This window comes from Diceros bicornis, chromosome 8 (genome assembly GCF_020826845.1).
Source record: "Diceros bicornis minor isolate mBicDic1 chromosome 8, mDicBic1.mat.cur, whole genome shotgun sequence".
NCBI classification, from domain to species: Eukaryota; Metazoa; Chordata; class Mammalia; order Perissodactyla; family Rhinocerotidae; genus Diceros; species Diceros bicornis.
In genome coordinates, this window is record NC_080747.1 from 83458298 (window position 1) to 83530386 (window position 72089).

The following is a 72089-nucleotide window of genomic DNA, read 5'->3' on the forward strand; positions in this document are numbered from 1 at the left end:
TTTCTGAGTTTTCTTGTAATTCATTGAGTTTCTTTATGACAACTATTTTGAATTCTCTGTCATTTAGATTGTAAATTTCTATGACTTCATGATTGGTTTCTGCAGACTTGTCATTTTCCTTTCGCTCTGAAGTGTTACTATATTTCTTCATGGTGTTTGATGAAGTAGTCTTTTGCCAGCACATTTGTGGTGGTATCAGGTCACAGATTCCACCTGCCACCCCTGGGAGTGGGGCAGGAGCTGCGTTATCTTATCCCTCCCCCTCTGCTGGAACTTGTGCTGGTAGGGCTGCACTGCATTTGCATGGCCTGGCCACAGCTGCTTGGTGGGTCATGTAGGCATGTGCAGGCAGGTCCTCTGTGCTCTGCTGGTGGGTTGCTCTCATGCAGGTGGAACTGCAGCATTCTGCAGGGGACTGGCCAAGCTGCTGCACTAGGCAGAAGGGGAGGGGCACTTTCTTTCATGTGCAGGCCAGCTTCTGCACTTGCAGGTGCCTCAGCTGAGCTGCTGCACTTGATGGGCAGGGCTCCCTCATGAGGGCTGTGCCACTGCCACTTGGTGGAGAGCATTCTCCAGGGCAGAGTCACCACAGTATGGTGGGCACTCCCACAGGCTGGGCCACCACTCAGAAAGTATTCGTGTGCAGGCTGAGTTGCCCCCGCCTCCTCTTACAGTCACACCGGCCACTGTGTGAGGACCCATGACCTGGATCGCTACTGCCAGGGAGAAGGAAGGGTCTGCTCACCCAGTTCCACTGCTTCCCAAGGATCTAGTCCACTCACCATCAGATGCATGGCTGCATGTATCTCTCAGGGGCCCTGTTGTACTGTGTAGGGAATCCTCTGTTGGTTAATGAATGTCTGTTTAGTTGTAGCTTGGAGGGGGGAGACAAAGGGAACAACTCACTCCACCATGATGCTGATGTCACTCCCCCATCATCTAAATGGTACTATTTTCTAATTTTAATTTGTGATTGTTAGTTGCTAGAATATAGAAATATGATTGAATTTGCATATTAATCTTGTATCTTGCAAACTTACCAAACTCACTTATTAGTTCTAGCAAATTCTTTTGTCAATTATATCAGATGTTCTGCACAGATAATTATGTTATCTGCAAATAAAGACAGTGTTACTTCTACTTTTCTTATCTAGATGCCTTTTATTTATTATTCTTGCTTTATGGCACTTTATACATCCTCCAAGATAATGTTAAATGGATGCACTGACAGCAGCCATATTCAATTTTCCACATGAGTTTGTGTAGAATTGGTATTGTGACTTTCTTAACTGTGGTAGAGTTCATCAGTGAAACCATCTAAGATTAGAGCTTTCCTTGTGGGGAGAATATATACTACTGAAAATTAAATTTCCTTTATATAGGATTTCTTAGGTTACCTATTCCTTATTGTGTAAGCTTTGATAGTTTGTCTGCTTCATCATTATATTAGATTACTGTCTTTTCTACATTTGTAGGATATTATCTCTTATCGTTCCTTATATTGGTAATGTGTGTTTTTTCTCTTTTCATCCTGGTCAATCATATCAGAGGTTTATCAAGTTATTAATTTTCTCACAAAAATGTTTTTGATTTTATTTATTTTCTTTACTATTTTTCTGTTTTCTATTTAATAAGTTTCTGATCTGATCTTCATTATTTCCTTCTTTCTGCTTACTTTGAGTTTAATTTGCTCTTGTTTTTCTAGTTCCTTAAAGTAGAAGTTGAGGTCATTTATTTAAAAATTGTTTTTCCTTTCCAATTAGGCATTTTAAGGCTATACATTTTCCTCTTAATACTGCTTTACCTGTATCCTACAAATTTTTTTGTGTTATGTTTTCATACTCATTCAGTTCAAAGCAATTAATTTTGATTTCGATTTCTTCTTCAACCTATGAGATTTTAAAAATTGTGTTATTTAATTTTCAAATGTTTGGTATTTTCCAGATACCTTGCTAATGTTGATTAATTCTAGTGTGATTAGGGAACATACTTTTTATCATTTGAATTATTTTAAATTTATTGAGACTTGTTTAATGGACCATAACATAATCCATCTTGATAAATTGTCTGTGCACACTTTAAAAGAATGCATATCCTGATGTTGTTAGTGTTCTATAAATATCATTTAGATTAGTTGTTTGATAGTTGCAGCTTAAATCTTTTCTATCATTACTGATTTTCTGCCTCCTTATTTGATCAATTATTGAGAAAAGACTGTTAAAATCTCTAACTGCAATTGTGGATTTGTCCATTTTTTTCTTGCAGTCCTAAAAGTTTTTGCTTTTTTTATTTTGGAGTTCTGTTATTGGATGCATAAATGTTTAGGATTGTTGTTTTCTTTTGATGAATTAATCTCTTTGTCATTATGAAATAACCTTTTTATTCTTGATAATGTTCTTTACTCTGAACTCTACTTTGTGTAATATTATTATAGCCACTCCAGCTTTCTCAATGCTAGCATGGTATATCCTCTTCCATCCTTTTACTTTTCATCTATTTTTGGCTTTATATTTAGAGTGATTTTCTGGTAAGTATCAGATAGTTGAGTTTTAAATAGGTTTTATGTTTGAAATGGCCATGTATAGTCTTGACCTAACTTCTTAATGAACAACTTTTCAAATTTCATTGACAATCTTTTGTTTCAAAAGTTGATGATAAAAGATTGGTATTGTTATAATTGTTTTCAAAAGTTTAAGTACTATTTATAGTGTTTAACAGTATTTATTTTATTGACAAATACAATATGCATTATTTAGAGAAAATACTTTGCACCTAGCTTGAATGCAACTGAAAGACAAATCAGCCTGAAATGAACAGAAGAATCCAATATATGTACAGACATAGATTCAGGCTGCCACCATTCATTGGGGTGTACACAATCTTACTTGAATGTAGGAAATATCAAGACTCCTAGACATTCCATGGTTTTGTTTTCTGTGACAGGTAGGGCCACTCTCTGCAGCTGGCTGCTGAAATAGATGTCCAGATGATAGTACACCTTCCTGGTCACACTCACCACATACTAGTTGGGGATTAATTGCCAGCTTCAAGTCACTTATGCTTGCTGGGCTAAGCCATCAGACTGTGTTCCATTTGAGCCACACTCCAAAAAATCCCCTGACTTGCCCCATGTGCTGCAACTATGCCGGCTGTTCTGTTGCTCCAGTTGAGATTCAGTCACCCCCAGGTGGAAAATGCTCCCATACCTAGTTTCATGGTGAGGAAGATTCAGTTCATATTTGACCTCTTCTGATGTATCACAACTCAATACCAAAGGCATTCCTCCAGTTCTTGCTGTTAGGATCCCCTTACCCTGAAGATGGTCTTCTCCGGAAATTATCAGAAATCTAGACCATCTATGTTGTCTACCAGACTCACAGAGTTCCATATTACAGAGTGGGAATGCAGATTGCCTCCCTCCCCTGCATCCATTCCTCAACTTTGTCATTTCTTCCCTGCCTCTTTTTCAAGATTCCAGCAATATTAGCTCAGTTTAGTGACTCAGGCCTTACAGACAAATGTTAAGGCAGGGAATAATTTAGTACCCCTAAAGTTTTATTAAGTGGCTGCTGAATATGTAAAATGAATCTCTCATTAAGCCCTGTGGGTCAGTGGCTAGCATTCAAGAGCTGGTTTTACTCTAAACTTAGCATCTCTTTTTCTTAACTGAAGGCTTCAATAGCCAATTTCCAGACAACTGAAAAGATGCTATTTGACACTTCATATTATCTTGTTATATCATTGTGCACTGATTTTCTTACCTTCACCACGTGAAATTTTGTGGTTTTCTATTACCACAAGAAATAGAACCAATGTTCTATTCCAATTATTTTTTCTCTCCTGAGGAATAACTGACTTCCCTAAGCTAAAGCTCTAACCTCTCTCATTTAGTCATTCACTCATTCAAGCATACACTCAGCAAATATTTACTAAGTAGTACCAGGACCCATACTAGGCATAGAGAATATAGTGGTGAGAAAAATACACATGCTCTATTTTCTCACCTTAAAGAGCAGAAGAAATTACAGGTAATTAAAGACACAATTCCAATAAAATATGATATCCTAGGGTGTGTAGAGGGCACTAGGGAACAATTAATCAAGAGGGCCCAAATTAGGTTAGCAAGTCAAAAGGAGCATTAGGTGTTAGTCACCTAAAGATGTAAGGAAAGTGTTCTGGGCACAGGAAGCAGAATGCCAAAAGGCCTGGAGGTAAAAGAAATTAAGTGTAACATATTTGAGGAGTTACAGAAATTCATGTTGAGTTTACTAGCAAAGATAAGGTCAGGACAGTGGCCAGGTCACTCTGGGTCAACTCAGGTAGGTTATGCACTGTAAATACTACCTCAAAGACAACAGAAGGTCAACAAAGTATCTAAGCATCGAAGTGATACAGTGAGATTTTAGGGGAATCACCTGGCTGCATTTTGGAGCTTAGGTTGGAAGACAGAAAGCTTTGCATCAGGAAATCTACTAGGTGATGTTTGTAGTGACCCAGACTTGAGCAGATAAAGGGCCAGATTAGTGAGGTTAGTGGCAGTAAACATAAACAAAAATGGACAAACTTGATATAGTGTTAGCAGGCAGTTTCAAAAGAGCTTAGATTGCTTCATTGTTGAAGCCTAGGGTGATGCTGGATGAGAATGGAAATGTTAAAAATAACTTGATTTCTGTTTCTAGCCAACTTTAGATGTGCAATACAGAAAGAAAACTGATGAGTTCAGAATTTAGAGATTCAATGTGAAAGCCAAAAGCAAATGCCCAGTGGCAAGTTGCATGTATGGCTTTGAAGCTCATGAGATGTCAAAGCTAAAATGTATATTTGAGAACCATCATATTTGGTTTTTAAATATCATCTCACATTACTTTTATCTCTTGATTATTTTTTCTGCCTTATAAATAATGTTTTTAAGTTTGAGCTCCATATCACTGACTTAATTTTCTGCTGCAAGATTTTTATTAAACACGCAGTCTATCCTTATTTCAGTAAATTTCCTTTTCACTTTATCCTTACCCTCTAATTTGGTACCTCCTTATGTCTATTCACATTACATAGTGCTGATTGTATTGATGCTGTCAAACAGTTTTCAAAATTCACTTTGGGTTCTGTAGTAATACATTTTTCAGAACCATGCTCATTCGTTCCCTGTCCAGGATGCTGTTTTCATCCCAGTGGAGTAAAATCTTTTTTTCAGCAACTCTGTGTTATTTTGCCCTCTCGCTCATTCTCAGTCAAAAAGATTCTCTGAGTTTTAGTTCTTACAGACGTTTATCCTGGGAAAAAGAATCTAATGCATGTAGTTTATTTGGGAGACGTAACAAACACTGATAGAAAAGAGGGAAAGATACAGGGAAGGGAAGGTAGTAAATAAAGGGTGTGTTGTCCAACCAGCTACTACAGTGAGTAAATCCACAGGAAAACTCTGGGAACCAGTGCACATCACATAACTGAGAATTCTTCTACCTGTGGGGCAAGAAACTGTTACTGACCTTGAGTGAGGTGCTGTCACACTTCTGGGTAGAGCTGCCTTCCACAGCTTAGAGGAAAGCTGCCGGGTAAAGAAATGCACATATTGGCAGTTGGAGATCTGCCAGAGGCCACTAAAGTGGTAAGTGCTGGGGATGTGGCACACAGAGTCTACTACGATGACTTATTTTTTTTCCCAAAATAGAAGGAGTATGGATGTGCCTTTGCTCTTTTTACCTCTTGTCCTGTTTCACCCCCAACTGGGGGCACTGCAGTACAACTCCGATGATAACCACTGGATGTTAGCACCAGACTCTACAGTAAGGGCTCAGTATGTTACAGACTGAAGTTTATGTTCCCCTAACAATCCAATGTTGAAACCTTAACAGAAAAGAGATCATGGGAGCATACGGCAAGATAGTGGCCTCCTACAAGCCAAGAGAAGAGGCCACAGAATGAAACCTACTTTGCCAGCATCTTAATTTTAGACTTCCTTGCCTCCAGAACGGTGAGCAAAAAATTTCTGTTAAGTCACCCAGACTGTGGTATATTTTACAGCAGCCCAAGCAGACTAATTCACCTCCATAAGTCTGCTTTTACTTCAGACGCCAGCCACACCTCAGGAGTCCCTTGACCACATGCACTTCTGACTGACTGGCTATAAATTCAAGGGTTTCTACAACCCTCTCAGGTTCAGTAATTCACTGGAATGACTTACGGAGCTCATGCAAGTGCTATACTTGTGACTGCAGTTTTATTATAAAACAGACACACAGGATGATGTCTGGGAAGGAGTGCAGAGCTTCCATACCCTCTCCTTGTGCAGTCAGAGCATGTCACCCTCCTGACACACTGATGTGTTCTCCACTGAGCTTCAGTATCAAGAGTTTTATCAGGACTTCATGATGTAGGCTTGATTGATTGATTCATTGGCCATCATCTCCAATCCCCTTCCCCTCCTTGGAGGTCAGAAGGTCGGCTGATATCATGTGGCTCAAAGCTCCAACCCTCTAATCACATGATTGGTTTCTCTGACACGGCTTACCCCCCATCACCAGTCATCTCATCAACATACGCTATCTAAGGGCCCACCATGAGTCATTCATTAGCATAAACTATTAGAGTCCATTATGACTAAAAAAGATCTATCACTCAGGAAATTCCAAGGACTTAGAGTGTCCCTTCCAGGAACCAAGGACAAAAACCAGACAAATACTATATTTCTTTTTATAGAAGTGTAAGTGACATACAATATCCTATTAGTTTCAGGTGTACATCATAGTTATTAAATATTAATATACACTACAAAATAATCACAATAAGTCTACTTACCATCTGGCACCATATAAGTTATTATTGACTGTCTTCCCTATGCTGTACATGATAGCCCCATGACTTATTTATTTTATAACTAGAAGTTTTTACTTCTTAATCCTTTTCACTTATTATAGCCCCCAACCTCTCCCCCCTCTGATAAATCACCAGTTTGTTCCATGTTTCTAGGAGTCTGTTTCTGTTTTGGTTTGTTTGTTTATTTGTTTTGTTTGTTAGTTTCCACATATAGGTGAAATCATATGGTATTTGACTTTCTCTGTCTGACCCACTTCACTTACCATAATACCTTCTAGGTCGTTCCGTGTCATCACGAATGGCAAGATTTCATTCTTTTTTTATGACTAATATTCCATTGTATATGTATATATACCACATCTTCTTTATCCATTCATCTATCAATGACATTCAGGTTGTTTGCATATCTTGGCTATTGTAAATAATGCTGCAATGAACATAGGGGTGCATGTACCTCTTCAAACTAGTGTTTTTGTTTTCTTTGGATAAATACCCAGAAGTGGAATTGCTGGATTGCATAGTAGTTCTATGTTTAATTTTTTGAGGAACCTCCATACTGTTTTCCATTGTGGCTGCACCAATTTACATTCCCACCAACCGTGTATGAGGGTTCCCTTTTCTCCACATCCTCTCCAACACTTGTTATATTTGTTTTCTGATAATAGCCATTCTGAAAGGTGTGAGGTGATGTCTCATTGTGGTTTTGACTTGCATTTCCCTGATGATTAGTGATGTTGAGCAGCTTTTCATGTGTCTGTTGGCCCTCTGCATGTCTTCTTTGGAAAAATGTCTATTCAAGTCCTCTGCCCATTTTTTAGTCAGGTGGCTTGTTTTTTTGATACTAATATGTGTAAATTCATTGTATATTTTGGATATTAACCCCTTATCGGATGTATGATTTACAAATATCTTCTCCCATTCAGTAGGTTGTCATTTCATTTTGTTGATGGTTTCCTTTGCTGTGCAGAATGTTCTTAGGTTGATATAGTCCCATTTTTTTTAGTTTTGCTCTTGTTGCCCTTGCCTGAGGAGACTGTTCCAAAAAAATGTTGCTAAGACCAATGTCAAAGAGCTGACTGCCTATGTTTTCCTCTAGGAGTTTTATGTTTCAGGTGTTATATTCAAGTCTTTAATCCATTTTGAATTTATTTTTATATATGGTATAAAATAGTGGTCCAGTTTCATTCTTTTCCATGTAACTGTCCAGTTTTCCCAATATCATCTATTGAAGAGACTGTCTTTTCCCCATTGTATATTCTTGCTTCCTTTGTCATAGATTAATTGACCATGAGTTCATTTCGGGGCTCTCTATTCTATTCCATTGATTTATGTGGCTGTTTTTGTGCCAGTACCATACCATATTGATTACTATAGCTTTGTAGTATAGTTTGAAATCAGGGAGCATGATACCTCCAGCTTTGTTCTTTCTCAAGATTGCTTTGGCTATTCAGGGTCTTTTGCGGTACGACACAAATTTTAGAATTCTTTCTTCTAGTTCTGTGAAAAATGCCATTGGTATTTTGATGGGGATTGCATTGAATCTGTAGATTGCTTTGGGTAGTATGGATGTTTTAACAATATTAATTCTTCCAATCCAAGAGCATGGTATATCTTTCCATTTATTTGTGTCATCTTCAATTTCTTTCATCAATGTCTTATAGTTGTCAGAGTACAGATCTTTCACCTCCTTGGTTAAATTCATGCCTAGGTATTTTATTCTTTTTGATGCAATTTTAAATAAGATTATTCTCTTAATTTCTCTTTCCAATAGCTCATTATTAGTGTATTGAAACACAAGCTATTTCTGTATATTAATTTCATATCCTGCAACTTTACTAATTCATTTACTAGTTCTTATAGTTTTTGATGAAGTCTTTAGGGGTTTCTACATATAGTATCTTGTCATGGGCAAACAGTGACAGTTTTAATTCTTCTTTCTGTTTTGAATGCCTTTTATTTCTTTTTCTTTCCTAATTGCTGTGGCTAGGACTTCAAACACTATGCTGAATGAAAGTGGTGAGAGTGGGCATCCCTATCTTGTTCTTTTCACTGTTGACTATGATGTTAGCTGTGAGTTTGTCATATATGGCTTTTATTATGTTGAGGTATGTTCCTTCTATTCTCACTTTGTTGAGAGTTTTTATCATAAATGGATGTTGAATTTGTCAAATGCTTTTTTTGCAACTCTTAAGATGATCATATGATTTTTATTTTTGTTTTGTTATTGTGGTATATAACATTCATTGATATGTCAATGTTGAACTATCCTTGCATCCTTGGAATAAATCCCTCTTGATCGTGGTTTATGATCCTTTTAATGTATTATTGAACTCAGTTTGCTAATACCTTGTTGAGGATTTTTGAATCTATAATCATCAGGGATATTGTCTCGTAATTTTCTTTTTTGTGTGACATCTTTTTCTGGTTTTGGTATCAGGGTAATGCTGGTCATGTAGCTGAGTCTGGAAGCATTCCTTCCTCTTCAATATTTTGGAATAATTTGAGAAGGATAAGTATTAACTCTTCCTTAAATGTGTGATAGAATTCACGTGTGAAGCCATCTATTCCTGGACTTTTGCTTTTTGGGAGTTTTAAAATTACTGATTGAATGTCATTACTTGTAAGTGGTCTATTCAGATTTTCTGCTTCTTCATCATTCAGTCTTAGAAGGTGGTGTGTTTCCAGAGAGTTATCCATTTCTTCTTGGTTTATCAATTTGTTGGCATATAGTTGTTTGTAGTGGTCTCTTATGATCTTTTTTATTTCTGTAGTGTCAGTTGTAACATCTCTTTCAGTTCTGATTTTATTTATTTGGACCTTACCTCCTTTTTCTTGATGAGTCTGGCTAAAGTTTTATCAATTTTGTTTATTTTTTCAAAGAACCAGCTTTTAATTTCATTGATCTTTTCTATTTTTTTTAAGTTTCTCTTTCATTTATTTCTCCTCCTATTTTAGTATTTTCTTCCTTTTACTAACTTTAGGCTTTTTTGTTCCTCTTTTTCTAGTTCCTTTAGGTATAAAGTTAGATTGTTTATGTGAGATTTTTTTCATTTTTCCTGAAGTAGGCCTGTATTGCTATGAACTTTCCTCTTAAAATTGCTTTTGCTGTGTCCCAAAGATTTTGGAAAGTTGTGTTTCCATTTTCATTTGTCTCAAGATACTTAACTTCCTCTTTGAATTCTTCATTGACCCATTGGTTATTTAGTAGAATGTTGTTTAGTCTCTATGTTTTTGTGTTTTTTCCAGTTTTCTCCTTGTACTTGACTTCTAGTTTCATAACACTGTGGGCAGAGAAGATGCTTGATATGATTTCAAACTTCTTGAATTTATTGAGACTTGTTTTGTAGCCTAACACGTGATCTATCCTGGAGAATGTCCCATGTGCACTGGAAAAGAATGTATATTCTACTGTTTGGGATTGGAATATTCTGTAAACATCTAGTAAATCCATTTGGTCTAATGTGTTGTTTAAGGCCAACGTTTCCTCATTGATTTTCTGTCTGGATGATCTATCCACTGATCTAAGTGGGATATGAAAGTCTCCTACTATTATTGTGTTAGTGTGAATTTCTCCCTTTATGTCTGTTAATGTTTGCTTTATATATTTATGTGCTCCTACGTGGGGTGTATAAATATTTAAGAATGTTATATTGTCTTTTGGGATTGACCCCTTTATCATTATGTAATTCCTTTCTTTGTCTCTTGTTACAGTGTTTGTTTTAAAGTCTATTTCATCTGATATGAGTATTGCTACCCCACCTTTCTTTTTCATTGTATTTGCAAGGAGTATCTTTTTCATCCCTTTACTTTCAGTCTGTGAGTGTCTTTAGGTCTGAAGTGAGTGTCTTGTAGACAGCATATAAATGGGTCTTGTTTTTTTATCTATTAAGCCACCCCATGTCTTTTGATTGGAGCATTTAGTCCATTTACATTTAAAGTAACTATTTATAAGTATGTACTTAATGCCATTTTCTTAATTATTTTCTGGTTTGTAGTTCTTCTTCATCCCTTTCTTCTTCTCTTGGTCTCTTCTTTTGTGTTTTAATGGTTTTAGTCAGTGTTATGTTTGAGTTCCTTTCTCTTTATTTTTTGTGTATTTATTGTAGGTTTTTGATTTGTGGTTACCATGTAGTTCATATATATTGACATATAAATAGCAATCTATTTTAAGGTGATAGTTGCTTAAGCTTAAGTCACTTAAGATTTTTGGTTTGTGGTTACCATGAGGTTCACATATATTGACATATATATATAGCAATCTATCCTAAGGTGGCAGCCATTTAAGTTCAAATGCATTCTAAAAGCTCTACATTTTTACTACCCTCCCCCCAACATTTTATATTTTTGATGTCATACTTTACATCTTTTAATTTTGTGTATCCCTTAACTACTTTTTATAGTTATAGTTGACTTACTACTTTTGTCTTTTAACCTTCATACTAGCTTTATAAGTGGCTGATCTATGGCCTTTACTAAATATTTGCCTTTACCAGTGAGATGTTTTCCTTCACATAATTTCTTATTTCTAGTTATGGCCTTTTCATTTCCACTTAAAGAAGATCCTTTAACAGTTCTTGTAAGGCTGGTTTAGCTGTGACAAACTCCTTTGGTTTTTGATTGTCTAGGAAACTCTTCATCTCTTCTTCAATTCTAAATGATAATCTTGCCAGGTAGAGTATTCTTTGTTGTAAGTTGTTTTTCCTTTCAACACTTTAAGTGTATCATGCCAGCAAAGTTTCTGGCCGTGCAACGTTTCTGCTGAAAAATCAGCTGATAGTCTTACGGGAATTCCCTTGTATGTGATTTGCTGTTTTTCTCTTGCTACTTTTAAGATTCTCTCTTTAACTTTTGCCGTTTTAATTATAATACGACTTAGTGTGGATCTCTGGGTTCAACTTTCTTGGAATTCTCTGTGATTCCTGAACCTGGATATCTGTTTCCTTCCCCAGGTAAGGGAAGTTTTCAGCCATTATTTCTTCAACTAAGTTTTCTCTCCCTTCCTCTTTCTCTTCTCTCTCTGGGACCCCTTTAACACAAATGTTAGTACACTTGATGTTGTCCCAGAGATCTCTTAAATTATCCTTGTTTAAATTTTGTTTTCTTTTTGTTGTTCTGATTGGGTGATTTCTACTATTCTGCTTTCCAGATCACTGATCCTTCCTCTGTGTCATCTAATCTGCTATTGATTTTCTCTAGTCTACTTTTCATTTCAGGTATTGTACTCTTCAGCTCTGACTGATTCTTACATTTTTTAACTCTTTGTTGAAGTTCTCACTGTGTTCCTCCATTCTTCTCCTGAGTTCAGTGAGCATCTTTGTGACCATTACTTTGAACTCTTTATCAGGTAAATTACTTTCTCTGTTTCATTAGGTTTTTTACTTTTCTGAGATTTTATCTTGTTCTTTTATTTGGAACATATTCCTTTGTCTCCTCATTTTGTTTGACTTTTTTGTGTTTGTTTCTGTGAAGTAGGTGAAACAGTTATCTCTCCTGGTCTTGAAGGATTAGCCTCATATAGCAGAGTCCCCTGTGAAAACGGCATGTGCCATATGGCTTTGGCAGCCTAGCTGGAGCTGTAGTGGGCACAGGCTGGGGGGTTCCAGGGCATTCTGCACTGAGGCCACCTTGGTGGGACAGCTGGAGTAGGCTCATGTCAGGGTGGGGTCCCGGGGCATTCCAAGCTGAGGCTGCCTTGGCAGGACAGCTGGAGCTTGGGTGGGCACGAGTGGGGGAGCCCAGGACATGCTGCACTGGGGCTACCTTGTGGGAATGGCTGGAGTTAGTGTGGGCCTAGGGTCCAGGGCATGCTGGGGCAACCTTAGCAGGTCGGCTAGAGCATTTGGACCATGCTCCCTCCCACACTATCAAGGTGGAGGGGACACACAAAAAATGGTGCTTGCCGGTGCCTTCAACCCCAGAGAGAGTTCTAGCAGTTCCTCGTCTGTTTGGCAGATGTTCTATGGCTAGTAAATGGATTTCCTTCCCATATAGTCTAGTGTGCTTTAAACTGCTTTTTATTTGCTGTATCCTAGGGCAGGCGATCCTGTGTGTGGGCCCCTCAGTGATATCTCTCCCTGCTGCAGGTCACCATTCAGGAGTGGGCTTCCCTTCAATACTGTGTCTCCATCTCTCCTACCTGTCTCTATGTGGTCCCTCTATTGTTTTTTGTCCAGAAGCTGTTCAGCCAGCTCTCAGTTCTTCTTCAGGAGGAATTGCTGTATATGCTGGTATAGATTCTGTGTGTCTGTGGGAGGAGGTGAGTTTGGGGTATTCCTATACTGCTATCTTGGACACTCCTTGACAAATTCTTTTATATGCCACCTCTTCATGTGGAAACAGTTGAATCTCCTTTGATCTAGATCTGGAGGGAGAGTTAAGTACTACCACTGATTTCTCATTTCTAGTAGGCATTCATTTGGTGTATTTTTCATGCTAAGAATCTTTCTGTTCCCATTCCCTGATCCTCTGAGAAAATGGAATACATTGAAATTATATCCTGTTGTCCAAAAGACACTGCCAAGAGAATAAAAACAAATCACAGACCAGGAGAAAATATTTGCAAAAGAAATATCTGATAAACAACTTGCATTCAAAATATAAAAAGAACTCTTAAATCTCAACAATAAAAAAACAGACAACTTGATTTAAAAATGGGCCAAAGACCAAAACAGATACCTCACCAAAGAAGATATCCAGATGGCAAATAAGAATATGAAAAGATGCTCCATATCGTGTGTCATGAGGGAAATGAAAATTAAAACAATGAGATACCATTACACTTCAAGTAGAATACCCAACATCCAAAACACTGACAACACTAAATGATGGTGAGGATGCGGAGCTACAGGAACTCTAGTTTGTTGCCGATGGGAGTGCAAAATACTATAGTCACTTTGAAAGGCAGTTTGTTAATTTCTTACAAAACTAAACACACTCTCACCATATGATCCAGCAATTGCACTCCTTGTTATTTATCCAAAGGAGTTGAAAACTTATGTCCACACAAAAACCTGCACACAGATGTTTACAGCATCTTCATTCATAATTGCCAAAACTTGGAAGCAACCAAGATATTCTTCAATAGGTGGATGGATAAATAAACAGTGGTACATCCAGACAATGGAATATTATCTAGCACTAAAATGAAATGCGCTATCAAGCCATGAAAAGACATAGAAGAAGCTTAAATACATATTATGAAGTGAAAGAAGCCAATATGAAAAGGCTACATACTGTACGATTCCAACTATATGACATTCTGGAAAAGGCAAAACTATGGAAACAGTAAAAAAAATAAATCATTGGGTGCCAGGGGTTAGGAGGGAGGGAGAGATTAATAGGCGAAGCACAGAGAATGTTTAGGGGAGTGAAAATACTCTGTATGATACTATAATGGTGAATACTTGTCATGATATAATTATCCAAACCCATAGAATGTACAACACCAAGAGTGAACCCCAGTGTAAACTATGGACTTGGGCGACAGTGATGTATCAATGTTGGCTTACCAATTGTAACAAATGCACCACTCTCTTGGGGGTGTGGATAATGGGGAAGGCTATGCACATGTAGGAACAAGTAGTATGTGGGAAATCTCTGTACCTTCTCCTCAATTTTGCTGTGAACCTAAAACTACTTTTAAAAATAGTCTACAGAAAAAAAAAATTGTATCACCAGCAGACATTTCTTTCTTCTAGAATTCTTGACATTTTCTGAAAGCTGTAAAGTCCAAATAAATGTAGAAATATGAAGGAAGAATAGTAATTTGCAGAAGAAGACAGATCTCCTTGTTTTCTGGGCAGATACAGACCCTGGATCACTGAATGGAAGGTGAGCCATGGGAGAAGCACGTGTCGTGCTATCTTCTTTCAATAAAGTGGAATATTTTATTTCATGATTTTTCTCCATCCTGATGAATTGGCTTTATTTTTCATAGAAATTTCCTCCAAGATTCTGACAACAGGTTGCTAGTCTTAGTGTTCAGGTTTGGTGTAAATTTTTCTGTTTTATTGAAAGTTGAGGGAATCTGAATAAGAGGATGGGAATCAAGCACCATTTCAAAAACTGTTTCCTTTTAAATCGCTCCTTTAAAAAATTTCACAACATCTAATCATATATCATTGCATGTCTTTGTATCCTTTAATTATTAATAAGTTCTGGCTGCCTTTTACTAGAAAAGTAGCTATGGCAAAGTTGGCTGATATACCTTTGTCACATAGACACTCTCCACATGTACGATTTGCTGTGGAACTCAGATAAACCAAATCCATACACAAGGGAGGTGCGAGCTTTCTCTCCACAAAACATCAGCGTTGTATTTGACAAGACGCTGTTCATTCCCTTATTTTCTTCCCTTATTTTTATTTTGTTTTGTTTTCTTTTATCAGAAATCTCGATTCAATACTATATCTAGGGCCGCCCCGTGGCTTAGCGGTTAAGTGCGCGCGCTCCACTGCTGGCGGCCGGGGTTGGGATCCCGGGCGCGCACTGACGCACCGCTTCTCTGGCCATGCTGAGGCTGTGTCCCACATACAGCAACTAGAAGGATGTGCAGCTATGACATACAACTATCTGCTGGGGCTTTGGGGTAAAAAATAAATAAAATTATAAAAAAAAAATACTATATCTATACATCAATATCTGAGCTCATGCATAAAAGACAACCACATACCAACCCTACATCATCCTAACACTCTCCTTCCAGAATCTAATTCTTCCCTGTAACTATCTTTGGAATTAGCTAACAACTGGTGTCCTATTCTGTTCAGATTAACCCTCTGAATGTCACCAATTTTGTATTCCAGGAGGATGAATTTGCAGCGATGCATTAAATATGTCATCAGGTTATGTAAAGCATAACCCATCGTGTTTAAAGGTGAACCATCATCTCAAGCTATCACCATGAACTGTCTGTACCTTATTTTCAGGAGACCATCAGGGAAAATATCATGCACAAAAATGATTTAAACAACATCTGCTTCAGTCGCTGATATAATTCCCTCAGAGACAACTGAAAGAATAATCGTTTTTGTCATGTGAGAATGCAGTGTTTTATTCTAAGTAGGTTAAGTACATGTGCTAGCATAACACAGAGGAAAGTCAGAAGGGGAAAATGTGAATAGAAGATGATTTAGCTTTGAGCCGTACAGACTTATTTCACAAAAATAACAAATTAGTCCACACAGAGACTTTCTCTGACAAGTTGTGATTAGGTCAACCAAGCATGAGTCTTTGAGTCAGTTCCCTGGGCTGCCAGACATTAAAGACCCTCTGCTTTCATTTTCTCAATCCGTAATACTACTCATCCCAAGAATGAGAGCTCCATGCAGGTAGGTATATGTCATTCTTAATCTCTGTCTTATATCTAGTTTTTAGCACAGTAGCCAGCGCTTTCTTAGCCCTTAATCAATAGTCATTAAATCATTCACTCATTCATTTAGCAAACATTGACTGTTCTAGGCATGAAGAGAGACAAGTGAGCTACACACCGTCAGGGCTATCACCAATTTAGTGAGAGAGAGCAAGCAAAAAAAAAGACACATAGATGTAAGCAATTAGGATAACCTTCCACAATGGCGATATGTCCTGAATGCCGTAGGAGCACTGAGAAAGGAACCACTAATTCTGCCTAAAAGAATTGGAAAACATACCTAAAGAAGACGATAAGAACTTGATCCTGTAGAATAACTGACATTTACCAGTTGGAGAAGAATAAAAAGAATGTAACAGACAGAGGAAACAGCATACTCAGTGACTCTGAGTAATGAAAGAGTTTCTCATGCTCATGCACCACCTGAAGTTCCTTGCGTGGCATAGTGTGTGGGAAAAGAACATTCTGGTAAGGTAACCCTGGGCCAAATTGTGAAGGGCTTTGTATCTCACACCAAGGAGTCTGGCTTTTGTCCTGTAGGTAATTAGGAGCCATAGAAGGCTTTTTACAAGATCTGAATTGTGGTATTGAAAGATGATCTTTGTGTTGAATGGTTTAGTTTAGAAACTAGCTAAAAAAGAAGACTGGTTAGAAAATTCTGGCTTTAAATCAGTCAATAAGTGATGGGGATAGATACTAAGGCAATAATAGAAATAGAAAATATTTACAAATTTGAAAGATATTTAAAGGGAAGAATAGTTAGGATTTGATGATTGAAAGATTATTTTTGAGTATATGCCAGGCTCTGTTCTAGGTCTTGGGGATAAAACAGAACAACATTGACAAAGTTTCCTGCTCTCTCGGAACTCATAATCTAATGGAGTAGAAAGGTGTAGTGGATTCCATGGTGATGCTCTCAGCTCCACTCTTCAGGTCCTACCCATCCAAATCCCAGCTGCATAGAATACTGACTGCTGATTCCCTACAGCTGTGACCCTCACTGTGCATTGCCCTCACCCAAGGTTAAGGCCCCTCCCAGGGGAAGACCTATAGCCTAAGACTGGCTGATAAAGGGATATAAGGGTCCAGCCCCTCCCCCTTCTGTCAGTTGGGAACAATGCCAAAGCTCCAGAGCTCCCATAGGATTGGCTAAAGCCTCCATTGTGACCACGTTACTGGTCGGTTTCTCTCTTTGCGCAGTCCTGCCCTCCTAACTTCCTCACATGTGTATCTCTCAATCACCAATAAACAATCTATACTCAATCCTCCACCTTAAAGTCTATTTCCAGGGAGCCCAATTGAAGACAGTCAGTGCCAGGAGTCATCTTAGGAAGCCAACTTTAACATAGAATTTGGGAAATGTATCACTAGCCAGAACCTGGCAATAAGAATCCCATTACTAGTGGTATGGATACGAGTATGAACAGGCTCTGGCCTGTTGTAATGGTGCAATTATTAAAACGATCACCAGTGGTGATCTGGCATGAGACACAGGTGGAAAAATGCACATTAGCTGGTAAAATATCTCTGGCACTTGAGAAGAATGAGAGAAACACTCACTGTACAGACCGTGGAATCAGGTGGCTGTTGCTGAGCACCATTGACTCATTGGAGAGAGATAATGACAGGCTCAGGATGATTAGTCATCAATTCAAGACAAAATGTGAAAGCCAAAGTGCCTTCTTGGTTATGTTTAAAGTTCCTGACTTCCTGAAGCTGGAGATCAAACAGAACAGAAGTTCAAGTGCTGGGCTTAATCAAAGTAAGGCAGAGTTTCAGCGAAACACCCCCTCCCCCCTGCCCCACACTGACAATTAGACTAATAAGGGTCAAATCCTGTCTCAGACGTGCTGTGCCTGGTAAGGGAGGAAAGAGCAGCAAGATTCTAGGTATTACACACTACCAAGAGCTGGTATACCATACGTGGACCTTGGCCCTGAGGGTACAGGATGCTGCACATGAACTGGACTCTGAGAGTGCTGGTGCTGTACATGAACTGGACCTTGAGGGTGCTGGGTGCTGTACATGAACTGGACCCTGAGAGTGCTGGATGCTGTTCATGAACCTGGGCCCTGAGGGTGCTGGATGCTGTACATGAACTGGACTCTGAGGGTGCTGGATGCTGTTCATGGACCTGGACCCTGAGGGTGTTGGATGCTGTACCTGAACTGGACCCCGAGGGTGTTAGGTGCTGTACCTGAACTGGACTCTCAGGGTGCTGGATGCTGCACATAGACCCAGACCCTGAGGGTGCTGGGTGCTGTACCTGAACTGGACCCTGAGGGTGCTGGGTGCTGTTCATGGACCTGGACCCTGAGGGTGCTGGATGCTGCACATAGACCTGGACCCTGAGGGTGCTGGGTGCTGTTCATGGACCTGGACCCTGAGGGTGTTTGATGCTGTACCTGAACTGGACCCTGAGGGTGTTAGGTGCTGTACCTGAACTGGACTCTCAGGGTGCTGGATGCTGCACATAGACCCAGACCCTGAGGGTGCTGGGTGCTGTACCTGAACTGGACCCTGAGGGTGCTGGGTGCTATACCTGAACTGGACCCTGAGGGTGCTGGGTGCTGTACCTGAACTGGACCCTGAGGGTGCTGGGTGCTATACCTGAACTGGACCCTGAGGGTGCTGGGTGCTGTACCTGAACTGGACCCTGAGGGTGCTGGGTGCTGTACCTGAACTGGACTCTGAGGGTGCTGGGTGCTGTACATGAATTGGACTCTGAGGGTGCTGGATGCTGCACATAGACCCAGACCCTGAGGGTGCTGGGTGCTGTACCTGAACTGGACCCTGAGGGTGCTGAGTGCTGTACCTGAACTGGACCTTGAGGGTGTTGGGTGCTGTTCGTGGACCTGGACCCTGATGGTGCTGGATGCTGTACCTAAACCGGACCCTGAGGGTGTTGGGTGCTGTACCTGAACCGGACCCTGAGGGTGTTGGGTGCTGTACCTGAACTGGACCCTGAGGGTGCTGGGTGCTGTACCTGAACTGGACCCTGAGGGTGCTGGGCGCTGTACCTGAACTGGACCCTGAGGGTGCTGGGTGCTGTACCTGAACTGGACTCTGAGGGTGCTGGATGTTCTACATGAACTAGACCCTGAGGGTGCTGAGTGCTGTACCTGAACTGGACTCTGAGGGTGCTGGGTGCTGTACATGAATTGGACTCTGAGGGTGCTGGATGCTGCACATAGACCCAGACCCTGAGGGTGCTGGTTGCTGTACCTGAACTGGACCCTGAGGGTGCTGAGTGCTGTACCTGAACTGGACCTTGAGGGTGTTGGGTGCTGTTCGTGGACCTGGACCCTGATGGTGCTGGATGCTGTACCTAAACCGGACCCTGAGGGTGTTGGGTGCTGTACCTGAACTGGACCCTGAGAGTGTTGGGTGCTGTACCTGAACTGGACCCTGAGGGTGCTGGGTGCTGTACCTGAACTGGATCCTGAGGGTGCTGGGTGCTGTACCTGAACTGGACCCTGAGGGTGCTGGGTGCTGTACCTGAACTGGACTCTGAGGGTGCTGGATGTTCTACATGAACTAGACCCTGAGGGTGCTGGATGCTGTTCATGGACCTGGACCCTGAGGGTGCTGGGTGCTGTACCTGAACTGGACTCTGAGGGTGTTGGATACTGTACATGAACTCAACTCTGAGGGTGCTGGGCAAGAAAGAAAACTGAGTAAGGGAGAGTTTATCTGATGGAGGCACTCTCTAATGATACAGAATTTAACACCCTGGCAAGGACCCCAGAGGAAGTGTGAATGTGCTGAAGGATAACACTTGGAAGCTTGGAAAAAGTGATGGTTGCTGCTAAATGAAGCAGAAATGCCAGACCTGCTATGGTAGTTAATGGATCAAGGAATCCGAAGGCTCAGAGAAATGGACACGCTAGATTAGAAAACCCACCAGGTATCTGTATGCTTTAGAAGGTCCTGAAGGACACTCCATATACCAAATCATGTAAGAAATGTGCCAGTGAGAGACGCACCAGCATCACTGAAAAGCTCGCTGTGGCTGTTATGTATAGCCCAGGACTTACGGTAGGAGATGCTGTTACAGGACTGCGTTACTCGGTAGTGAGGAGCACGACAGGACCGGCAACAACAGAGACCAGGTGGTGGCACTTAAGAGTCAGAAGCAAGGTGAGCGCAATTATCACAACTAATAACAAGGTCAGAGTGGCTGCCAGGAGCCCTGACACACAAAGAACTGTTGTGGTGGTTAATAGACCACAGTGATCCTAGAGGCAAGACGTATGGAGAGCCAATAAGGAATTGCTTAATTTACACAACCAAAAAAAAACCCAGGTGGATGATCGTGAAGCTGAAGGCAATTACCCCATGAAGAGTCATGATCCCTTGCCCAGTTTTTAGATAAGGTCAGGTCTTGTCTCCTGAACCCTGAATGAAGGAGATGCTAGGTCCCTAGGATAAAAGGACACCACAGTGACACTGCAACAAGCATTCACAGTAATAATTCTCCTATTTTTACCACCAAAGGGACCCACATCTGTTTATTCAAAAGACCATGCACTAAGAAAAAAGGCATTTCATGGATTGTTGAACACAAGGTCTAAATTCACATTAATACCTAGAGATGCAAAATGCTATCACGGCCCCCTTTTAGGGAAGAGACAAACAGAGGCCTGTGGTAAATGGAGTCCTGGCCAGTAGAGAATGAATCCGGCTCATAGTGGGTAGACAGGCTCCGTAGACAATACCTGATGGTCATATCCCTGGTCCCCGATGTGTCATTGGAATGCTTGGTTGTTAAGAGCACTATCACATTGGTCTGTGGGCCTGTGGCATGAGAGCTACTATAACAGGGAAAGCCAAATCAAAGTCTCGGTACCCCCCCCCAGGCAAGAAAGCAACTCGCAAGTGCTGCTACAAACGTGGGGAATGAGAGCTTAACGGCAGCCTCCAAACTTGACCTGCAGGAGTGCTCGTCAACATGGATGCTATCGGTCACCCTGGTAAAGGTACTTTCAAAGGAATCGCGGGAGTAAAAGCCTGACTGGAGCGGGTTCAAGAGAGAATGCATATAGGCAACTTGTTTTAGGAAATTTGTAACAGCAAGCAAAAAAAATGGCTTTAAATGTGGATTGTAAAGGAAAGAAAAGAAAAAAACCAAAGTGTCTAACTTTTGGATTGTGTGTGTTAACACCATTAACCAAGATTAAAAATAGATATGGAATAATGGCTTTGGAGATTTGGAAGAGGAAATCGGTGGGTTTGCTTTGGAGCCTATTAGGTTTGAATGTAGAATTACCTCATTTAGGCCAGAATCTGGGGCAATCAACCTCAGAACAGAGCCGACATCTCAAGGGCTCAGACAGCTGTAAGAGAGACTAGGGCTTTCGCATAGCAGCACTGGGGTCCAGGGGATTTGAGGACTGGGAAAAGTAATATTGATATCTTGAGCAGAGCATATTTGAGGGGAAAAAAAGAGAGTTCCAAAAGGCTCAACAAAGAAGAGAAGAAATAGGGCAAATTGCATTCAGGTAAGAGGCTCAAGTTGATTTGGGAAGCAAAGCTGTGATTATCGTTTACAGAGTGGTCCCCAGGAACGCCAATGGCTGGACCACGGGAAGGATGGAATGCTGTTGAGGGCAGAGACTCGGGAAAATACAATCATTTCATGGTACACAAATAAACTATCATTATCTTCACCTCCTATCAGCTTTTCATTCTTCAGTCCTTATTAATTTTGGTCTATTACAAGTCTAACTTAAATAGCCCTTGGGTTTTTCCAGCAGTTTGGTGAACCCCTACCTTTTTCTTGGGGTCAGAGATGAGATTGGGGTAAGGATTAGCAGCAGAGCGCCAACACCTTGAAATCCAGAGCCATAGCTGGAGTAGAGACTGCCTCCCACCTGTCTTGTCTGAGGCTCGCAGGGAGTTTAGAATCTGCACGGATGGATGGAAATAGGATGAGTTTCATATTTGACACAACGAGTTTGAATGCCTGGCCAAATGGAGGCGTAGGTTTAAAACTCAAGAGATACATGGTCAACAGAAATAAAAATCACTAATAGCTGAATATCTCCTGCTTTGCCCCTCCTCGCTTCCCTCCTTCCATGCTTGCTTAGATTCTCCTTCAGGTACAGGAGCTGGGTAATGAGCAAGGTCCAGAAAAGGCAACATGAAACAAAGTCAAGTTAGTCTACATCCTACTGAGCTTGGAGAGTAGGACAGAAAAACCAGGTGGGCCGGAGGTGGAAGCAGTTTGGGGGGTTTGGAGTCAAGAGCGGAAAATGCAGTGTTTCAGGGAACAACTGCTATCTGCTGCAGGATTCCCAAAGTTGCAAAAACAGAGGCAACATTTTCACCTTTGTTGTTCCCAGAGAATGCTCTCAGCTTATGCATTTCCTTGAGAGGTTATTTAAAGAATTGAAAAATTTTAATTGTCTTAGAGCTAATTGACTAATCTTTTTTTAATTGCAACACCTTTGCTAAACAGGACAAAGGGTCTTTATTTTAATGAATATGTTTTAAATGTTTGTGTAAGCAGGTACTGGACTGTTTGTATGACCATCTTATGCTAGGTGCTATTCACGTGATTTTAGTGTCCAATTCATTCTCATGTTACTACCAAAGTGTACTGCTTTAATTGTGGGCTAACAGGAGGAGGACAAGAAACATGGAACTGGACATGATGTATAGTGTTGGATTTGAGCCAGGTGAAGTATAAATGTGATTACAATGCCATAAAAAATAGAAGTTTCACAGTGGTTTGAAAAGAGAAAACTGGATGGAAAAATGAGTTACCATTTCTTCCACAGCGGAGTAACATCTGGTTTAAAGGGCTCATGTGTTCGCGTCTTCACCATAGTTCTCTTTCGAGCAAGGATATAGCAGCATCATCAAAACAATATAATCTACCACATTAAATTAATAATACTAATTTTAAATATATGATTTTAAAAGTTTATAAGTTAAAAGTTTTTACTTTCTTAAGGTATCAATTTATGTAGGAATATGTTTAAGTAACATTTTCATTAAAATAATCTACATTAACATGGGAAGAGAAAAAGAATTTTGCTCTACAAGCCGTCCACTTTTACTAAGTTTGACAAACACTTGGACTACAACGAGCCACACGCAAGGCTGGAGGACACATGCTCTGAGACAGGCAAGTCCGCAGAGGGCAACTGTCAAGAAGCAGAAGGGACGCCAAAGCAGTTCTAGAGAGAAGCAGAGTGTTGGGGAACTTTCTATCAGATCTCGAAGTTTTCCTCATAGCTAGCTTTTTGAACTTCAGATAATAATGTCTCAGAGTTTTGATTCAATAATAGCCATTTATGTTTATGACATTTTTCACCATATCACAAATTTATTCAGCTGCCCCCAAATCATAATTTTGTGTTTTCTGTGACTGAGTACTGCATTCATCAAATGTAAGAAGCATCTTGGTTCTCCTGGTGACCATAGCTTAAAATAATGTAGTCACATTCTAAACAATGTGCTGAAAAGTGTCATAATAAAGGTATTATAATGTTGTTATGGCAACCGGAACATTTCAGTTAAAACGCCCATGGATCCATACTTTTAAATCACACCTATGCAACAAAGACTGTATTGATAAGTAATCAATCCTTATTCAATCATTTCTATTCATTCTTGAACACTAATTGCCTCTCTTTAACTCTTAATTAATTTGTCACTTACCCAATGTGAAATTTTGAGTAATTACAGCATTCAAATCTTTCATCTGGATGGAATTACACTAGGATTTTGTCCCTCCTGTCCTGACATTTCTTGTCACTGTGCTTCTGCCCATTCAAACTAAGGAGGCTCCAGTCCAACTGAAATTCTTCCATTTTCTGAACAGCACAAGATCTCTCTGATCTAAAAAATGCCTCTCAAATGTCCACACCATTGAGTCCATCCCATCCAGCAGCTTTTTCCCAAGACTTAGATAGGGTGCCAGATTCAGCAAATAAAAATACAAGACACCCAGTTAAATTTGAATTGCAGATAAATAATAAGTTGTTCTTTATTATAAGTATAGTCACTATATTGCATAGGACATACTTATACTAAAAAATTATTTGTTGTTTATCTGAAATTAAAATTTTCCTGGGTATCTCTATTTTATTTGGCAACCCAGCAGCTAAGAAGACTCTCAGTACTACAGCAAGGCATCTAAATAGTGGCTCTCATCAATCAAATAGGAAAAATGGGGGAGAAAAGTCCTGGTCACAGTAACTTCTGCTTCCTGCAATGGCTGACTGAGAATAACCAGAAAACTTGGAAAAAATATAAAAATCATTGGCTTCAAAGCATTAGGAAACTAGCAAAGTCTGGGAAATTTTCTGGAGCAAGATGTGGGAGTATATGAACTCCAGAGACGTCACTAACATTTGGGGCTATTTTTGCACTGTGGCACATGTCAGTTCTGGAGAGAGAGCTGAGAAGTGCCTTTGACAGTTCAAATGGTAAGGGAGATAAAAGTTGAAGTCAAGGATCCACCAAGGATAGGGGACCTGGAAAACACCCCATATATTGGTTTAGGAAACCCAAGAGTTGTATGTGACGATTAAGGGTGAGCTGGAATGAATTAACCAACCTTCAAAAAGACCGCAGCCCTATAATTACCTTATCTGGGTAGCCCAGAAAAATCTCAGTTTCAGAAACTAGATTAAAGTGATCCCAGATTGCTTGCACCCCTGTAAACTGTAGGTGCAAATAAAAATCCTCTCTAATAAAAGACAACATCATATGTGTGGTAGAATATTAGTGCTTATTCAAATTTTCAATTCTCTTCTAGACATGGGAAAAGATTGCACATCCCTACCCACCTGAATTTGAGAATAGCCATGTGACTTGTCTCAGCAATGGAGTATTTAAAACCCAGTACAAAATTCTCCAGTATCTCTTGCTGGCCTTCTAGATATGGCCAAGAAGGATAAAATAAAGGAAAGAGACTCTCAGAGGGCACACCAGGGTGACAAAGAACAGTGGATTGGGGAAGCCTCCCCAGGGAGCAGAATTGTGTAAGTCCTCAGGATAGGGGGCTGTTGAAATGTATTCTCAGGATGATCAGTATTTCCAAGGCCCAGTGACGTCTGGATCCCCCATTCTTTCTCTTTCAGAATGAAAATGCTTGTTGTGATCATCCTGTCCCTGTTCCACCACTGTATGTTGGTGTAAAGGCTAATTTACTTCACACCCTAATGGAAAAACTACCATGCATCACCAAAAGATCCTGGATTTTCAGCTCAATGACATAATTGGAGGGGACTTTGAATTAGTCACTTTTGGGGAAAAGTAGGTGTATTTGACATGCAGGAAAGACAGAGAGCCTAACATTTGGTGACGAGAAGAGCAGTCTGTGCTGCTCCCCACTATTTCCAGTCTTCTTCTCCTTCCAGGCTCAGCGAGGGCTGTATTTCCCTGTCCCTGTGCTTTGGCCAATGGAAAGTTAATAGAAGTGATACGTGCATTTGCAGGTGGAATTATTTAAAATACAATTCTCCAATTTTTCCCCTATCTTGGCAATTGTAGAAGCAGTTGTTAATATGATGATACTGTAAGATTAAAGTAAGCTGAAATGCTAAATTGCTAAATCAAACATGTGAATAATAGCGATACTAGTGAGTTACCTGGTCCCCGTTGCATGAGAAAAGAACAACTTCTTTTTGTTAAGCCACTGAGATTTTGAGGTTGTTACCACAGCCTAACAAAGATTATCTGACTGATACTTTCACCTAGACTCTAAATTATTTCTCAATTCCCTTGCAAAGTAATGTTTTTATTGCATCTATTTTTGTCCTCGTTATAATGATAATATTTTTCCACTGAAGAGAACTGGAGAAATCCAGACAGGATAAAAGGGAAAAATTCAGCTTTCCCACAGCCATCACCATAAAGTATTTTGTCAACATATTGACTTTTTTAATTTTCTGTAGCCTAGAGTGGGACAAGTGAGTGTTTACAGTTGAATGGAAAGATATAAAAGAAAAACGCCCAGTGGCCAATGAAGCATTATTGCTAATTAATGGCCACAGATACAAAATATAATAAATTGTAATAATTAACCATTCCTCCACAGACTTAATGTATTACGAAGCTCGAGAACTACCGTTCAGCCTGCTTGTTTTCCTTTGAAGGGTGGCTGGTCCAAGTTTACTTTCCATTTACCAGTAAACCACTTGGGTTATAGTTCAAGTGAGTTTTTTTTTACATTCATGACTTTTTAATATTTTCTCTCTCCAAGGGTACTTTCCACATTAATAATCAATCATAACAATGTATTAGAGTCGAACAAATGTGTGGCGGATTGACAGGACCAAATTCACGTGGTCTTGAGTCTTCCTAACACTGCAGTAACAGCATCAGGAGCAGATTAGGAATTTACAATGTGATTGCACTAATCAGTCAATTCTTCTAGAGCTTCTCCAGTGACTTACTATTAGAAATTAATCTTTGAGGATTAGATATTTTTCCCATGCCTTAGTACAATGCCTTTAAGTTATATATTCTAAATGTATATCTTTGGCTGTTAAACCTCCTTCGAGGGGCTTTACTTAACCTGCAGACACATTTAGCCCATCGGGGATGCTGACTGAGTAATTGTTCTGTGTCTAACATTATGCAGTAAGAGCATGGGGAAAAAGGAGGAGTTGCTACGTTGTGCTAGAAGGGTTCTTAAAAAAAGATGACACCTCTGACCACATGTTCTTTCAGCTACATCGTACAAGCTGCTGCTTGTATACAGCTTTTCAAAAGAAGAAGGGACAATGTATGCATCCTAATTTTCTTTCAGCCAGACTGACATCTCATATTGCTACACACAGACTGAGAAATATAGATGTGTATGAATGTTCCAAGGGTGTTCTTGAAAACTGTCCTGGACTGTGTGTTTGTGACCTGTCCTTAATCTCACTCCATCCCCATTTGACCCTAAACTCTTGGCTCCATGGGCTTTTTCTGATCCCACCTCTGGCAATTTAGCCTTGATGCCTGTAATTGGTCTCACTGGGATTAGCTTCTCAGCTCTGCCTAAGAGATTTTGGTCTAAATTCTGATTCTCTCCCTGGTAGATTGCCTCAGATAGTATTTCCCATCCTAATCCTAGCCTCTCATGACTTGGCAGATACACTAGCCACACTGACCCTGGGACTGTAATGGAACACTCTGCCTCTTTCAGAAGTCATGGTTGTTGCAGAGCATTCATTTCTCCTTCTGCTCTCCTTTGTGTTCCATATAAGCAAACAAAAGCCTCGTTTGGCTTAGGAAAATACGGTAAAAATAGTGTGTAATAGCTTTAATGAGAAACTAGTTGGAAAAGTAAAATTTGGAGTTTATTTAGCTATTGAAAACACAGAGCTCAAAAACGGCAGTTGAGATGACAGCGTTCCTGCCTCACGTTGCCTTGCATTTACTTCATGGTACTGAGCAAAGTCTCACTTTTTCCAAACAAAGAAAATAAGCAGGCCTCTCTGCACTTGATACCAATTTAACTGAGCACATTCAATTCCATTATTACATGAAGAAAAGTGAGCCTGCTGCTGTTGACAGGGAGCTGGCCCTCTTCTGAGGCAACATGAGCATATTATGCAGCCACCTGTTCTAAGAGCCAGCAAATTGGCCAGCAATTATTAACCTGCCTTTTTCTATCAAAGTGCTTAGAATAAGATGGCAATTATGAACAGAAGAGTTAAACAACACATTTCTCAGATGTGTTATTAACCATATGCGATGTCACCAAATATATAGAATGGACACTCAAAAACCATTTCTCTCCTCTCTTTGCATAAATAGGTTTTAGGTTTAAGAGCTTCCACCATATTTCCTACAAGAGAATTCCACCTATACTGACTTGCACCATAGCCTGTAAAGCTAGAGGAGCTGACCCTTTATATTCATTTAAAAATGAGGACACAGAGGCACAGGAATATTCAATACCTTATTCACCACCAGAAAGAAGGAGGCCGAAAAAGAGAAGAAACAGACTGGCCCAGTGTGAACTACCATGGCTTTAGCATTGGCAAGATCTAGATCTGACACCTGGTTTTGATGTGAACATGTTGGGGGACTTCGGGCACCTAATCCAAACTCACTAAACCACAGTTTTATCATTAAAATAGGATTAAAAAAACCTATATCCTAAGATTGTTGAAAAATAGTGAATAAAACCATGTGGTTAACACTTAGTAAATTATGAATAAATGGTGTTTCTATTGAACTCCTAAGTTTACTTAGAGTCAGTCCTAGAAAGATCGGTCAGTAGATTTGAGTATTGAAGTGGAAAGAGGATCCTTCCATCCATCACAGAGGTGAGCAGTTACAACACGAGAATTATAACACCATTGGGGCTGGGGTTAAGGATTATAATTTGGGAGTGAAGCCTGGATGAATTGTGAAGGATACATACAACGATGAGTACTAGAAAAAAATCTCTGAAAAATGATTTTCTGGCTGTCAATGGAATCAAAGGTATTTCTCTGGAAGAATGGCTATTTCTACAAATGCTGCCATTAACTCAAAATCATCTGGTTCTGTGAAACTTAAAGAGGATTATATACTCACAAGTGTTAGCTGCTTTGTGCCAAGTGGTTTGCATCTATAAACTCATCTAATCTTACCACAATTCTGTGAGGCATTACCTCTCTCATACAGATGAGGAAAGGGAGGCTGTAGGGACAGAGCCAAGCAAACCCAGGTCCATCCTACTTGAAAATTCAAGTTCTCACCATTCTACTATGTTTCCTCCCCAAGAACCAGGAGCTCACCAACAACAACAAAAAAACATATCTACATTCCATTTAAGAAGAAAATAAGATATTAAAGAAATGAATGTGCTTCTTCACGGAATCATCGCTACACACACACAAAATCAGCTATCATAAGATATCATAGCATTTGCTCAGAGTGGGTTATCTGAGGAAGAGGAGAAGGAGATGGGAAATTAGCTTGTAGTCTAAGAGAAAACAAGAGACTGTGGGGCTAAGCTTTCAGACTCTTATTTGCTATATCTTTATTGTGATCTTAGGATGATGAAGAGGGTCACTAACGTGTTTCCTATCAAGATGTTTCTAACTGCAATGGAGTTAAGTTTCTTGAATATTTTTCTCATAACACATTTTCTAATAGCATCATTTATCATGAAATTATGAACTATATGAACTATTCATAACATGTATTCATGTTTTCTTTCACAGAACAAGTTCAAGGATTTAGATTCTCTCTGGGGGGAAAAAGAATGAGAAAGAGAAATGGATTATGCAGGTTTCTGTGTCTCTCTATGAAATTCTTTGACTTATGTAGGAAGAAATGTAATTCATTACAAAAGAAGCATTTATTGAGCAGCTACTGTTTTCAAGTGACTTTACTCAATGCTAAATACAAAAAAAGAGGAGAAGATAAGTTCCTGACCTTTAATAAATATATAATCTTTATTATAAATGCCAATACAAAGGAATCATCTGACTACCAAAGCCATGGAAGAAACATAGTGCTTTTTCATCCACCAGTGTTCCTGATCCTCTGCCTGGCCTTCCCTTCCTCCACTAACCCTAATAACACCCTTTACCAGAAAATGGGATATAATGTCTCTATAGGACAGCACAGAACTTCTGAAAAACCTCCTGCCTTCCCAATGTTTGGGCATACATGTAGAGGCCTGATTTTCGGAAAACACTCGTGCCTTCCATACAATTTCGTCCAACTTTTTGTGAGCACGTACTCTTTACCAGGTACTTCTCTAGGAAATTTCACATTCATTATCATATCTACTTTTATAGTGGCTTGATGTTAATACGGTCACATCTATTTTACAAAAGAAGAAATCAGAAACGTGAAGTAAATTGCCCAAGATCATGCCACCAGTTCATGGCAAAGCTGAGATGTAAAGGTAGGGTTTTTAGAAAACCCGAGTTCGGTGCTCTTTTCACTGCACTACTTTGTATTTGTGGAGAGGTGGTGGGTCTCATGCCCACAGGTTGGGTCTCCCAGGAAGCAGATCCCACGATGGAGATTAGTACACAGGAAGGTTACTGAGGAGTGCTCTCCCCACAACCAACATGATCACTAGAAGGGAAGGAAGCTGGGGAGAGTTGGGCGGTGACACAGTCACAACAAGACCTCAGACAACAAGACTTTGAACTTGCACACCTGTGAGGTATTGGATATGCCCTCCCTCAGCCGGAGGGTTTAAACTTAGGGAAAGTGGCTCTCTGCAGTGAGGCAGTTCCCAGAGAGAGCTAACAAACAGCTGAGAGGTGTCCGCTAGGGAGAAACCCTTTAGTCTCGAATAGGGATTGGGGTGGCACAGAACAGCATTCACACCTTACGGCTTTGTGGGTCACACTCCCAAACTAGTCTTTTGGTGTCTTTCAGCTATTTTAATCGAACCACTCACCATTGCAATGGACTAACTTAAAGGAAAATATTTTATTTGCACATTTTCCAGAGAGTGCAACACCCAACTAAATAAACAAGAATAAAATGAAAATGAGAAAACGTGGTCAGGATTTAGCAAGAGCCATAGAGTGGCTGAGGCTCCTCTACAGGTGACTCTGTTTTCAAAACCTTGACTTTCACTCTCCTCCATGACAGAAACACTGAAGGAAGGAGAATTTCATTTAATTCTTTTTTTAATTCTAATATTTGTATCCAGTTACCTAAGAGTCCCTCCGGATTTCACTCCATACAAAAGATTCCCACTAATTTTCAAGAGTTCCCTTCTCCAACAAATTTTACAATACAAACGTAAAATAATACAATAAGGGACCCGCCTGGTGGCGGAGCAGTTAAGTGCGTGTGCTCCACTTCGGTGGCCCGGCGGCCCAGGGTTTGAGGGTTCAGATCCCGGGTGTGCAACAACACACCGCTTGTCAAGCCATACTGAGGCGGCATCCCATATAAAGTGAAGGAAGATGGGCATGGATGTTAGCCCAAGGCCAGTCTTCCTCAGCAAAAAAAGAGGAGGATTGGCAACAGATGTTAGCTCAGAGCTAATCTTCCTCACAAAAAAAACATAATAATAATAGTAATACAATAAAAGAAACCCAAATTTATAATCTATATAACAGATTGAGCTAACATAGGACTCTTTTGCTCAAATTATAAAAAATGCTAGATAAATTATAATAAAACATTTTAAAGTACAGATATGGTTAAAGTTGAGTAAACCTCCTGATGCTAGAAATAAAGAACTCAAAACCAGAGCAATAAGCAGGCCCTAGTTTTCTCCTCTCCTCCACGTGGGCATCAGGACCAGATGTATGCCTAAGGGCTGAATGCCGTGCTTTGTGGAAACAGGAGGTGTAGCCTCAGTTCCAATGTCAAGCGCTGTTCCTGAGCTCTTTACACAAAGTCGAGAACTAAGAAGGGCTGACTCATCCTTGAAAGAGAGGTTACAAAACCCTACCACTGCGTTAGGCATGTGGCGTGGCAGCCAACTGCCACAGCCAGCGAGTGAGAGAAGAGGACTGAGAGGTCTGGAACCCCAACCTTCACCGTGTGGAGCTAGGAAATTCCAATTTGAAAAATGAAGACAAAACTGATTCAGTACTGGCAAAACTCTTAGAGCTCAGGCAGAGGCAACCACATAACTATCCCACAGAGGCGTCTTCACGCAAGGCATGAGGACTTCCACGGGAACAATTTCTTCAAAAGATGGATTCACAGTCAAATCTACCAAAAAAAGTGAAGGAACAAATTGCCACAAGGCTTAGTCACAAATGCAATACACTGGGGGATTCATACTACAGAAACAACAAATAACAGAAAAATACGGAAGAGATCTTAAAATAAGTATGTTTACAGTGGTCAAACAGATAACAGTAGTAACAGAAATCTAAAGCAAGAATAAGATAATACAAAAAATGAACAGACAGCTTTAGTTAAGTAGAACTAAAAGGAAATTCTTCAAATGGAAATCAAAATTAAGAAAAACAGCTCAAATTTAGGTTACATAGCTTACTGATGCAGCAGAATTAGTGAATTGGAAGACAGATTTGTAGAAATCATTTTGAATGCAGCACAGAATGATAAAGAGATAGAAAATATTAGAAAATATTAAAGAGAAGTTAATAGATAAGGAGAAGAGAAAGAGAGAAAAGAAAAGAAAAAGAGAAAAAGAAGTTCTCACATACGTATAGTTGACATTCCAGAGGAAGTATTAAAGAATCTGGGGGATAAGGAATGACCCAAAAGATAGACTCTTTACATTGGAAGATTGAAGCACTCATCAAGTCCCAAACAGAACTGAAAAAAAAAGAAAAAAGACAAAATCTATATTTAGATTTACTGTACTGAAACTGTAAAACCAGCCAAGAATGATGTGGATAACGACGTACAGGGGGAACAGCATTGTGAGCACGCATGCTGGCATGAGCAGGTTCCGATGTAGGAAGAGAAAATGAATTCGTCGAGTCACAGTCGGTATTTCAGACAAGATAGTCTCCTCTTTTAAAAAACAAACAAACAAGCACTCTTTTGAAAGCATGTTTAAGTAGAGTCGTGAGAATGCAATGATACTAGAGTAGGAATTTTTGGTCTCTATCCCTACGTGTTCACCACACTGTCCCAGTCTGTAAGTCACCCTCCTAACAGAAGAGGAGGCCCTGGGGCTGCCCGGGGTCCTTTGACCCAGGTGTTTATACCACGTGGAAGCTAAAGAAGGCCACCATACTGGCTGTCTCACTTTTTACGTGAAGGCTCTCTTCATTTTATACACAGATCACTTCATCTATATCCAAGTTAAACTGCAGTTCTGTGACAAGCAGTTGAAGCCCCCATGAGGTGTATCTTTGCATGCAGATTCTCACATTTCACAAAATATTTGTATATTTCCATCATTTTTAAATTGCATTGACCTTCTGGCATACACACTTTAATAAGCAAGAAGCTGAAGATTGTATTTGGTGAAATTCCTAAAGATCTCAACCTTTCAGTAGACATAAAACAGATTTCTCCTCCTCCCAATCCATTTCATTATTATTTTAATCTTATTTGACCCTTATGAAAGCAATGTTAATATTCCTTTAGGGGAACCAGTTTGACATTTTAAAGCACTACTGCTTTTTAATTATAGGTGTGCAAATAAAGATTCATTTAATTAAATGATTTTTTCCAGTACAGAAAATATATAAACAGCTCAGCAATTTTCCTAACTTTTCCTAATTTCTCTAAATATGCAAAGTTTCAACTCAGTTATCTCAGAGGTAAATGAATGAAGCTGAATGAAAACAGGTTTTCTAGAAATCTTTATAGAAATCTTTACAGAAATCTCTATAATCTATTGTCTACTACAGATGCACAAATTGTCCTTTATTATCTCAACATTTTTCTTACTTGTCAGAGTGCAAGATTTCTCTGTACTTTAACATTTAAGGTGCATTCATTCATTCCAAAGGCCAGAAATCCTGCCATTTTACTCTGGTCTTAGTTGCACAGGATTGCTCTGTAAGAATAGTCTCAAAAGTGATGTATATACAACCAATGTAGTACACAAAATGATGCTCGGAGTACAAATAGAAAATATTAGGACCTTTATTTCCATTTAGTTTTACTTCTAAGACTGTGTATCGCATTTAGCAGTAGTGGCCCAGGCCACTCCCCAGTGCAGAGGACAGTGTGGAGAGGGCCGAGCTGTGCAGGGAGGACTGACAGCGGTGCCCCGTCGGGTCCACCAGTGAGTACTCAGACAGGTGCACTTACAGGTCATGTCTGGTTTAAACCAAACTCACCCTCACACAATAGGTGGGTGCTGTAAAAAGATTCTTGCAAAGAAACAACTGATTGAAGGAAATGCTAGTATTACAAACTTCCCTAACATGAAACACATCTCTACAATTTTTTTAGCAATATTTAAAATTATGCAATATTCAATTGAGTAATTTATAAATATTCATTAACCGTAATAATACATCTTTAAATACATCTTTTGGGGTTTCCTGCTTATTATCAAAGCACAAAAATCTTCATACCTTTGAGGAACATCTTTCTGTTGTGGCAAAAGTGACCAAAACAATATAAATAAATAAACATGACGATAAATCAACATTTATTCCACTGTTAGCAAATACTGTTTGAAGATACAGAGAAACACAGCTAAAGATTTAAAGAAACAGGTATTAGAACCAATTAAGCAGTGGGGGAAGTTTGTTATACAGTTGGATCAAACCACTGATATTTCTACTATGCTCAACTTATGGTATTTGCTAGATTCTCTTTCAATGACAAAATACACATAAAACTACAATTTGTGAGCCATTAAAGGACAGAGGTACTGCAGAAGATATTTTCTCAATAGTAAATGACATAAATAAGGAAATAATCACCTTATCACCATAATTTATGGGACAAAAAAATACTATATAAATAACCTCTGATACAGTAGCCACTTTGGGATTCTTAAAAGGAATTCTGGGAGAAGGTCACAGAAATAGCCAAATATCTCCAGTTCAATCACTGCGCCACTTGTGGACAAACCACTGCAACAAAGAAATGAAGCCAGAGATGCACAGAGTGCTGCCGTCTCAGCCATCAGGGGAAGTTGGGGCTTTTTTTTTTGTTTTCAATGAGACCCTTACATAAAAGGTATCCTTACGGGGCTGGCCCAGTGGTACGGTGGTTACGTTCACATGGTCTGTTTCAGCGGCCCCGGGATTCACGGGTTCAGATCCCAGGCATTGACTTAACACACCGCTCATGGAGCCATGCTGTGGCAGTGTCCCACATACAAAAAATAGAGGAAGATTGGCACAGATGCTAGCTCAGCAACAATCTTCCTCACCCAAAAAAAAAAGTTATCTTTACCACAGATGTAATGAGATGTGGAATGACTATGAAAATCCTTTGTTCCACAGAGAGATTTACTGGTTATCATGTGACAAAGCACACAGAGGTGCAAAACTTCAAGACAACTTCCATATTTTTTACCTTTAAAAAAGAGAACAGTGTTCCAGGTTTGCTTCCTTTCTGTGATACAGAGAGGCTGCTGAGATGATGCAGATAATTAAACTTTCGTCACCTGTCCTTTACAGTTAAAGGTAATGTTTTTACAACGAATGAGAAAGCACCATTTTATGAATGAGAATGGAGCAAAGGGGAGAACATTCGAAACGGAGGTGTGGAAGTATTTCCCTCATTATTTCTTTTTCTGAAAATAATGAGTGTCACATTGAAAACCGAATCTACACTCTTTCAAAAGGTGTTAACAGAACCTTCTAAATGAAGTTTTAAAAGGTTTTGAAACTATTTGTTAAAAAAAATTTTTAATGCAACACCTTTTCTAATTAACTTGCAAGAGCAACTGAATTACATCTTTGAGATGTAATACTATAAGAATTTTTTAAAACAACAAAATTTTGCAAAAATAAAACAAAACAAAATTTTCAGTGGAAGTTACTGATTCAGTAGCCACAGAGAATATGGATCACTTCCATTTGCATTTATGGCTTTTTTCTGCAGTAATATTTTTAGCTAGGAAAGCCATTGGAATAATTATGTTTATTTCAATAAATTTTAAATAAACTAATCCAAATAATCACTTTTGTATATCACAATGGGTTAAACCGAGACTTTTTAGAATAGTGAAGGATATTCATTCACATTGCTTTCAAAATATTGCTTTTGGCACCATTAATAAAATGTTATTTTCAAATTAACGTTTATTCTATCTTTACATTTGAAATGCATTTTGATATGTTTTATAATGTATAAACTAGTACTTATGCATAATATATAAATATACATATATTATGGGTAAAAGCTTAAAAATGTTTACTGATAAAGGTCTGAAATCCAAAAAGATTGGCGCTACCTTTTGAGTGTTCTTTCCGCCGGAGGCCTCCGCTTCAGGCTCCCTTTGTGATGTCACCCTCTCCACCAGCAGGTGTCACTATCTGGAAGGGCGGCTGCGAGTCTCCTGCGGGCAGAGTGGAAATCTTACCTTACAACAGGAAAACTCCTCTGCTGGTTTGAGAAATGTCCATGACTTGAGTCCGTCTCCTTGGCAAAAACAGAGTACGGCCTATTTCCATTGAGCAAAGATGGCAACCCGGCAGTGCATGTTTGCGTTCATATTTATTAAACGAGTTTTACAAAGACAAGTCTTATTGGACTGCAAAAGATATTGAAGAACAAGGGCACCAAACACCTTGCCAAGAAACCATTCCATCCTACGGTGGGCTGGGTGCAGGGGCTAGGTGCAGGGGCCTGGGTGCGGGGGCCGGTGGGGGGCACGAGCATGTGCTGTGAAACAGAAGATGCCTGGTTTCCAGTTCTCTCAGTAGTGACCTTGTGTTCAGTGCTTCAGGCAGCCAATCTGTAAAATATGCATAATTATTCCCAAATCACAGGATTATCATCAGGATTACAGAGAGTGGCACAAAGAAAGTATCCATCTTTCCGAGGCCCTTTACACACTGAATTTTGGAAACTAAAAGCACCATCAAAATAAAGACTGATTAACAGAATTATTTGCCTTTCTTTTTTGGACCAAGGGCACTCAGGAATGAAAATTAAGTACTTCAATAAGAATGCATTCCAGCATCCACAGATCTCTCTCTCATCTACCTACCTATATACCCATATAACTTTTCTGAGGTATAATTGAGTAGCAATAAATGGCACATATTTAAAGTGTACAATCTGATGATTTTTGAACTTTGTATACAGTTAAGAAATCATCAGCACAATAAAGTTAATGAGCATATCCGTCATCCCCAGAAGTTTCCTCATGCCCATTCATAACACCTCTTCCTGCCCCTACCTCTCCCTCCCATCACCAGACAACCATTGTCCTGCTTTCTGTCAATATAGATTATTTTGTATTTCTAGAATTTTATGTAAATGGAATCTACAATACGTACTCTTTTTTGTCTGGCATTTTTTACTCAGAGTAATTGTTTTGAGATTCACACATACCCTTATTCATTCCTTTTTATTGCTGAGTAATATTCAGTTGTATGGATATACCAAAATTTGTTCACCCACTGATGTTCATTCGGATTATTTCCAGATTTGGGCCATTACCATAAAGCTGTTAGGTCCAGTTTTAAGTCTCTGTGTGCATACGTGCTTTCACGTTGCTTGGAACAAAATGAATAGGAGTGAAATGACTGGGTCAGATGGTAGGTGTGTGTTTATCTTTTTAAGAAACTACGAACTGTTTTCCAAAGGGGCTGTACCATTTTGCATTTCCACCAGCAGTGTATGGAACTTCTAGTTGCTCCCTCTCCTGCTCAACAACACTTGGTATGTTCAGATTTTTTAGTTTTAGAGATTGCTGATTTTAGACTTTTTAATTTTAGACATTGTCACTTTATTCTGTTTGCATTTCTCTACTGACTGTTGATATTGAGCACCTGTTCCTGTTTTTTTACCATCTATATATCTTCTTAGGTGAAGTGTCTATTCAAATCTTCCACTAGTTCTTTATTGGATCATTTGGTCTCTTACTTGTAAGATTTAAGTGTTCTTAATATATTCTAGATTCAAATCCTTTATCACACATGTGATTTACAATTCTTTTGAAGTCTGTGACTTGTCTTTTCGTTCTCTTAACAATGTCTTTCAAAGAGTAACAGGTCTTAATGTTGTTGGAGTCCACTTTGCTTTTTTAAAAAAGAATTATGATTTGGGCATTGTGTTCTAGAAATCTGTGCCAAACCCAAGGTCACAAAGATTTTTCTTCTATGTTTTCCACTAGATAATTTTTAGTTTTAAGATTGACATTTAAGTTTATGATCTATTTTGAGTTAATTTTTATATTTTATGTGAGTATGAATTGAAGGGTTTTTTCGTTTTTGGCATATGGACATCCAACTTTCCCAGCATCATTTTTTGTACTTTCGTCTAAACCAATTGACCATATATGTGTGGGTCTTCTTCCGGACTCTCTATTCTGTTCCAATGACCTATGTGTCTACCTTCACACAAATGGCACACTGTCTTGATTACTGTAGCATTATAATAAGTCTTGAAATCCAATTACGTAAGTCCTCCAACTTTATTCTTTTAAAGTTTATTTGGCTATTCTAGTCTTTTGCATTTCCATGTGAATTTTAGAATCAGCTTATAGAAGAACATACAAATATTGTCCTGGGATTTTGATTTTGATTGCATTAAATCTATAGATTTCTTTGGGGGTAATTGACATCTTAATGATGGTGAGTCTTGTGATCCAGGAATACATTACATCTCTCTATTTGAGACTTCATTCATTTCTCTCAGCAATGTTGTATAATTTTTGCTTTATAGATATTGCACATCTTTTTTTACATTCATGCCTAGATATTTCATATTTTAATGCTAATATAAATTATATGTTTTAAAAGTTTAACTTATGATTATTTATTGCTAGTGTATACAGAAACACAATTGGCTTTTGAATATTCATCTTGTATCATGGAAATTTACCAAATTCACTTTTCAGCTCTAGTAACTTTTTTATAGATTCCATAGGATTTTCTACATTGATGATTATGAAGTCTGTGATGAAAGATAAAATGGATGTCTTTATTTTTTTGCTTTCCTACTTATTTAGAATCTCCAGTGCAATGTTATAGATAAGTGATGAGAGCCGACATCCTTAGAAAGAGGTCTTTTCCTTTTAATTAGGATGTTAGATGAAGGTTTTGTTTAAAAAATCCATTTTCACATTGAGAAATTTCTCTTCTATTCTTAATTGGATGAGATTTTGAATTTTAGCAACTACTTTTCCTACATCTATTGAGATAAGTGTGTGTGTGTGTGTGTGTGTGCACGTGTGTGCATGTGCACGCACACGAGTGCGTATCTGTTATTATGGTGCATTACACTGATTTCAAATGTTAAACTAACCTTGCATTTCTGGGTAAACTTCACTTGATTATAATGTATTATCCTTTTTCTATATTGTTGGATTTGATTTGCTAACATTTTTTTAGGAATTTGTACATCTTTTGAAATATATTGTTCTTTACTTTTCTTTTTTTTTTTCCCGAGGAAGATCAGCCCTGAGCCAACATCCATGCCAATCCTCCTCTTTTTGCTGAGGAAGACCGGCTCTGAGCTAACATCTATTGCCAATCCTCCTCCTTTCTTCCCCCCCCCCCAAAGCCCCAGGAGATAGTTGTATGTCATAGTTGCACATCCTTCTAGTTGCTGTATGTGGGACGCCACCTCAGCATGGCCGGAGAAGCGATGCATCCGTGCGCGCCCGGGATCCGAACCCGGGCCGCCAGTAGCAGAGCACGCGCACTTAACCGCTAAGCCACGGGGCCGGCCCCCTTTAATTTTCTTGCAGTGCATTTTTCTGGTTTTGATATCAAGATAATTCTGGCTCCATAGAATGAATCAGGAAATATTACTTCCTGTTCACTTTTCTAAAGGAAGATTTGTATAACTGGTATTATTTCTTCCTTGAATGTTTGGTAGAATTCATCATTGAAGACATTTTGGTCTGGGATTTTCCTTATGTGAATGTTTTGAACTTAAATTTTAAATTATTAAATAGACATAAGGATATTTGGATTACATACTTATTTTTCAATAAGCCTTGACAGTTTATGTCTTTCAAGGAATTTATCCATTTCATCTAAGTTATAGAACATGCTGACATAACATTGTTCATCTGATTCCCTGTTATCTACTGAATCTCTGTAACACCTGGAGGCTGTCACCTCTCTCAGTCATGACGCTGGTGACTTAACGTATTCTTTTTTTTTTTGCCTGATTAGTTTGGCTAGAGGTTTATCAATTTTATGGATCTTCTCAAAGAGTCAGATTTTGATTTCATTGATTTTCTTTATTGTCTTTCTCTTTTCTATTTCATTTCTTTCTCCTCTCATTTTTATTATTTCCTTTCTTTTGCTTACTTTGGATTCCATTTGCTCTTCTCTTCTCTTACTACTTTCTTAAGATGGAAACTAAGGTTATTTCTTTGAGAAATTTTTTCTTTTTTAATATGGGCATTTTGTTCTAAAAGTTTCCCACTAAGTAATGCTGTGTTGCAAATATATTGATACGCTCTGTTTTAATTTTCACTCCATTCAAAATGCTCCAATTACCATTTTGATTTTTGTTGACCCATAGTTTATTTAGAATTGTTTTATTTTGTTTTCATATATTTGGAGGTTTTCAAATGTCTTTCTATTACTGATTTTATAATAATTCCATTATAGTCAAAGAAGATGCTTTGTGTGACTTGAATTCTTTTAACTTTATTGAGACTTGTCTTATGGCCCAAATATGATCTACCTTGGTAAATATTCCCTGTACACTTGAAAAAACTGCATATTCTCTCGCTGTTGAGTGGAGTGTTCTATAAATGTCCATTAGGTCAAGTAGGTTGACAGTGTTGTTCCAAGTCTCCTATATCCTTACTGATTTTATGTCTACTTCTATCAATTATTGAGAGAGGAATATAGAAATATTTGAATATCGTTGTGGATATGTCTATTATTTCTACTTGTAATTCTACCAGATTTTGCTTAATGAATTTTAAAACTCTTTATTAGATATATAAACACGTAAGATTGTTAGGGCTTCTTGATGAATTGACCCCTTTATCATTACGAAATGAGCTTCTTTATCACTGGTTATGTCATTTTCTCTGAAATCTACCTTGATAATAATGCATGCCTGCTGGTGGTAAATTCTTTCAGCATTTCTATATCTAAAATATCTTTATTTTGCCTTCATTTTTGAGAGAGATTTTCACTGGGTGCAGAATTCTAGGTTAATAGTTTTTTTCTTTCATTGCTTTGAAGATCTTGCTCTACTGTCTTCTAGTTTGAATTGTTTCTGATGAGAAATCTGCTGCATGTTTGTGTTTTTCTTCTGTATATAATGTAATCCAACTCTCCACCCCTCTGGCTGCTTTTGAGATTTTGTCTTTATCATTTGTTTTGAGCAATTTGATTATGATGTACCTTCATGACCTTTATCCGAATTTCTTGCTTTGGGATTTGGCGGGGGGACTTTTTGAGATTTTTTTCTCGTAGCTTCATGTACCTATGTACTTGTGGGCTTATAGTTTTCATCAAAGATGGACATTTTCAGGCATTATTTTCTCAAATACATTTTCTGCTCCCCACCTTTGGGAGTTTCAATTACATGTATATTATTCTACTTGAAGTTGCTCCTAATTTATTTATTTATTTGCTGAGGAAGAGTCACCCAAGCTAATATCTGTGCCAATCTTACCCCTTCTTTTGCTTGAGGAAGATGAGCCCTGAGCTAACATCTGTGCCAATCTTCCTCTATTTTGTATGTGGTTGCTGCCACAGCATGGCCACTGACAAGTGGTGGTGGTCCGTGCCTGGGAACCAAACCTGGGCCACTGAAGCAGAGTGTGCTGAACTTAGCCACTGGCTGGCCCCCTGCTCATCTTATTTTTTAGTGCTTTATTTTGGATGTTTTCTATTTCTATTTCTTCAAGTTTACTAATCTTTTCCTCCGTAATACCTAATCTTCCATTAATGTCATCAGGGTACAGTTGATCCTTATTATTCATAGATTCTGTATTTGAAAATTCACCTACTCACTAAAATTTATTTATAACCTCAAAATCAATACACACTGAACTTTCATGGTCATTCATGGACATGAGCAGAGCAGCAAAAAATTTGTTTCCCGATGCATGCATTCTCAGCTGAGGTCTAATGAGGCAACAGGCTGCGTTCTTGTTTCAGCTCTCATACTGTAAAGTGTCTTCTTTTGGTCTATTTAGTGCCACACTTTTTACATTTTTGCACTTTTTGTTGGTTATTTCACTGTTCAAAATGACCCCCAAGCATAGTGCTGAATTGCTGTCTAGTGTTCCTAAGCATAATAAGGCTGTAACGTGCCTTACAGGGAAAATACACGTGTTATATGAGCTTAGTTCAGGCTTGAGGAATGGTGCTGTTGGCCTTGAGTTCAGTGTTAATGAGTCAACAGTGTATATTAAATAGGGTGTCTTTAAACAGAAATACACATTAAACAAGATTATGTAGTGATTGGTTGATGAAAATTTTATAACCAGAGGCTCACAGGAACCTAATCCCACATTTCCCCTAGGACCAACTATTCAGAATTCACTAATTCAGTGTTCATAACAACTTTATAGATCCTAACTAACAAAATAACAAGAAACAACTGTATTTTTGATCTCAGACATAGTTTCATCTATCTGAAGTCTTCATGTCTAAAGTTTGATTTGGGAATTTTTTGTATCCTCTATTTCTTTATTTAACAAGTTCAATCTTTCTTTTGTCTTCTTGAACATATGTAATATAGTTATAACAACAGTTTTAATATTTTCTCTAATAATTCTATCATCTATGTCATTTCTAGATCAGCTACTATTGATTAATTTTTCTCTTCATTATGGGTTGCATTTTCCTGCTTCTTTGCATTTTTTACTAGATATCAGACATTAAGAATTTTACCTTTTTGGGTGGTTGCCATATTTGTATTTCCATAGACATCCTTGACCTTTGTTCTGGGATGCCGTTAGGTTATGAACGTGTCAGCCAATTTGATCCTTTAGAGACTTACTTTAAAGCTTTGCCCAACATAGCTTAAAAGCTTCAAAGCAAGACTTGAAAGGATCAAACTGTTTCCTAGTAATTTAATTGCATCCCAGAACAAAGTTCAAGAATATCTACAGGATATTGCAGCAAATTTTACAAAATTTTGGTTAATTTTATCCCACTTACTAAAACAAATTTCCAGAGTTATCTTTTTGTGTAGCTCTTTTTTCTGGTATTGTGATCTGCAAATTCTAACTATTTTTGGCCCCCCTAGTTTCCAGTTCTATCTCCTCATCTTAGGGAGACTGATATCTCTGCCTGAGGTCCCCTCCCTGTGCTGTGACCCACAAACTCACTCAAATAAGTTAGCTAGAGGAATCACAGAGCTCACTCTGTTTTTTGTCACTGAAGAATCACTCTCCTTTTGTTGCTGATGTCCAATGCCTTTAAAACTGTTCTTTAGTATATTTTGCCTAGTTTTTCATTTGTATCATGTCTGAGGGTAAATTGGGTCTTTGTTATTCCATCTTTGCCATCTTTTCTCTACATATATTTTCAGTTCTGAAAAAATATAACTTAATTCCACTTTTCTCAATCAAACAGTCTACAAGAGGAAAGCAAGGGAAAAAACTTACGAGCTTACCTCTTTTCTGTGTTGCAAATTCTAAATGACAATGTATAAGCATAATCTAACACGGGTCAGTAAATATGAATACTCAAAATAATAATATTCTTCATCAAGTCCTTAGTGTCCTTGTAATCAAGGCTCAGAGCTCAACAGTATAAAGGGTATGATAATCCATGCTTTCTATGTATTTAAGCTAAAGATTCATTTTGCAATGTCACTATACAAATTTAGATTATTGAAAGTTGAACCATCAACTAGTCTAATCCCTTGTTTTACAAATAAAGAGAGACTCATAAAAGTCAAGTGACCTTCCCAAAGTACCACAGCTGGTTATTGGCAGAGCTAGGAAAGAATCCTGGTACAATTTCTCATTCCACAAAAATACTCTTTTCACTCTAATCATGTCTGTGTTGTATATTAGTGAGCTGCACATCTACCTGGATAAAATGCCAAGTACATATGTCAGAGTCCCAAGAGGAAGCAGATAGAACTAAAAGAGTTTAGAGAACTAAAAGAATTTGATTAAAGAGAGTCTAATAAAGAGCATATTCACAGAGGTGTAGACAAGGGTATGAAAAACAACAGGATGTGGTGAATGCAATTGTAGGAATCCCGTAGCACCCCTGGGCTATGGCGCTGAAACAAAAGAAGAGAATTCTAAGCCAGAGCTACAGCCATTGAGGAAATGCCACTCAACAGCCTCTGTGGATGTGGAGGAACACAGCACTTCCTGTCAAGGAGAGATTAGAGTAAAAACCCAACTTCTCTCTCCTCCCAATCGCCAATCTTCTGTCTGTGTTTCCCACTGGCCAAACCCCACAGAAACCCCAGGACAAGGAGTGCATAGAAGCCAGCCTCCTAGGGCACAAAGTAGAGAAAAGAAGAATTAGACAGTGGATCTGAGGCAGCAAAGAGAAGAAATGTTACGCCAAATTTTTTTTTACATCAGCTTTGGAGAAGAATATGTGGTCACCAAAATGTTAAGGAGATTGAAAATACCAATCATTTGGGGGTGGTCAAAACCAATTTGGAAACCATCTCTACTTTGAATATTTTCATAAGCCTTTTACCTTAATTCTCCTTTTTTATTTTTTTTACCACAAAAGAAATGTGTATGTTAGTAATTTTTCCTTAAGAAGCTATTGCTAATGAAGTAAAATGACAACAGAATCCAATACATATTTGCATTCCCAAGAGACCTGACATTTTTTCACATTCACCAGAAAGGACCTTTTAATTTATTAGAGTGTCTTTCTGGATAGAATTAAAAATCGATTCTGAGTGTCATGATTGAGCACTCAGAGCAGTTTACCTAAGTTCTTTCATTCAGATCTAAAAATACCAGTCCTTTTTGAAATCACAGGTTGAGGAAATATAACCTGCACAGATGACGGAGTGGACCTGTACACTGTTTTATGGAACCTAGGGGACTCTCTTCATATCTCATAAGCTAAGTGTTTCGTTCAACCTTTGACTTGGTTTACTCTGATCAAAAACAATTTCTGGCATCAAGAAGGTGGTAGGGTGGGACCATTTACTTTTCCTACCTGTTCTCAGGAATGCTTAAAACTTGATGTCAACACTTTATAGTTTCAGATTGCAGAGTAGTACACTCAGATTTTTCAAAATAAAATTGTTGCAGAAATATCATACAAACATCTCTTATGTTAATTGCTTATCCCTTGAAGGCTTTTTAAATGGCTATATCATGGTGAATTATGCTGGCAATAGAAATATGGTTCATTTATAAAGTTCATATAAATGATGCATTGGAAAAGGATTTTTTGTTCTGGTTGATAGAAGTTAATCAAATGCAAGATGGCAAAGAGCAATTCAGCATAAATCTTCCACAGAGCGCTGCTTACGCCTCCCATCTCCCAGGTAGGGAGAACATTTATCTGACTATTTCTAAGCTGTCTCAATAAATCTTTGATTAAGAGAACCATATCAAAGTAGCTGACTAATGACTTGTTTTTCAGAACTCTTGTAGTAAATATATTATAAATGGCATCTCAACTCTTCAATAGCCCAATAGCAGAGACATTTGAAACTTAAGTGAGGACCACAAATGAGTCAAAGGGGGAAAAGATTTGCCTCAAATGCACTTTTCTCTTGATACCAGAGAACCTGCCACAAGGAAAGGGAGAGAAACAGCAGGTTCAGTTTCTACGACACTCTCAAACCACTGGATTTCAGCTCCTTTAAGGCCTGGGTTGAATATCAGATTCATTAGTGGTGGTGTTTATAAGCTCAATGGCAAAAAATCTGTTACTATTAATTTCAGATACTGTCCAAAGTCTGAGACTAAGCATTGATTTCAAAAGTAACTTTCTCTTCCTCTATTTATAACCCTCAAAAGGAAAATGACGTTCTCTGAGTAGAGCTGGCTGAACTAAGGGGGAGCAAAGGGCTGCTGTTTGAGGACAGTAATATCTACCTCTACAAACCAGCTTGTGCCTCAGACAAGATGGCCTTGGCCACGCTTTTGCGCCTGACCACACGATGCCAAATTATCCATGTTTTAAAAACTGCTCAGTGGGCATTTTGATGTAATGTGTGCTCTTTCACACATGACCATATGAATTGAACTATGCTCATGATGTTCAGAGAAAAATTAAGACATCTACTGCTTAGCTTTTTCTTTTCAGGGTTAGAAACTTATACGACTACTCCTTATCACAATGCCTGGCAATCAAGAGCTATTTGTCCACTTTCCTTTTCCTCTCCTCCACTATTCAGATGCTGGGTCCAAATATTCTGACTGTGTTTACTTATTATAGTAGCTACCACTTGCTAAGAGTTATCTATGTGCTTCGGATTTCTCACCTATTATCATATATAAGCCATATAACAAGTCTTTGGGCTAGGTACCACTCATCTATTGGTGAGTAAGCCAAGACTCAGAGAGGTTAAGTCACCTAACTGAGATCATAACATCTGTAAGTGGCTGATCCAGAAACTGAGCTGAGTTTTGTCTAAATTTGAAACCCATGTTCTTTCCATTGCTTCTTTGTTATTGAACTGCTAATGGTACTAGGTGTTAAGATTTCAGATTCTACATATAATGAAGTGCAGCAATTAAAGATTCTCACCTAGGAGACTGGAACTTAGGGAGATCAATCAAATGTCTATTTTAAAAACATGAAAATTTCAGAAAGATTGTAAAATCCCCTCAGATCGTCCATTTTTTTCCTTCAGTCTGATGAAATAGACTATGTGCAATTACAAATCCTAATCTGTGGATTCAAACAAGATGGTCCCAGTATGTGACTCTAGATGTTCTTCCCCAGGGCACAGTCTTGCCCACCATTGCAATTTGTTTGTTTTTCAATGTGGAAGAAAAAAGTTAACAAAACATTAGATCCTCTTGGCACCTGCACTTCGTTTTGTTTAAAGCCATCCTTCTTTGAATGTAATTTAGTCAATTTAAAAAATGGTGCTTACATTTTGAGGACTAACTACTAAAGAAAGGGGCTTAAGGGTTATGATAATAGAAACAAATACCCTTACGCTTGTATTGCATGGTTTCACTGCAGAATAAAAAAGCAAATAACATTCCTTACCTATCACATTTACAGTGGTTCTATGTATCTTTGAAAAGCAGGACAACATTTCTCCACTTTTCTCTCCCACTGCATTTAATTAAAATGTGATCTTTTCTAAATTGACTGAGTCACTTGGCTCTGCTGTGTATATTTCAAGCTCCACTCATAAATTCTTTACCAGATTTCCATTTGGGGAGGATTAACCATTTTGCAATCTAATTTCCTTCCAGCAGAATGCCTCTGATTCTTTGTCAATATTCAGGGGAAAAAATTGAGATCTCCAGGAGTCTAGCTCTCTCCATCCAAATGAACTCTCAGGTTAATCTTCTTGATTACATTCTCCTCCCTCCACCCCTGCTAGGAGAGTTTACATTTGGATGATTTCTTCTCAGAAGGAAAAGGATTGCATACTGTTATCCCCCATGAGTCCAGCCTTTGCCACACACAGCTTATGCAGATTTCATTAGACAAATTCAAATCTCTAGGCCAGAGTTGTAGTCCAAGGGATGTTCCTCTTGGACAAGAATCTGGGCTAATGATTTCAAACTTCAGTCTCATTGCTTTCGGGTACCTTGACTATTGGTGCTGGAAAGCCTTTAGTGATCATTTAGGTCAATGTTCTCATTCTTCCAACAATGACACTGAAATCCAGAGAGGTGAAATAACGATGATTTAATGGCAAAACCTGGACCACAACCTTTATAATACATGTCCAATGACTTTTCTACATAACCGTGCTGACAATTTTTGTCATTTGTAAAAATTTTTGATATTTACTTTTAATCCACTGAGATTTGTTAACTCAATAAATATTTCTATATTCGTCAGCACTAAGACACATTTTTCCACTTTTTAGCACTTCTAAAATAGAGATGAGTCTTACAAGCAATGGAATCTTACTGCTGCTGTTAGCCGGGTGTCAGCAATGATGTAAGTGTCATTATTTATTCATATACAGCTTGGTTGATATTCTGGTGGCGTAACCGGACAACTGCAACCCCTTGACATTTGGTTTAAAAAGCTCTTTAAGAACTTTTTGAGGAATTAATATAAGACTTGGCTGTTGAGTTTCATTGACTTTTTCTGGTAAGATCAAGAAAGATCCAGCATCATAACTTGCAAAATGGGTATCTGTGGTTTGACAGAAAATCCCCAGAACAATAGTGAAGCACTCTTGAAAGAACTGCTACATGACCACTGCTCTCCATTGTACAGAGAACCGCAGCGTGGGGAAGGACAGGCCTCAACGACTAAGTCGAAAACGATTCCGAATAGTCAGGATCTGTGAAGAAGCTTTAGGAATATCTTAACCAATATACTTAGCTTATATATTCCATTTCACATGTGTATAAGAGTGCTGTATAGTCCAAATCTTTTTAAATAAGTCTAAAAATTATTTTCAATAAAGTTAAATTACAAATTCTAAATCATAGTTCAATTTTCAGTGTTTTTGTTTTCTTTTTGAGTGGTAAATAAAACAATAATATATCTTAACAATGAATGGCAACTTAAAATAATGTATGTGTTTAGTTTTGTGTTGAGGACTTTATTGACTGAAGAAAAAGTCTAAGTCATATTCTTAATCTTAAAAAGTCTCCTAGTAAGGAAAGATAAATCCAAGCTAAGAAACACTCAGAAAGCAAGACAGAATATAACTAAAAATTAAATTTTATAAGATAAGAATTGTGTACATGATGTTCAGCAAAGAGTACATTTTGAGGGCTGGTGTCCTTGTGCAAGAAGTAAGTTGTCAGCAGGGCCATGGAGCTTGTATTGGATTTCAATAGGCTGGGGGAAGATGTGAGGAGAAAAATAAATTCTCCTCACCAGTCAGGTCAAGCAGATTGCCCTGGGATAATGGATTGAATAGCCCTGCCATATACCATTGTGCAATTTGTATGCTGCACGAAGGCCCCTGGCTGAGGGAGGGAGGGAGTGGGGGCCAAAATCCAACTCTTACTAATTTATCAAGCCAAGCATCCTAGCAGGGAGACGTAATAATTTGAGGAAAGCTGTGCTTTTATATAATAGATCCATCCAGCGAGGGCACATTTTTGCAATGCCACAAAGGTGCAAGATACACTGGTGGAGACCAAGGATGACATATGTTGCAGCCAATCACTTTTCCATTCATCAGGCGAAAAGTGGAGAGTGTTGCAGGGTGGGTAGAACCTGATGAAAGACTTGGCAGCAGCAAGCTGTATGGCAGATTTATAGGACCACAAAAGGCTTTTCCTAGGGCATCAAGGGGACGGAGATTGGAGAGTAGAATGGAGTTAGAGTACGGAGGGTCCTGAAGAGCAACGCTCTGAGGGAACTAGATTGAAGTTTTAAATCAGAGGCTCTGATTCACTCCCAGAAACAATTATTTGAACTGCAAATGAAGCTCAGAAATTAGAATTTGTCTGATGAAATCTGGCACACCCATGGCAGCACAGGCTGGGAGAAAAGAATAGTCAGTTCTCATCTATTTGAGCCAGCTCTGGAGACAGTAAGGAAGCATTTGAGGCTTTGAGTATGGGAATGATATCATAAAACAATGCTTATGGGAAAAGCCTATCTGAGTATAGGGTGGAGGGTGATGAAGAAAAGGGAAAACTGGAGTCTCGAGATCAACAAGGCTGTATTTCTGAGTACCTGACCAGGGCACAGGCAGCAGTAATCATGGATGAAGGAGAGGGATTCATCAATGATGATTCCCATATTTCCATTCTGGGTCACTAAAAAGTCATAGTATCACTGATAAGGAATTGAGGGAAACAAGAAGGGTTGCTGATAAATGAAGAAAGACTAAGTATTTACTAAAATAGAAAAGCCCCAGGGGGCTGGCCCGGTGGCATAGTGGTTAAGTTTGCGCGCTCTGCTTTGGTGGCCAGGATTCACAGGTTCAAACCCTGGCTGCGGACATATGCATGGCTAGTCAAGCCACGTGTGGTGGCGTTCTACATACAAAATAGAGAAAGATGGGCACAGATGTTAGCTCGGGGCTAATCTTCCTCAGCAAAACGATCAGGATTGGCAGCAGATGTTAGCTCAGAGCCAATCTTCCTCACCAAAAAAAAAAAAAAAAAGAAAGAAAGAAAGAAAAGCCTCATAAGTAAGTGTTTCAAAGGTCTATGAAAAAGAAATCCCTCAATCTATGGATAAGACTATTTCTTAAGACAAAAAGAAGCGTTATTCTTTATAAAAGAAACCATCAAGCTCAGGATGCGAGCTTGAGCAAAATGATGATTAGCATAAACAGATTAACCATTCCATAACAATTAAAGAAATGAGAAATAAAAATGTAAACCACGGGTTTGCTCTCTCTGCTCTATATTATGCCAAGGGCTTGACTGTGATATTTGTTTTTCTTTCAATGGGATGTACTGTAATCATGTCTTATGTTGAGGATGGACCTAGTATTCTCCTAAAGTAATGACAAGTTGCATTTCACCTCAAGGCAAAGCAGGAAGGATTTTGGTGGGATCAGGCATGCTGCAAGAGACCTGAAATAGGATCCAACCTATGAAGTAGGGCAGATATAGGGGCATGGAGAGATCTGAGGAAAGGAGATTCTGCTGCAGGTACACAGCAGACAGAAGGAAAGACAAAGAACAGGTAGCACCAGGAAGCCAAGTGTGGTATCAGCAAATTCAGGAGGAAGGAAAATTCCATCACCAGGCAGGCAGCATCAGGAAGTCTGTCAACAGTTGGAAGGTGCTTGAATTCCTTCAGGTAGAGGATGCACTTCCTAGATGAGGTAGAGCAAAATTAAAGCATGACCCAAATTACAGACACCAGGAAGGCTACAGAGACTCAGGCATGCAGAAGAAAATAAGGATCCAGCTTCAAGAATGGAAATAGAAGGGAAGCACCGAGCTTCTGGAATAAGGCAGCTGTAAAAACTGGAGTATGAAGAACTGGAACTGAATATAGAACAGAAAGATTGCACAGCCTTCAAGGAACCTATGATGTGGTGGAAACGACTCCCTAATAGGATAAAGTTGGTTAATCTCTCCAAGCCTCCATTTCCTTGCCTATAACATGGGGACAGTTATTCTTCTCTCAAGCTAGTTCTAAGATCTATTGTTAAGTGAAAAGGAAAATCACAAAGTTATCTTTATTCTATGAGCCCATTTACATCAAAAGTCTGCGGTCAAGTTTCTGTGTACACACACACACACAGTCACACACGCAGGACCTGGAAGGAAACACATTCCACTGGGGTCAATGGCAACTCTGCAGAGAGAGTAGGAGGGGAACTTTTGGTTTAATTATAAACAATTCTGTTTCTTTAAATATGTTACAATGTGCAAGCATTAATATATTACTTTTCAAAGAAACAAATTTTAAAATTTCTAATTCAGAGGATCATCATGAGGTTTCGACAAAATAATTCTTGTTTCTAAAGCGTGTAACACAGGTCAGTCACATAGTTAGACCTCGACAAACCTCGACAATGACAAGTGCTGTTGTCATTGTCACTGCTGTGCTGTTGTTAGAGGGGAAAGGCAAACACCCACAAAATTCCTTACCACACAGCAAAAGGAAAATGAAAGCGAAAGCACAGATTGGAACATAAACAAGCTACGTATAAACACAAGTGCTGAGAAGACTGTGGAGTGACTGACATGTGTTGAGCAGGATGGATTTCACCTTGGAAGGTTCCATGGAGATGAAGCAGATTGAACTGAATTCTGAGAGTGGGAAAAGATGTGGTTTGCCAGTGAAGCATGGCATGAGGATTATAAAAGTGGGTTGCAATTGCTCAAGATCTAATGATGCTAACGTATCTAAATCTACTTTTAGAGTCAGACCACATCAGAGCCTTTCTCTTTTGAGATGAAAAGATCCAGCAGGCAGCGAGAGAGGTCATATATGGGCCTTGGGGGGGAAAGGCACACCCTGGATGTATTTCCAGAGACTGTCGTCTTTTCCCAGGTGGCCTGGGAAGAACCAGCACTGTGGTAGGTCAGCCAACAGGAGATGAGTCCTTCACCTGCTGCAGTGCTTTGTACAAAATATCCCAGTCACTGGGGCTCGATTTATCTGGAGCTCGAAACAATTCATCCAGCTACTCCTCACTTCCATCTTCCTCGTGGGTAGCAACCTGGGGCCATGCTGCCCCTAGCCACGGGCTCATCACAGAACTCCATGCTATGTGCACTATGTGGCCAGTTCTTTCTGCTTCCTCACAGTGGCTCTTTTGGGCAAGCCTAATGTGGTACTACATGTTTGCGTCTCCCCAAAATTCACATATCGAAACCCTAACCTCCGATGGGATGGTAATAGGACATGTGGCCTTTGGGAGATAATTAGGTCATGTATTAGAATTCTCCAAAGAAATAGAATATGTATAGAGAGAGAGAGAGAGAGAGAGACAGAGAGAGAGAGATTGATTTATTGTAGAAATTGGCTCACACAATTGTAGAGGCCAAGAAGTTCCACAGTCTACTGTTTGGTGAACCGCAGGAGCTGGTGGCGTAATCCAGTCTCAGTCCAAAGGCCCAAGAACCAGGAATGTGGATGTCTGAGGACAAAAGATGGATGTCCCAGCTCAGGCAGAGAGTGAATCTGTCCTTTCTCTGCCTTTCTGTTCTATTTAGGCCCTCAATGGATTGAATGATGCCCACCCGCATTGGTGAAGGTGATCTTCTTTATTCAGTCTACCAATTCAAATGCTAATGTTTTCCAGAAACACCCTCACAGACATGCCCAGATATAATATTTACCAGCTATCTAGGCAGCCCTTAACCCAATCAAGCTGACACATAGAGTTAACTATCACAGGTCACGAGGGTGGAGCCCTCATGATGGGATTATAAGAAGAGACACAAGAGAGCTTACTTGCTCTCTCTCTCTTTCTGCCATGTGAGGACACAGCAAGAGACAGCCATTGGCAAATCAGGAGGTAGTCCTCACTAGACACCAGATTTGCCTGCCACTTGATCTTGGACTTCCCAGCCTCCAGAACTGTGAGAAATGAATGTTAGTGTTTAAGCCGTCCAATCTATGGTAGATTGTTATAGTAGCCCGAGCAGACTAAGACATGTGGTAAGTATGGGTTTCTGCCCCCTGATTATCCACAGAGGTCTGTGGGTTTATACCATCATTCTCAGGATCGTAGACAGGGTTTTTGTGACCTACCACCTATGACGCCAGCAGAGTCACTAATAAACTGGTAGCCAAGGCTCTCTAGTGCTCCTAAGCCTGCTCCAGTGTGCTGCTCCCTTTACTGATCGTTAGCACGTCCTGCTGAGCAGCGAGCTTGTGCAGCTTCTTATTCACACTTTCTTCCACGGAGCACAGTCTGTGCCATGGCTCCTCTTCCCCAAACTCTCCTATCTGACCTTCGTGACTTCCCACCTCCCAGTTTCCAGGTCACGAGCAGCTTCTCCCCGTGTCAGCATATTGAGGTTCTCATGCTACCTGCATCTCAGGGTGCCCATTCAGCCAAGGGATCCACACGGAGCTCTCCCACTGCCTGGTGCTGGGTGTATTCCTCAAAACGCTGAGCTCCTCTTGGCCAACAGCAGCCTAGACATTGGGAACCCACCCCAGCAGACTGCCCAGCGCTCTTTGAAGCCATACTTTGACTTTTTCTGCTTCACTATACCAACTCCCTTCAAGCCCTTGTTTATGGCTGGGAAGAAGATCAGAAGAAAGGTGGCAAAATGCTTGTGGGGCTGGAGATTCTGCAGTCTCAATCTCAGGTTACACAGGCCAAAACTCTCAGCACAACCTTGTGAGGCAGGAAAACGTGAATATCAGAACACTCAACCAAGACTGGTCAGAGACTGCTACAGAATGATAACACAGGAAGGAGTATGTATGCACCAAGCAGTGACTTACAGAGAAACTTGGGGCATGAAATTGAGTCCCCACAGGGGACTCAAAGCTTTGGTGAGAAGGAAAGGTGCTTTAGGCTTTGCTGAAATGTTCAGCAGTTCTGTAACATTACATTAACATAACATTAACATTGTTCAGCAGTTCTGTAACATTACATCCTAGCTAGCAGAAGTTAGTTCAGAATCTCGCTAGTCAGCTCTCACAAGCCTGATGCTGAGGAATAAACCCTGGGCCCTATAGCAGTTTGCTTACGTTGCCATAACAGAATACCACAGGCTGAATGGCTTAAACAACAGAAATTTGCTTTCTCACAGTTCTGGAAGCTTGAAATTCAAGAACAAGGTGCCAGCAAAGTAGGGTTCATTCGAAGGCCTCTTCTCTTGGCTTGTAGGCAGCCAAGATTTAGCTACATGCTCCTGTGGCCCTTCCTTGGTATGTGCATGCAGAGAAAGAGAGAGAGCAAGGTCTCTGGTGTCACTTCTGAAAAGGACACCAATCCTGTTGGATCAGGGCCCCACCTTTATGACCTCATTTAACTCTAATTACTTCCTTAAAGGCCACATCTCCAAATACAGCCACACTGGGTGTTAGAGTTTCAACATATGAATTTTGGGAGGATACAAACATCCAGTCCATAACAGGCCCCCAAACAGAATGAGCTTTCCCAGGAACTTATAAATAATGTTTCAGAATATATAGAAGAAATTTAGAACTATGATTCAATATTAGCATAATATGCAATATTTGCTAGGTTTTAACCAATAGAAACCAGGGAGAAGAGGCAGACCATCCAGGTGGATCCACTTTCCCTAAGAAGAGGAATTAGGGAAACAAAAAAAAAAACATAAACAAGAGAAGTCAAGATGGCGGTGAAGGTGGACTCTGAACTCACCTCCTCCCACAGACACAGCCAATTTACAACTACTTGTGGAAAAATTACCCCTAAGAGAGAACTGAAAACTGGATAAGAGGAACTCCTGCGACAAACAACAATCCTAATCAAGGTGGAAGAGGCAGAAACTCCCTTCTGGAGAGAAAAAATGCCACCTTCATGAGCCGCCAGCTTCACGGCCACCGGGGAGCAGCCCAAAGGTCCGCAGCCCTCCCTGGAGGAGCGGGGCCCTGCGCTGGGATCACTCCCACTGTAGGCATTTTGTGGACCCAGCACAATCAAGACGAGTGACATAATATCTGACTTTGCTTGCTACTAAAACATTGGGGAGTACCCCCAGAAAAGCTAGCTCACAAAGAAATCAAAACCGGCTCTTAAAGGGCCCACACACAAATTCACCATTTCAGAAAGCAACCAAAAATCACCAGAAAGAAAGGTACACAGGGCTTTGGTGAAAAGAGACTCACCTGATAGGCTCTGCGTGCATTGCAGTGAGAGGTGAGACTTCTCCAGGGACTGGGACATTGGCGGCGGCCATTGTTGTGGCCTGGTGTGGGCGTGCTGACACAGACAACATTGGAGTTCTCCCTGGGGCCTGCTAGCCCAGGTCTGCCCCACCCACTAGAGCATTGATTTAATCCAGCTCAGCCAGGGCAGGCAGCCCACCCTAGGGACTGGCCCCACCCAACAACAATCCCTCAGGCAACTTATGGGCCTGCATAGATTGGTGACTGGATTCTCTGAAGCCTGGTGACTGAGCCCAATTCAGTGGGGCAGGGCGTTCACAAGGAGCGGGTGGAGAGTGTGGGGCAGTGGTGGAGTGTGTGGGGCTCCCACCGTGGAAAGACTGGGTCCTCTTCAGGAGGTCGGGGCACACACACTGGGCAGGACTGTGTTGACTGTGTGTGCGGACCTATGGGCCGTGGATCTTGTCAGCGGCAGAAGACTTGTGCTTCTCAAAGACCCACATGGGGGATTTGCCCCACCTTCCAAAGCGTGAAACAATTGGGTGCTCCCATGCCTGAGGCCAGCCCCACCCAGCTGCAATCCTCAGAGAGCTGACAAGAGACCTAAAGGCTGGAGGCTTATAGCAATTGTAAGCCCCTGAGCCTAACGACCTGCCACGCTGGGGGCCTACTTACTTGAAAGAAATACTGCAACACAAATGTGGTATTAGAACTTGCAGCCAACTGTGCTGGGGCTTCCCATACCCGATAAAGAGACTGAAGGGCCCACAGCAACTACAAGCAGCTGAGCATTACAACAGCTGGCCAGGAGCATAACTCAGCCTCCCTGGGCGCCTGCAGGGAGAACAAACAAGCCATAACCAAAAGACACATGTAGCCCCCATAGTGGTCACTCCTGGAACATTGAGAAATGAGGGAAGCACACTGCAGGCCTACTAAGGCATCACTTATATAAGGTCACCTATCCAAGAGCAAGAGACGTAGCTTACCTACCTAACACATAGACACAAGCACAGGGAAAGAGGCAAAATGAGGAGGCAAAGGAATGCATTCCAAGTAAGGGAACAGCACAAAACCCCAGGAAAGGAACTAAGTGAAACAGAGATGAGCAACTTACCTGACAGTTCAAACTAAGAGTGTTAAGGATGCACACTGATCTGGGGAGAAGAATAGATGGACTCAGTGAGAATGTCAACAAAGAACTGGAAGATATAAAAAAGAACCAATCAGAAATGAAGAATACAATACTGGAAATGAAAAATTCACTAGAGGGACTCAAAAGCAGAGTAGAGGATACAGAAGAATGGATCTGCAACCTGGACAAAAGACTAGAAGAAATCACTCAGCTGAATAGGTAAAAGAAAAAAGAATTAAAAAGAGTGAGGACAGTCTAAGGGACCTCTGGGACAACATCAAGCAGACTGACATCTGTGTTATAGATGTCCCAGAAAAAGAAGAGCAAGACAAAGGGGCAGAGAATCTATTTGAAGAGATAATACATGAAAAGTTCCCTAACCTAAGGAAGAAAACAGACATCCAGGTACAGGAAGCACAGAGAGCACCAAACAAGATAAACCCAAAGAGGCCCACACCAAGACACATCATAATCAAAACGTCCAGAATTAAAGATAAAGAGAAAATCCTAAAAGCCGTAAGAGAATGTCAAGTTACATACAAAGGAAACCCCATAAGGCTATCAGCTGACTTCTCAGCAGAAACCTTACAGGCTAGAAGAGAGTGACATGATATATTTAAAGTGCTAAAAGGAAAAAACTTACAGCCAAGAATACTCTACCCGGCAAGGTTATCATTCAAAATGGAGGGAGAGATCAAAAGTCTCACAGACAAGCAAAAATTAAAGGAGTTTGTCACCAAGAAACCAGTGCTACAAGAAATGTTAAAGGGACTGACTTAAGGGGAAAAGAGAAGACCACAAAGAGGAAAAATTATCTATTTCCATGATAAGAGGGTAATGGATACAAATGCACAAAAAAGAGTTAGATATGATATCAAAAACATAAAATGAGGGAAGAGGGGAGTTAAAGAGTACAGCTTTCAGACAGAGGTCAAACTAAAGACACCATCAATTCTGTATAGAAGGAGAAAGGAACAGAGAAGGACTACTAAAACACTGAGAAAAAAAAATAGTTAGAAAATGGCGTCAAGTACTTACTTATCAATAGCTACTTTAAATGTCAATGGACTAAATGCTCCAATTAAAAGGCATAGGGTGGCTGATTGGATAAAACAACAAGAACTATATATACGCTGCATACAAGAGACACATTTCAGACCTAAAGACACTCACAAACTGAAAGTGAAGGGATGGAAAAAGATACTCTACACAAATGGCAAAGAAAAGAAAGCTGGGGTAGCAGTACTCATATCAGACAAAATAGACTTTAAAACAAAAACTGTAAAAAGAGACAAAGTAGGGCATTACATAATGATCAAGGGAACAATCCAACAAGAGGATATAACACTTGTAAATATCTACGCACCCAATGTAGGAGCACCTAAATATATAAAGCAATTATTAACAGACATAAAAAGAGAAATAGACAGTAACACAATAATAGTAGGGGACTTTAACACTCCACTTACACCAACGGATAGATCATCCAAACAGAATATCAATAAGGAAACATTGGCCTTAAATGACACACTAGAACAGATGGACCTAGTAGATATATACAGAGCATTCCATCCAAAAACCGAAGAATACACGTTCTTTTCAAATGCACGTGGAACATTCTCCAGGATTGATCACATATTAGGCCACAAAACAAGTCTACATGAATTTAAGAAGATTGAAATAATACCAAGCATCTTTTCTGAACACAATGGTATGAAACTAGAAATCAACTATAGGAAGAAAATCAGAAAAGCCACAAATATGTGGAGATTAAACAAAATGCTACTGAACAACGATTGGATCAATGAAGGAATCAAAGGAGAAATCAAAAAATACCTGGAGACACATGAAAATGAAAATACGACATGCCAGAATTTATGGGATACAGCAAAAGCAGTTCTAAGAGGCAAGTTTATAGCAATACAGGCCTATCTCAACAAACAAGAAAAATCTCAAATAAACAATCTAACAATGCACCTAAAGGAACTGGAAAAAGAAGAACAAAGCCCAAAAGCAGTAGAAGAAGGGAAATAATAAAAATCAGAGCAGAAATAAACAAAATAGAGACTTAAAAAAAAAATTAATAAAACCAAGAGCTGGTTCTTTGAAAAGATAAACAAAATTGACAAACCTTTAGCTAGACTCACCAAGAAAAAAAGAGAGAAGGCATAAATAAGTAAAATCAGAAATGAAAGAGGAGAAATTACAACAGACACCTCAGAAATACAAAAGATTGTAAGAGAATACTATGAAAAGCTATATGCCAACAAATTCGACAATCTGGAAGAAATGGATAAATTCTCATTATCATACAACCTTCCAAAACTGGATCAAGAAGAAATAGAGAATTTGAATAGACCAATCACCAGCAAGGAGATTGAAACAGTAATCCAAAACCTCCCCCAAAATAAAAGCCCAGGACCAGGTGGCTTCCCTGGTGAGATCTACCATACATTCAAAGAAGACTTAATACCTATCCTTCTCAAACTCTTCAAAAAATTGAGGAGTGGGGGAAGCTCCCTAACTCATTCTATGAAGCTGATATTACCCTGATACCAAAACCACACAAGGACAACACAAAAAAAGAAAATTACAGGCCAATATCACTGATGAACATCGATGCAAAAATCCTCAACAAAATACTAGCAAATCGCATACAACAATACATTGAAAAGATTATACACCATGATCAAGTGGGATTTATTCCAGGTATACAGGGATGGTTCAACATTCGCAAATCAATCAACATAATACACCACATTAATAAAATGAAGACTAAAAATCACATGATCATCTCAATACATGCAGAGAAAGCATCTGACAAGATACAGCATCCATTATGATAAAAACTCTGAATAAAATGAGTATAGAAGGAAAGTACCTCAGCATAATAAAGGCCACATATGACAAACCCACAGCTAATATCATCCTCAATGGTGAAAAACTGAAAGCTATCCCTCTAAGAACGGGAACCAGACAAGGATGCCCACTCTCACCACTCCTATTTAACATAGTACTGGAAGTCCTAGCCAGAGCAATCAGGCAAGAAAAAGAAATAAAAGGGATCCAAATTGGAAAGGAAGAAGTAAAACTCTCACTGTTTGCAGATGACATGATTTTATATATAGAAAATCCTAAAGAATCCACCAAAAAAATTTAGAAGTAATAAATAAATACGGTCAAGTTGCAGGATACAAAATCAACATACAAAAATCAGTTGCATTTCTATACACTAACAACAAAGTAGCAGAAAGAGAAATTAAAAATACAATCCCATTTACAATTGCAACAAAAAGAATAAAATACCTAGGAATAAACTTAACCAAGAGGTGAAAGATCTGTACACAGAAAACTATAAAACACTATGGAAAGAAATTGAAGAAGACTCAAAGAAATGGAAAGATATTCTGTGCTCTTGGATTGGAAGAATTAACATAGTTAAGATGTCCATACTTCCTAAAGCAATCTATAGATTCAGTGCAATCCCTATCAAAGTTCCAACAACATTCTTCACAGAAATAGAACAAAGAATCCTAAAATTTATATGGAACAACAAAAGACCCCGAATAGCAAAAGGAATCCTGAGAAAAAAGAACAAAGCAGGAGGTATCACACTCCCTGATTTCAAAATATACTACAAAGCTATAGTAACCAAAACGTCATGGTACTGGTACAAAAACAGACACACAGATCAATGGAATAGAATCGAAGGCCCAGAAATAAACCCACACATCTATGGACAGCTAATCTTCGACAAAGGAGCCAAGAACATACAATGGAGAAAGGAAAGTCTCTTCAATAAATGGTGTTGGGAAAAATGGATAGCTACATGCAAAAAAATGAAAGTAGACCATTACCTTACACCATATACAAAAATTAACTCAAAATGGATTAATGACTTGAATGTAAGACCTGAAACTATGAAACTTCTGGAAGAAAACATAGGCAGTACGCTCTTTGACATCAGTCTTAGCAACATATTTTCAAGTACCATGTCTGACTGGGCAAGAGAAACAATAGAAAAAATAAACAAATGGGACTACATCAAACTAAAAAGCTTCTGCACAGCAAAGGAAACCATCAACAAAATGAAAAGACAACCTAACAATTGGGAGAAGATATTTGCAAACCATATATCTGACAAAGGGTTAATCTCCAAAATATATAAAGAGCTGATGCATCTCAACAACAAAAAAACTAACAACCCAATTAAAAAATGGGCAAAAGACCTGAACAGACATTTTGCCAAAGAAGATATACAGATGGCCAATAGGCACATGAAAAGATGTTCAACATCATTAACTATCAGGGAAATTCAAATCAAAACTACAACGAGATATTACCTCACGCCCGTCAGAATGGCTATAATTAACAAGACAGGAAACAACAAGTGTTGGAGAGGATGTGGAGAGAAGGGAACTCTCATACACTGCTGGTGGGAGTGCAAACTGGTGCATCCACTGTGGAAAACAGTATGGAGATTCCTCAAAAAGTTAAGGATAGAACTACCATATGATCCAGCTATTCCACGGCTGGATGTTTATCCAAAGAAATTGAAAACACCAATGCATAAAGATGCGTGCACCCCTGTGTTCATTGCAGCGTTATTCACAATAGTCAAGACTTGGAAGCAACCTAAGTGCCCATCAAGGGACGAATGGATAAAGAAGATGTGGTATATATACACAATGGAATACTACTCAGCCATAAGAAACGATGAAATCCAGCCATTTGTGACAACATGGATGAACCTCGAGGGTATTATACAAAGTGAACTAAGTCAGAGGGAGAAGGTCAAATACCATATGATCTCACTCATTAAGTAGTAGATAATAACAACAGCAAACAAACACATAGAGACAGAGATTTGATTGGTGGTTACCAGAGGGGAAGGGGGGAGGGAGGAGGGCAAAAGGGATAAGTAGGCACATGTGTGTGGTGATGGGTTGTAATTAGTATTTGGGTGGTGAACATGATGTAATCTATGCAGAAATAGAAATATAATGATGTACACCTGAAATTTATGCCATGTTATAAACCAATGTTACTGCAATAAACAAAAAATTTTTTAAAAAAAGAAACATAAACAAATGGGACTACATTAAACTAAAAATCTTCTTCAAGGCAAAGGAAACCATCAACAAAATGAAAAGACAACCTACCAAATCGGAGAAGATATTTGCAAATTGTATATCTGATGAGGGATTAATATCCAAAATTTATAAAGAACTCATACATCTCAACAACAAATAAACAAACAAACAAATTAAAAAATTGGCAGAGGATCTGAACAGACATTTTTCCAAAGAAGATATACACATGGCAAACAGGCACACGAAAAGATTTCAACATCACTAATTATTAGGGAGATGCAAATCAAAACCACAATGAGATATCACCTCATGTGCATCAGAATGGCTATTATTAAAAAGACAAGAATTAACCAGTGTTGGAGAGGACATGGAGAAAAGGGAAGCCTCACACAATGCTGGTGGGAATGTAAACTGACTGGTGCAGCCACTACGGAAAACAGTATGAAGACTCCTCAAAAAACTAAAAATAGAACAACCATGTGATCCAGTTATTCCACTTCCAGTATTTATCCAAAGAACATGAAAATACTAATTCAAAAAGATATTTGCAGGGGCCGGCCAGGTGGCGTAGCAGTTAAGTTTGCATGCTCTGCTTCCTTGGCCCAGGGTTCACAGATTCGGAATCCAGGTGCGGACCAACACACCACTTGTCAAGCCATGCTGTGGTGGCGTCCCATATAAAGCAGAGGAAGATGGGCATGGATGTTAGCCCAGGGCCATTCTTCCTCAGCAAAAAGAAGAGGATTGTCATCAGATGTTAGCTCAGGGCTAATCTTCCTCACACACACAAAAAAAGATTTTGCAGCCCTGTCTTCATTGCAGCATTCTTCACAATAGCCAAGACTTGGAAACAACCTAAGTGCCCATTGACAAATGAATGGATAAAGAAGATGTGGTATATATACTACTCAGCCATAAAACAACATGGATGGCCCTTGAGGGCATTATGCTAAGCGAAATAAGTCTGACAAAGAAAGCCAAATACCCTATGATTTCACTCATATGTGGAAGATAAAAACAACAGCAACAAAAGGCAAACACAAAAATACAGATTAGATTGGTGATTACCAGAGGTGAAGCGGGGGAGGAGGAAGGTGAAAAGGGTAGAGGGGTACACATATGGTGGCAGATGGCAACTAGGCTTTTGGCGGTGTACACGATGTAGTCTATACAGAAGTCGAAATATGATGTACACCTGAAATTTATATAATGTTATAAACAGTGTTACCTCAATAAAAAAAAAATTTTTAATTAAAAATTTTAAAAAATAAACACAACATTATAAGGCCCCCTCCAAAAAAAAAAAAGAAAACATTCCCTGAGGGTATTTGAAGTCAGAAAAATAATACTACTTAATGTAGAGGCTCTATTTTAGTCCTTTGGGTTCAATCCCATGCGAAAGGAGTGTTTAATGGGTCTTGATCTCTCTCTGCCTCTCCCTACTACATTTAGTGTATCAAATAAGGCATATTGCTCACCTCCAGAAACTCCCGTTCTAGTGTGGAGACAGCCACGTTAACAAATAATGGTCTGTAATGTGTGCTACTTCTTAGGCGTGTACAAGGTCCTATGGAGACAAAGAGAAGGAACAATTAACTGTGTCAGGGCCTGCAGAGGCTCCGTTCAGTTTTTGAAATCTGTGCCATGCCTTGAAGGTTGAAAAAGAGTTTTCAGGCAGAAGCAAAAACAAAATCTATTCCAGAGTGGGGACAGTGTGAGCAAAGTCACGTGAAAGAGCAGGGAATGTTTTTCCGTGTCCTCTTTCCCCAAGGCCAGCACGGATGAGGGCGAGCCGGAGGGCTCGAGGCTGGAGAGGGCTGCAGTGTTGAGTTCCCCTGCCGCCCTCACAGTCTCGCTCTGTCCCCCGACAGACAGGAGGCAGCGAACGAAGTCAGTGTGTGAAGAGCTCTGCCCGCGCCTCACAGCCGTCCTCCTGAAGCTTCCTCGCTGCCCAGGCTTTGCACCAGTTCCTCTGTTCTGCTTCAGACCTTTCTAGTTTGTTTCTGGGCATGAAGCTTTTTTCCTTCAAATTTGACGCTAGGCATCTTTGCTAGCTTCTCTGCACCTCCTTTTGTACATGATCCTGTTCTCTCTCCCGGGAACACTTCTGAGACCACCTCAGATAAACACAGCTCCCAGTCCTTGCGGGGTCCTCCTCAGTCCTGCCACTGTTGGCACTCCCTTGAGGCCATATCACAAAAGGCTTTGTGCAACGTGCTGCGGGTTTGGGACTTCATTTTGAGGCCGACACTGAACAATTTATGATTTGTAAGCAAAGGAGTGACATGAGCAGATAAAAAAAAAAAGAAAAGGAATTAGCATGAAAGGGACTGGGTAATACTTGCGATGGAACAAAAGGCAGCAGGAGGATCAAGTGTTGGGAGCAAGGACGCGGAGAAGAAAACAAGAGGGATGGAGCCAGTGAGGCGAGAGAAGCTGAGCACGGGCAATGCAGATTATTCCACCCTCCAGCTCCTACCTCAGAAGATCACGAGTCTGTTCGGATTTCTTGTGCAACACAATGACGGCGCTAAGCCAGCAATTGTTTGCAAGCAGGATAGTGTCACCCCTGCAGGAGGTAGGGAGCATTTGGAAATGCATGGCCATGTTTGGATAACACCAGAGCATCATTTTCAGCCTTGATGTCCACCATATAAAGGACAGTCCCATAGACTGAAGAATAGTCTCATCCAAATGTCTATCGGTTTAGTCTAAATTTACCTGAGTCTCTGAGGAGTTCCTGAAGGCTTGGGTCGCAATATTTTGCTAATCATGCATTCATTCACTTGTACATACATTTATTAAATTCCTCCTATGGGATGAACCAAGTGAGTAAGTCACGGAACTTGCTCTCAAGGAGCTCATAATCTATGCGCACAATTAAATATGATGTCTTGTGATACATTCTGTAATAATTGTATAAATAGAGCAATAAGGCAGGGCTTAGTTCAACTCGGGGAGAAGCGAGAGGAGAGCACCAGACAAGACGTATTTGAGCTGAGATGGAAAGGATGGTTAGAATACCAGCAAGTTACCGTTGTAGAAATGAGGAAGAAGTCCCTTCAGGCGGAAGGAACAAGAGCACAGGCGCGAGGCGTGAGAGTCTGTGGTGTGTGTGTCATATAACACAGGTTACAGAATATAATTTTGGTAGGTAGGACTGGAAAGGCAGGCTGAGACCAGATTGTGAAGAGACCTGTAAGCTTGGATTTCAATCTGTAGAAAATGGAGATCTAGCAAAGGATTTGATTCAGGGAAATGATGTAGTTATTCATTAATTTAAAAAACAACTCAGAGCAGGGAAGAGAATGAAAGGAGGAAGACCAACCGACAGCACTGCACTGGCGCAGAGGAGAGAAGATGAGGACAGGGAAGGGAGATGGAGTAGAAGCAAACAGGTGTTTCAGAGCAGGAAACAACACACTCCCTGCACTTTGGGGCCGTTCGTTACAAATAATCAGGGTGGTTTTTCCAGGTTTCTGTGATACCAGTTAAAAGTAAAATTTGGTGATGCAAATGTCTTGGATATTGGCATTACTCGTGGGCATGTAGAAGACTAAATGAGAAAAAAACCCGCAGAAGGCAATTTATTGTGACCAAAACTACGTGATCTTACGTTAACTGTGGATCAGGCTGTTTACTTGACCAGCTGTGAGCTCAGGCATCCACGTATCCCTGAAGGAGACATGGGGCGAAATTACCTGCCATGTTCCTAAAACGGCAGCGGGCTTTGGAGATAAAGTCTCTCTTTCTCTCCAAAGGTAAGGTAAGGAGCTTTCAACACTTGGTGGTACCTCTGAAACCTGTTTCTCTACCAATTTGGCCTTCAGCTGAGTTATTATGTTTTTCTCTAAATTTCAGGACATAGCCCATCTGATTAATAATGCTTTAGCCTGAACAAAATGGATGGGACAGATGACAAGGGAAAAGCCAGCAATATGATACTGTTGCTGTTTTCATCTTTACAAAGCTTAACTACATGGGTCTCAATGCCCCCAATACTCTTAACTCACAGAATGGATATTAGTCTTTGCCCAGAGAGAAAATGACCTTGCTTTTCCTTCTTTCAATGCACCATTGTTCACTTGAAGATCTGGAAGAGGTAATCTGACAGGGTTACAGCATTGGCTCTGTGTTCACTAACTTCCAAGAATGCTGACCAGATTCTCAATATCTATTCAGCTTATTAGAGATGCTGCCCTTTGGGGCTGCTTAATTCAGCATGTTGCATCTAGGCGTGGTATTTCCAAACTCATTGGATTATGGCTTCTGGCAACCAGTGCTGCTGGTGGTAGGAAGGTTTATTCCCTCCCCTTTTTTCTGTTTTGATTTCCTGTTGTTTCTCAACTTTCAGAAAGGAAGTCAGTGTGAGTCAAACATATTTGGTATTTTATTATACTATTTTCATAGAATCTTACTCTACAGTTGTTCAAGTACAATGCTTGTGTTATTAAAGAGGAAAATAAACTGAAATCAATGGTGGTTCTTACAATGGTAATTACATTGAGAAGCTGAACTAATAAGACAGAAGAGGTTCAAACTCAATACTTTCCCATTAAGCAAAAGGCACTCGAAGTAATTAGAGTAATGCTGTACTCTGTAATTCTAGAATTTCTCACCTAGGATTCTCCCTCCTTCGATCTTGGAATATGTCTTACCTACCCAAGTATCTCACACATGCCGTTAAACACCCAGTGACCTTAAATACTTACCTAGTCCAGGATTACAAAGCAATGAGCAACTTTACAGTGACATTTATTGAGAACTTACTATGTCCATACTGTGCATTAAGTGCTTTAAATTTGTTAACTCATGTAATCTTCACCACAGCCGTGTAAGAGTGCTACTATCATTACCCTTCCTATTTCCCAATAAGCTGCAGATGCAAAGAGAGGAGAAATTTCCTCAAGGTAACAAAGCCAGTCCGTAGGAGACCTGGGATTTGAACTCAGGCTCTTCTTCTAGAGTCTGTGATCTTAACCACCAAGCAATAGTTTTGTTGCTGTTGTTTAAAATGTATATATACACACACACATAGAAAAAAATCATGAAGCATTCTATTAGCATTTATTAATATAATTTTCACATGGGATTTCACATGGTTTTAATTTTTTTCTTACTTTTTTAATTTGAAATTAAATTTAAACTTACAGAAATGTTGCAAAAGCCTACACTGACTTTCCATGTACCCTTCCTCGTGCTTCCCCTACTGTTAATATCTCACATAACCAGAGTGCAATTTTTGAAACCAGGAAATTAATATTGGGGCACATACTATTAGCTAAAGTACAGACCTTATTCAAATTTCAGCAGTTTTCCCACTGACGCCTTTTTTCTATTCCAGGCCCCAAACCAGGATCCCACATTGCATTTAATGATCACGTCTCCTCACTTCCTTCCAATCCGGGACAACTCCAGTCTTTCCTTGTCTTACATGACCTTGACACTTTTGAATTCTACTGGTCGGTGGTTTTGCAGAATGTGTGTCAATTTGAGTTTAACTAATGTTTCCTCGTAATTACACTGAGGTTATGCATTTGGGCAAAAATATCACAGAAGTGGTATGATCTGCAACATAATATGGTATACCTGAGGTTGATATGTCTTAATTACTATGATGTTACTATTGATAATTTTAAGTTGGTGTTTGCTATGTTTCTCCACTGTTTTCTCTTTGTATTTAATAAATATATTGTGTAAGATTCTTGAGATTATGAAAATATTCTGTTTCTCCCCAAACTTTCACCCATTAATTTAGCAACCGTCTGTGGATCTTGCCTGCAATTATTACTGTGATTTTTGCCTAGTAGTTTTTGTATTTCCTTCATCTCTTCTGCATTGATGAATTGGAATTCTTCTGTAAGAAAGAGCTGCCTCTTCTTCCCCATTTATTTATTGGCCTGATTTTTACCTCTATCAAGATAGGCTCATGGATATTTATTTTCTTCTGTTGGTTATCAGTCCATTCTCTCCTTGATTTTGTTGCCCATATTGTTCCAGGTTTGGCCACTAGGAGCTCCTTCAGTTGGACTCCCATGTCCTTTCCACATGACCCATTCTTTTACAATCTTTTCTCTATTTTCTGGTACAAAAAGACTTTCTAGGATCTTCTTGTATTTTCCCTATCCTAATGTTGGAGTCAGCCATTTCTCTAGAGACCTGGTCACATTTATTGGAAAGTGGTATTTAGAAACCAAGGTCTGGGCACTAGGTCTGCTCATCGCTACTGGGCTCTCCTTCCCTCCACGCCCACTCAGTGGGCAGAGTTAGAAAATGTATGTATGTACAGTAACCCACATATAAAACACATCCATACTTGTCTCTGTATCTATCTGTATAAACATATTAAAAACCATGGATTCATCCTGACACCTCTAATTGCAGTGCAGCACCACAGGGTTCATTCTAGCCTTTTCCTAGTCCTTATTTGTAGCATTCCTCTCCAACCATAAGAAACCTGGATCTCATTATCTACAATATGTTTGACTTATTTGTGCAATCCTAGTATATGTGAAAAGCAGTTTCAGAATTGCTAACCATATAGCTATGATAAAAAAAATTACTAATGGGGCTGGCCCGGTGGCACAGCAGTTAAGTGCCCACGCTCCACTTTGGCGGCCCGGGGTTCGCTGGTTCAGATCCCGGGTGCACACTGATGCACCGCTTGTCAAGCCATGCTGTGGCGGCATCCCATATAAAGTGGAGGAAGATGGGCACGGATGTTAGCCTAGGGCTGATCTTCCTCAGCAAAAAAAGAGGAGGATTGGCATTGGATGTTAGCTCAGGGCTGGTCTTCCTCACACACACAAAAAATTACTAACAAGAAAATAGTATTTGTATACAGTTGTTTTGGTCTTTAGCCTTGTAAATACCACATTCCAAAATTTCTTAGGATAGTTCTTTTCTTCTCCACCCCATTAATTCTTTTATTAATTATATCTCCTGATATTTAACAATAAACATATTACTTTGTGTATTTTATTAAAGACTACATTCTCTAGGGTCTGTTTATTGGCTAGAGGATAGAACCTGCATGAGCGAAATAAAGTATGAAGATGATATCAGATACAGGTTTCCTAAGTGACGTTTCCACGTTTACCACCTTAGTAACGGTGCTTACCAACATCTAGGCTCTCTCAGCTGCTGCTGTCTGGGGTCTCTGCACAAAGTCTCAAGACCACCCTGTAACCCCAGCGACCGTCCCTCCTGCTGCTTCCCAGCTCTGTCATCGCACACGGGTTCTCTCTCTACTGGTGCTTAAGATGGTCACATAGCTTCATGTCTGGACAATGTTCAGGACATGTAAGAATTATTAAAGGAGACATCAAGAAAGTACAATCATGGATATATTTTTTAAAAAGAAATCAAAAGTCAACAACATCTTTCGTGTCCTTCATAAAAGTGCATTCCAGGAAGATTCAGAAAGCATCATGAACTATTAGGTTTATGTGGGTAAATTTACACTCTGGGAAACATAATGATATATACTTCATTACTCATAAGGCACATATGACATTGTCCTAGCAAAGAAGTTAGGAAACTCCCAATAAACGGACCATTCCCTTTGTATGAAGATGAATAACACTCAGGCATTCATTGCAGCAGTAAAACATAACAGTTCTAGACTTTCAACTCAAAATCCTCAGTTCCCAGTAAAAGCAATAACTCATTAAAGTAATGTTAAAATAACAATAGTCTTCCTCCAAAGTTATTGGTAATTGATAATGGCAATTAAATTTCACAAGGCCAATTTGGATTTTCAAATCAGGAAGTCATTAATATAGAGATACCATTTTGTTTTAATCACTACTCACTTGCCTCCATGCCAAACAATCTCTCTTTCTTCCAGCATGCTCACTATTTCTCCTGATGCCCAAGTGCAGAGAGCCTCAGTGCCTGCAGTGTCCAGCCTCAACCGCAGAGGACCAGCATCTCTCCTTCTGGAACCAAAGTTCCGTCTTCAGGAACTTCCTGAATCTAAAAGCAGAGACCTGCCTGCATTTCAATCCATCCCAATTTCATTTGCATTTCATTTGCATTTCAATTTCATCCTAGTGCATTCCTGGAAATCAGATTAGAAGCAAATCACATTTTGCCTTAGATGTCTGAGGCTTTATTTCTTAAACAGAATCCAAATAAATCATATATATGCCCAACAGTATGTCACAGAAGAAAAAATATAACAACAATAAACTCTTTATAAAAATATACTTGTCAATAACATTCTAAGTCCTAAAAAATGGTCTTAATTGTATGTTATACAATGTTTACACATAGGTCCCAATTACTAAAAAGTGAATCAATAATTATTAGGGAAATGAAAATCAAAACTACAATGAGATATCACTTTATGCCCATCAGAATGGCTATAATTAACAAGGTAAGAAAAACAAGTGTTGGAGAGGATGTGGAGAAAAGGGAACTGTCATACACTGCTCGTGGGAGTGCAAAGTGGTGCAGCCACTACGGAAAACAGTATGGTGATTCCTCAAAAAATTAAGAATAGAACTACCATACAACCCAGCTATCCCACTCTTGGGTAGTTATCCAAAGAACATGAAAACACGAATGCATAAAGATATGTGCACCCCTGTGTTCACTATGGCATTATTCACAATAGCCAAGGCTTAGAAACGACCTAAGTGCCCATCAAGGGATGAATGGATAAAGAAGATGTGGTGTATGTACTCCATGGAATACTACTCAGCTATTAAAAAAGAAGAAATCTTGGGCCGGTCCCGTGGCTTAGCGGTTAAGTGCATGCGCTCCGCTGCTGGCGGCCCGGGTTCGGATCCTGTGCCCGCACCGACGCACCACTTCTCCAGCCATGCTGAGGCCGCTCCCATGTACAGCAACTAGAAGGATGTGCAGGTATGACATACAACTATCTACTGGGGCTTTGGGGGAAAAAATAAATAAATAAAATTAAAAAAAAAAAAAAAAAGAAGAAATCTTGCCATTTCCCACAACATGGATGGACATTGAGGGTATTATGCTAAGTGAAATAAGTTAGAGGGAGAAAGTCAAGTACCATATGATCTCACTAATAGTTAGAGGAAAAAACAACACCAACAAACACATAGAGACAGAAATTGCATTGGTGGTTTCCAGAGGGGAAGCAGGGAGGGAGGAGAGTAAAAGAGGTGATAGGGCACACGGGTAGAGGGATGGATGGTAATTAGTCTTTGGGTGGTGAACATGATGTAGTCTACACAGAAATGGAAATATAATGACAGACACCTGAAATTTATATAATGTGATAAACCAGTGTTACCTCAATCAAAAAAAAAAAAAAAAGAAAGAAGCACTGCACTGGCACAGAAATTGGCCAGCTACAGTAGGCCAAATCTGACCAGCTGCCTCTTTTTGTAAATAAAATTTTATTGGAACATAAAAAAATTTAAAAAATAAATAAATGCCAATAGCAAATGAAAAGACTTCAACTGTACTGTTAAAGAGGAATAAAACTAAAATCAATGTATTGGCTTTAACACTAGTCACATTTATAATTAATACGCTTTTGGTTAATTTAGAATTTAGAAGATCTGGAATGTGAAGAAAGTAGAAGAGTGTGATTCAGATTGCTTACTTTATTTTAAAAATGTGTTCAGAAAGTTTGAAGTTTCTCCCTCTCCTCTCTCATCTCTCCTCTCTCAGCTCTCTCTCTCCGTTAATATGTCCATACCAAAGAGAGACAATCAATCTCTTGCACTGACTTCTTTTCTTTGGGGTAGAGTGAGGGTTGAAATTTGGTGATCATCCAATGCTAAATATTAAGGAGAAAATCTTATTTTTTTTTAATGTTTCAATAATGTTTTTATTTTTTCAGCTTTACTGAGGTATAATTGACAAATAAAATTGTAAGATATTTCCAGGGTCCGGCCCAGTGGCGTAGTGGTTAAGTTCACATGCTCCGCCTTGGCAGCCTGGGGTTCACAGGTTTGGATCCGGGGCGCTGACCTACACACCGCTTATCAAGCCATGCTGTGGCTGCGTCCCACATATAAAATAGAGGAAGATGGGCATAGATGTTAACCCAGGGCCAATCTTCCTCAGCAAAAAGTAAATGAATTGTAAGATGTTTAAAGTGTACCTCACAGTGATTTGATATACATATCTTTTGTGAAAGATTCTCCTCATCTGGTTAATTAACACATCCATCACCTCACATATTTATCTTTTTTTTTTTGGTGAGAACATTTAAGTTCTATTCTCTTAGCAAATTTCAATTATACAATACAGTGTTATCAACTATAATCGCCATGTTTTACATTAAATCCTCAGACCTTTTTCATCTTACAGCTGAATTTGTACCAGCTTCTTGCTCACTCCCCAGCCCCCGGCAACCACTTTTATACTCTGATTCTATGAGTTTGACTTTTTTTTTCAGATTCCACGTGTAAGTGATACCATGCAGTACTTGTCTTTCTCTGTCTGGCTTATCTCACTTAGAATAATGCCCTCAAGGTCCATCCTTGTTGTTGTAAATGGCAGAATCTCCTTCTTTCTCAGGACTGAACGATATTCCACTGTACATATACACCACATCTGCTTTATCCATTCGTCCATTGACACACACTTCGGTTGTTTCTGGGAGAAAATCTTTATATCTGACTTTGTGTTTTGAATTTCCTACCTCACCATCCAAGAACAAAAGAAAGAAAAATGCAAACTTTATTAGTCAATGGAATGCACTGCTCATCATAATTTTTTTTATTTTACACACTTTTTCATACAAAACAATCTATAGGAATCAAATTGCTGTTCAAATATTTCATATTTCTTACACAATTATAGAACCATAATATTTAAACATAGAAGAATATTTGAAAACTGATAGATTCCTATTGAAATTT